The sequence below is a fragment of the Nannobrachium achirus genome, assembly GCF_963921795.1.
Source record: "Nannobrachium achirus genome assembly, chromosome: 16".
Lineage (NCBI taxonomy): Eukaryota > Metazoa > Chordata > Actinopteri > Myctophiformes > Myctophidae > Nannobrachium > Nannobrachium achirus.
This window is the reverse complement of record NC_137823.1, coordinates 62,737,509-62,806,931: the sequence shown is the minus strand read 5'-3', so window position 1 is coordinate 62,806,931 and position 69,423 is coordinate 62,737,509. Positions and strand designations below refer to the sequence as shown.

At 42.7% G+C, this 69,423-nt stretch overlaps 1 protein-coding gene and 1 pseudogene across 2 annotated transcripts; one reads left to right on the top strand and one right to left on the bottom strand.

The window, feature by feature from the left end:
* The first annotated feature begins 3,780 nt into the window (after window positions 1-3,780).
* LOC308300169 (small ribosomal subunit protein uS5-like) lies at window positions 3,781-4,479 on the top strand (annotated as a pseudogene). The gene is made up of 2 exons: window positions 3,781-3,956; window positions 4,033-4,479. The product of its transcript is annotated as a small ribosomal subunit protein uS5-like (transcript).
* Window positions 4,480-9,397: 4,918 nt separating this feature from the next.
* LOC308301198 (phospholipase B1, membrane-associated-like) lies at window positions 9,398-61,249 on the bottom strand (the record flags this gene model as incomplete). The annotated part of the gene is made up of 33 exons (XM_080745095.1): window positions 9,398-9,459; window positions 11,428-11,557; window positions 15,267-15,341; window positions 16,934-17,029; window positions 18,208-18,312; window positions 21,706-21,771; window positions 21,872-21,952; window positions 22,050-22,101; window positions 23,277-23,367; window positions 24,592-24,635; window positions 24,765-24,832; window positions 25,569-25,627; window positions 25,729-25,789; window positions 27,199-27,276; window positions 27,485-27,556; window positions 28,565-28,660; window positions 29,083-29,187; window positions 29,293-29,374; window positions 29,883-29,983; window positions 30,549-30,614; window positions 31,129-31,209; window positions 31,682-31,733; window positions 37,192-37,300; window positions 37,606-37,649; window positions 38,100-38,176; window positions 38,654-38,712; window positions 40,064-40,124; window positions 40,287-40,361; window positions 40,931-41,005; window positions 42,233-42,316; window positions 43,535-43,642; window positions 49,882-50,956; window positions 61,191-61,249. 33 exons carry the CDS (start codon window positions 61,247-61,249, stop codon window positions 9,398-9,400), a joined length of 3,549 nt encoding a protein of 1,182 aa, XP_080601221.1.
* Window positions 61,250-69,423: the final 8,174 nt, after the last annotated feature.

Sequence of the window (69,423 nt, the reverse complement as noted above, 5' to 3'; positions counted from 1 at the left end):
CGGTTCTCCATACATCTGGCCAGCTCATTGGTGTTCTGTGTCCCTACGTCTTCCTTGAGTATGTCCACGTATGTTCTTGTGGGACGTCCTCGCGACCGGTGCCCATGTGTTGGCTCCCACAGTACCAATTTGCTGGCTGGAAGCTCCTGGTGTCTTTGGCAGTGTCCTGCTAGTCTCATTCTTCTGGTGGCAATTTTCTCGCTTACCCTTGGTATTCCCTCATACAGGCTCCTGTTGGTAACATGTGCGCTCCTGTTGATGTTGAGTACTGCACGCAACATTCTAGTGTAGCACCCATTTAGAGACTTCTGCAGGGTTGGCTTCAGGGTCCAGCATTCACTGCCATAGAGGAGAACAGACTCCACTGTTGCAAAGAAGAAGCTAAGTTTGATTTGGCGGGGGAGGCCAGAGTTCCATACACTGTTCATGCCGTTCAGGGCCCTCCAAGCGAGTGCCTTCCTTACTTTGAGGTCTTTCTCAGTTGAGTCGACCCATGCACCCAGGTACTTGAAGTCCTTGACTTCCTTCAACACAGCTCCTTCTGTTGTTGTCAGAGGTGAGTGATCAGGTAGGTTATAGGTGATAACCTCAGTTTTCTTAGCATTTAGCCTGAGACCAACTTTGGCACACTCTATCTCCACCCTGTTCAGGAGTTCTTGTGCTTGTTCCATGCTGTCGGAGAGCAGGCTGATGTTGTCCGTTCAGGTTGCTTGTTGTGCTGTAGAGCATTGTTGCAAAAGTCTAGGATGAGGTTGTCTAGGTCGCAGTTCTTCAAGACCTCTGGGGGTATGCCATCCGGCCCAGCGCTTTTTCCCTCTCTCAGGGTGGATTTAGCCCTGGCGAGCTCGCTGACTGTGAAGGGTCCATCGTCGATGTTCAGGCCCTGGAGGACTGCTGGTATATTTTCCTCTTCTCCCTCTTCCACTGATGTTCCCAGGAGCCTTTGGAAGTGGTCGAACCATGTTGCCACTCTCTCTTCTGGGCTGTGTCCCTCAACCTGGCCCTCCTTGGCCCTCTTCCGCCCTGTCATCTCATTTATTACCTTAAAACATGTACTCTGAATCAAAATACACATAAGTATAGCAAGACATACCAAAGAGTCTACTTGGCAGCACTCAGCATCAAGGGGTGAAGTGGGGTCCCTGCAACATGCTAGTGTCATGTACAGGAGGTCTAATTGTTGCCTGGTTAAAGTGCGGGTGCCATGATTTATTCCCCCTCTAAAACAACTATTATGATTATACTAGGAGGAAGATTTTTTCCAAAAAAGTGTACAGAAAGAGTTAAAATTATGTTTTTATGTGGCCACACCCCCAGTTCATTAAGTATGCCTGGTTGTCGTGGTGGGTGGTGACCCAGCTGAAGTTAGCCACACCCCACAGTGTCCATTTGAAAATAGCCGATCTACAAGCTCACAATGTGTTGCATCGCGAGCTTGTAGATCTGTGCAAATCCATGCATCGTGCGTAAAGACGGTGCCTAAAATCCAGCGTAGGCTAAAGCGTCAGGCGTCTTCAATGCACACTCAACCAGGGGTTTGATCTTTCAGCCAAACACCAATGCACAACTGGTAGCGCTGTTTTATAGACAGGCTGGTGAATAACCCCAGAGAGGGATCTGTTTTATAGACAGGCTGGTGAATAACCCGAGAGAGGGATCTGTTTTATAGACAGGCTGGTGAATAACCCGAGAGAGGGATCTGTTTTATAGACAGGCTGGTGAATAACCCGAGAGAGGGATCTCCAGATGATTACGCACAGTGAGCGGGGGAAACGCATAGGTTTTAAACTTGAAAAAATAATAACACACACACACACACACACACACACACACACACACACACACACACACACACACACACACACACACACACACACACACACACACACAGCCGCTGTCCCACCCGGTCTCCTCGATCGTTGTAGTTCATTCCGTTGTAGTGCTTAATTGTGTCTCTCTCTCTCGGAGTTTAAGGACACCGGACTATCGAGATTCGAAACATAAGGGCAACTTTTCATAGGGCCAAGGAGCCGTGCCGGCATCGGATCTCCGTGCCGTCGGATCGGATCTCCGTGCCGTCGGATTGTCGGCACGTCGGAAAATCGAGATTACACCTTTGCGCATCACTTTGCTTTGCGCCACATTTCATGCTTGCAAATCTGCTACTTTTGATGCTTCTGTTATGATCAAGTAAGGCCTTCATTTACGAATATAAACCAAATATGGAGATACGTGATTTCTGCCCGATGGCAAAGGTTTCTACTTTGACTCAAGCACTGTGACGGAGTTCCTTCTGAGTTCCTTGTCCATGTAAAAGAGTTATTTTTGATGAGGGCAGGTGTACAGAACAAGACGAAACTGAAGTTCAAAAATGAAGATTTAGTTTCTTCTTGCAAGATGGTTTGAACAAAATATTCAAAAATGTAGAGTAGTAAAAATAGTAAATAGACAAAAAATGGGAATACCTAAAGCAGGCATAAGTGCAAGTTCTACATACTTCAACACTATGTTAAGGCAGAGCTCTCAGAGAATTGTGCCCCAACTTCCCCCTCTCAAGACAGAGACAAGAATAACTGAATTAATGATGTTTCAAAAGACCTTAAGTAGAGGGGGAACTCCTCCCCTAATTGGTTTAAACCAATTCATTAATTCAAGGAACCCTACTCAACTTCAATTCAAGTGTCATAAAAAAAAAACCTTTCACAATCAAAGAAAATCATAAAAATCCATAAAGGTAAGTATTATTAATGATTTTAGTTAACCCAACTCAGTATTTATAGACAAAAGCCTTAGTCCCCATACAAACTCCCCTGCCACACTTGGTACACTCCCAATCACCCCACTCCTCACTATAAATTGAGCTCCGGACCCAGGTGTGAATCTTTTGGAGGACCAAACAGGAATTAAGTATGTGATAGTTAGCAATGCTGCGCTTTAAATAAACAATGTTTTAAACCAAACAATTGCACAGTGTGTCATTTGTAATCTGACTTAATAATATGCATGACTTAGGTACAATGACAACTGAAACAAACATTTGAACACACAAATAGTGCACATACGGAGCATTCAAAATGTTTGTGACCACATGTCTAGCAAGAAATGGTGAGAAATAATGAAACAAGTTAAAAGTGGGAAAGCCAGTCTTGGTCTTTACCACAGTCCACCACTGAATGACAGCATGGCCTCATGTGACGTCATGTATGATGTCATGTATGATGTCATGACGTCATGTATGACGTCATGTATGATGGCCAAGATGGCCGCTCGGTTCCAGTAAAATCATGGTGTCATCACAATCTCGCCATCACAACCAAGTTTAAAAAGAGGTGTTAAATCATGTTTAATGACTTCTGAAAAACTGTTGAACAGACTGTAGCACAAGGGATTTCTAGAGCCTGCCGGGGTTCATATTTAAAGAATCAAAGGGACATCCTGCTCAAGTAAAGGGGAACCGTCATGGCGGAACAAACGCAAGAGGCACAGACAAAGACTGCTCCTGCTCCCAGCGCCTCCAGGACCCTGGAAGACGGCGGGCCCGTAGGTGTGGGTGCCGAGTTCTTCCTCGTCAGGGACGGTGACGGATATAAGTCAATCCCCAACCCCTACGAGAGCCCCTCGCCATCCCCGACCCGTACACCTCACCAAATGGCGGACAACGCCGGTGGTAGAGGAGATAGCCCCTCGCCATCCCCGACCCGTACACCTCACCAAATGGCGGACAGCGCCGGTGGTAGAGGAGATAGCCCCTCGCCATCCCCGACCCGTACACATCACCAAATGGCGGACAGCGCCGGTGGTAGAGGAGGTTTTCGCTGAGATTTCGGCAGCGGGGGGCTGGATCGCGGCCGTGGACGCGGCAGGGGCCGCGGAGCCCGGGCGGCTAGTCCGAGGACTAGCCAGTCACCAAACTGGGCCACCTGGTCAAGGACATGAAGTTCAAGTCCCTGGAAGAGATCTACCTGTACTCTCTACCTATCAAGGTAAACTATAGATCTACCAGTACTCTCTACCTATCAAGGTAAACTATAGATCTACCTGTACTCTCTGCCTATCAAGGAGTCTGAGATCATGGACTTCTTCCTGGGCTCTGCTCTGAAGGATGAGGTGCTGAAGATCATGCCTGTCCAGAAGCAGACCAGAGCCGGACAGCGCACAAGGTTCAAGGCCTTTGTCGCCATCGGAGACTACAACGATCACGTGGGCGTCAAGTGCTCCAAGGAGGTGGCCACCGCCATCCACGGCGCCATCATCCTGGCCAAGCTGTCCATCGTGCCCGTCAGGCGAGGCCACTGGGGCAACAAGATGGGCAAGCCCCACACGGTGCCCTGCAAGGTGACGGACGGGCCGATGCGGCTCGGTGGAGGTGCGTCTGATCCCCGCCCCCCCCGCGGCACCGGCATGGTGTCGGCGCCCGTGCCCAAGAAGCTGCTCATGATGGCCGGTATCGACGACTGCTACACGTCTGCCAGGGGGTGAAGTTTGTTGGCAGGTGTTCTTTTGTCCAAAGTCTATAAGATCAGAGTCAGACTGATTTATTAGTTATTTATAAAGTTATTACGTAAATTCAAATTGTATTTATTATTTTAGTTTTTGCGTCTTACGGTGATCAGTTTGTTTAGAGTTTACTTGAAACTGTAGCCTACTGATCACTGTTAGACTGTATAAATATCTTATCAAGATACCTACTGTACATATGTAGCCTACGTATTCAGTTGCCCACTGTAGAAGGCTATACACTGTACATAATCTCATTGTACATAGTCTCATATTCACTATTGATAGACTGTTTATAGGACTATTCTTTGTTATATTTTGGCAATGGATATTCATGCATATAGTATTACTGGTCATAAACTGTACATTTACTGTTAATAATTCCACAATTCTCAGAGAGTCAGTGAGTGCAACAGGTGTGATTGATTAATAGAATGACACGAGGTTGGTTGGATGGACAGACAGACAGACAGACAGACAGACAGACAGACAGACAGACAGAGTTCACATAGTATTGTGTTTGTCTCATAATAGTCAGATTTTGTTGTTAATTAGTTGTGGTTGCAACACAATGTTGTTCTAGGTTAGAGAACTTTTATGCCAGCTAAAGTGAACCTGTTTTTCGTTCACCTTTTAACTGAAGTGATCTGGGTTGTAAGGCCAGATATCAGACAGGATTGGTCAGGCTTCACATGACATCACAATATCTAATATAAATAGTAAGACAGAATTCATTTCCCAGAGGATTCCTTGTGACTCGCGTCAGTGCAACAAGCTCACCACAACGCCTTGCGTTGCGAGGCATTGTGAGCTTGTAGATCGGCTATTTTCGGCAAAGAGCTTTGGTGTAGAGGGGAAAAAGAGCACAGATTGAAAGGTCACGTTTTTTTAAGTATTGACGGTTCAAGCGTTTTAAATATCTGAAACACAAATTGACATGAATCCAAAATACACTGATCTTTTTTTTACCCCTGTTTGCCAGACCCATGAAATGGGTAGGCCTACATAAGCAAATGTCGGTCTGTCCGGGTTTTCTATATAAAGGGTATATATGATGATGACATGATGATGACATGCCTACAAAAGGCATTTTTTAAATGTATTTACAGATTTTGATTTTAATATTTATTTTATTATTTATTTTATTTATTTACATTTCTTTATTTAAAATCTTTAAATAGATTTTTTATTTTTCAATCTCATAAGAAAATACAAATATAAGAACTTTTATTTAAATACCTTTTTTTAAGAACAGTCATTGCCAGACCCAGAGGGTCGGCCTACATAAGGCTTTGTCTGTCCTGTTTTTCTCCATAGATGGTCATGATGATGACATGATGATGACATGAGGGAGGGATAGACCGACAGACAAAGCCTTCATGTCATCACAATGACATGAGGGAGGGACAGACCGACAGACAAAGCAAAAGGCTTTGTCTGTCGGTCTGTCCCTCCCTCTTTTCTCCATATTTGGTCACAATGATGTCACAAATGATGATGACATGAGGGAGGGACAGACAGCCTATAAAGGGACAGACAGCCTATAAATGTACCATTAAATTTATAGGCCCAGAGGGTTGGCAGAACCGGGGTCTGGCACAACCAGGTTGACCTGGTCTAGTTTTTAAATGTCAGCGGCCATTTAACTTTTTTTTAAACCATTTTCTGGCAATCCCTATTTTGGACATTGTCATCAGAAATCTTTAGGAAAAAAATGCCAGTGAGTGCCAACTACTCTCCTATATGGCTCGCATACAGCCTACTGCAGCCACGTTACCATGGTGAATGGTAAGCAAATGTAGTGAGTTGCACAGTGTAGTGAGCCGCAGCCCCAGCCTGAAGCCTCAAAAGTCTAGCGTCTGCTCTCGTTCCATAGGAGTGATGGTTAAGATATTGGACTTTCATGCGGGAGACCCGCGGGTTCGAAGCCGGGTGGGGAGGTTCGGATCACCTCCGTTACACAAGGAAGAGCCACCTTGCGACATTACAGCTCATTTGTGCTTTCTGCACCAGCATATGTGTAGGACGTCTTCCATGCCCGTTTGTTGGTTCCCATAGCACAGGCATTTTGCCCAGGAGGTGTCGGTGGCAGTGGCCGGCTAGTCTCCTGACTGCTATCTTCTCTCAACTTGCCCATCCACATGCATACAGACAGCACCGATCACTTGTCAACTTGCCCATCCACATGCATACAGACAGCACCGATCACTTGTCAACTTGTTTGAAAATGGTACAGTGGTACATTTATACAATAATGGTAAAAGGCTAACACAAAAGGCCCTGATGCGTTGTTTCTAGTGTAGTCCTGTGTATTCAGTTCATGCAATACTGTACAAGAGATCATCAATAGGAAAACATTGGGGGTTCGACATTTCTTTTGGCAAGCTTAATAACTTTATACTTGACGTTTAACCAATTGAACCCCCAGCATCCCTTATTCTGGGGGGAACATTCTCCAAAGGTAGCTGATCTACAAGCTCACAAAGCATCTCATGTCGATATAGTTCTGCTATTTTTGGTGAAGAGATTAGACTGTAGAAAAAGAACACACAGCAACACAAGGAGGCTACAGTTGCATCACGGTCTGTTTTACTAAGTATATACATATAAGTATAAACATATAAGTGGGTAAACTGATGAATGATGATGAATTCCAAATGTTATCAAAGTATTCTGCGGCACCCCATGGACCTGCATCACTGCATGCACCCACTTTGAGAATCCCTATAATGATTTGAGAATAAAACTGATTCTACAAAATGCACAAGATGGCACTGTTTGACAGACTCAGAAAGTAAGCAATGACCTGGTAGAGGTACATGGACACAGCAGTAGACTGTCAGTACTTCTCAATACATTAGCAATGTCATTTGATTCAATATTAGATAGAAACTATTACTTATTATAATTCTAGAGGCTAATTCAATCTGGTTGTGGTTTTAATTGTTCCGCTGGTCTTACTGGATAGCCTACTCTTAATGTATTTAGTGGCCTCTATGCTATGGCCTCTGGCACGGTGGCCTTAGTGGCCTCTATGCTATGGCCTCTGGCATGGTGGCCTTAGTGGCCTCTATGCTATGGCCTCTGGCATGGTGGCCTTAGTGGCCTCTATGCTATGGCCTCTGGCATGGTGGCCTGAGTGGCCTCTATGCTATGGCCTCTGGCACGGTGGCCTGAGTTAGATCTATGCTATGGCCTCTGGCATGGTGGCCTTAGTGGCCTCTATGCTATGGCCTCTGGCATGGTGGCCTGAGTTAGATCTATGCTATGGCCTCTGGCATGGTGGCCTGAGTTAGATCTATGCTATGGCCTCTGGCATGGTGGCCTTAGTGGCCTCTATGCTATGGCCTCTGGTACGGTGACCTTAGTGGCCTCTATGTTATGGCCTCTGGCATGGTGGCCTTAGTGGCCTCTATGCTATGGCCTCTGGTACGGTGGCCTTAGTGGCCTCTATGTTATGGCCTCTGGCATGGTGGCCTTAGTGGCCTCTATGCTATGGCCTCTGGTACGGTGGCCTTAGTGGCCTCTATGCTATGGCCTCTGGCATGGTGGCCTTAGTGGCCTCTATGCTATGGCCTCTGGCATGGTGGCCTGAGTTAGATCTATGCTATGGCCTCTGGCATGGTGGCCTGAGTTAGATCTATGCTATGGCCTCTGGCATGGTGGCCTTAGTGGCCTCTATGCTATGGCCTCTGGTACGGTGACCTTAGTGGCCTCTATGCTATGGCCTCTGGCATGGTGGCCTTAGTGGCCTCTATGCTATGGCCTCTGGTACGGTGGCCTTAGTGGCCTCTATGTTATGGCCTCTGGCATGGTGGCCTTAGTGGCCTCTATGCTATGGCCTCTGGTACGGTGGCCTTAGTGGCCTCTATGTTATGGCCTCTGGCATGGTGGCCTTAGTGGCCTCTATGCTATGGCCTCTGGCACGGTGGCCTTAGTGGCCTCTATGCTATGGCCTCTGGCACGGTGGCCTTAGTGGCCTCTATGCTATGGCCTCTGGCATGGTGGCCTTAGTGGCCTCTATGCTATGGCCTCTGGCACGGTGGCCTTAGTGGCCTCTATGCTATGGCCTCTGGCATGGTGGCCTTAGTTAGATCTTTGACAGATTGTCCGTCCTGCCCGGGTGGGTGGACAGACCGTCATAGGAAGGGATGCACTCAGAGTCATTTTGACATGGGTTAAACTCTAGACTAAAAGACAATCCTCGCAAAAGGGTGCTTGTGTGTAATTGGCACTCATAACAGGATGCAGGATAGTATTGAGACATTGGAAATCAAAGGAGAGAATTAAGATCAAAGAATGGCGAGATGAGATGACCAGGGTAGCCTCCTTTGAACAACTTATCCACAAAATGAATAACAGCTTACATAATTATAGGGTCCATTATATATTGGATCTATTGGCAACTGACTGACATAATCATCAAACATGCCTAACTGAATACCATTCTTGTTCTCCAAATGCTTTTGAGAAGATCTGTGTTCTGTGGGGGGAGGGAAGTACGTACGACTGTTTTTTGTTTGTTTGATTGTGTGTGTATTTGTGCATTCTTGTTTCTTTGTTTTTCTTTTTCTGTATAAAATTGCTTGTGATATTGTTATGTACAAAGGTTTCTATAGGTCTGTTCAGCATTTCTTCCAACGTGTATGTTAAAACTGAAAGCAATAAAAAGTATTAATCACAAAAAAAAAAAGATTAGTTTGCAAATTTTATAGAAAGTCTTACATTGCATCATTTAGAATTTTCTGAAATGCACATTATTTAAGTAGTTGATCTGTAATTATTACCCATATGTCAGAAGTAAACATACCTCAAATGTAGGCATACATCAGTTATTTTATTGCACCAATAAATAAGAATGAGAAATGAGACACTATACAAAACAGATTCACAATATATATTACAAGTAAGACGCCCTAAGGTTGGAAGCAACCGCCAGCTCGCGCTGAAACAACAGAGCTTCTGGCACCGCACAGAGACAGACACACAGAGACAGACACACAGAGACAGACACACAGAGACGCACACACAGAGACGCACACACAGAGACGCACACACAGAGACAGACACACAGAGACGCACACACAGAGACGCACACACAGAGACGCACACACAGAGACAGACACACAGAGACAGACACACAGAGACAGACACACAGAGACAGACACACAGAGACAGACACACAGAGACAGACACACAGAGACGCACACACAGAGACAGACACACAGAGACAGACACACAGAGACAGACACACAGAGACAGACACACAGAGACAGACACACAGAGACGCACACACAAACAGTAGCATTTCATGTGAGAGCCTCAGCCAATGAGCACCACTCACAGAGCCATGTGAGTGGCGACAGGAGAGACACAGCTGACTGCTATTCCCCCCCGGAGCTTAGGAGATAGGGGGAGGAGCTTAGGAGATAGGGGGAGGAGCTTGTGCAAGGACGCGCTGTGATTGGGAGAAGTCCCTTAGAACCACAGTCGTTTGCAGAAGCAGTCCCCTGGTCAATATTTACTATTCTGTCCATAACGGCACATAACTCGGTAACGGAGCTGAGCTGAGTTTGCAACGCTCAACAAGGCGACTCGCTCGCTGACGCTCGCTCGGCGGTGTCTCACGTGGATCAAGGTCGTCTGAGACGGCGCGCCTCCTGTCATGGTTTTGTCAATAGCTATACTTTGCCAGAACAGCGAGAGAAGCACTTCTGCGTTGGGCGTGACCTCAGCTCAGCTCCAGGGGGAAAAACGTTCTCGCATCAGCGACGCGCCGCGACCCATGTGAGTGAGTGCCCCTCCCCCTAAACATTTTTAGGTCTATTAGACGTCTAAAGGCTTGTCTAAAATACGTCTAATATACGTCTAGATTTGAAAGTATTTTAGACGTCTAAGCTTAGACTAGACGTTGATTAGACGTCTAATAGGTGTCTATATATAGACAGTCTATATTTTAGACGTCTAATAGATGTATATAAATAGACCGCGTCTATATATAGACAGTCTGTATTTTAGACGTCTAATAGATGTATATAAATAGACTGTGTCTATATATAGACAGTCTGTATTTTAGACGTCTAATAGACGTATATAAATAGACCACGTCTATATATAGACAGTCTATATTTTAGACGTCTAATAGATGTATATAAATAGACTGTGTCTATATATAGACAGTCTGTATTTTAGACGTCTAATAGATGTATATAAATAGACTGTGTCTATATATAGACAGTCTGTATTTTAGACGTCTAATAGATGTATATAAATAGACCACGTCTATATATAGACAGTCTGTATTTTAGACGTCTAATAGATGTATATAAATAGACTGTGTCTATATATAGACAGTCTATATTTTAGACGTCTAATAGATGTATATAAATAGACCGCCGCGTAGCCGTTGAAATAACGTTGAATCAACGTCTAGTCTAAGGTTAGACGTCTAAAAAACTTTCAAATCTATACCTCTATTAGAACAATTTTAGACCAACGTCTAATAGACGACTATTGCTCAGTGGGTGTGTAACTTGGTTAGCGTGACTCATAGCGTAACTCACGGACTGACGGACGGACATGAGGTGGACGTTTTCATACTAAATGCGGTCGTGACCATATAACCTTTCACAAATTATCTGTGCAGTATATTTACAAAAAATGCTAAAATAGTTTACATCATAAAATCGACTGTACACAATGCTTGCTTGGTAAACAATGCCTAGTATTTTGTCATTATGTCAAGAGCGTGTCTTGCACGCACATCCGTGTGGTGTGTGCATCTTTGCATTTAAAAGGTACTTGCTTTCATTTCTAGTGCTTTTTCTTCATTTTTCTTCTGTCGGCAGGAGAAGAATAGCCAGGCAGTGGCCATGCCAACAAGTATGCTAGCGATAGACAGAACCACCGGCACCCACACTAAAGGCTCACTGCACTGGGTGACAGGGCTGGTTGGCACTGGGTCTGGATGGCTAGTGGTGGTGGTATCTGGTGCAGCAGTGGTAGGGGTCACAGGCGGACTTGGCATGCTGTTCACCTTGGTGAAGATGAAGGGATGAGCCTAATAAAGAGACAGAGCCATTTAGACCGGGTACAAATTATTGTTTATTATTATTTAATGCTTTAACTATTGAAAAATTGCAGATTTACAAGCTCACAGCGTGGCACGGCATTTGAATTTTTACCCGATTTTGACCCAATTATATGTAAATGTCTTTTGAATCCTTCTAAGGTTTTTTGAAAAACGTATGTTTCTATGTCAGTGGTTCTCAAACTTTTTCATGTGAAGGACCCCTAAAATTATATGTATTTGGCCACGGACCCCCATCTCAAACTATTTCGTTCCAGGCACCACCCAGAAGCAAAATTTGAGTTACAAACGTCCTCCTTTAAAAATACATATATTCCAAGATTTGCCCACATTTTCAACGACTTTAAAAAAAATAGCAGATCTACAAGCTCGCAGCTGTGAGTTTTATTTATTATTTTTCAATAGTTAAAGCATTCAATAATTCTAGGCCTAAATGGGTTGTTAAATATGTAACAGACAACATTCAGCCACTAGATGTCACAATTGCAACACCTGACATTTGAATCCTGAGCTCATTATTGTCACAGGGGCTGTGTGTTTTTTTCTGCGCACAGTGTATGTTTTGAACTAATGCACAGCATATGTAGGCTACACTGGCGCCTGTTCAATGGAGCCAAGGGGAGCAACGGCTCCCCCAGATCTGCAGCCCCCCCCCCCCCCCCCCCCCCCCCGCAGGAATATTGCGTGCCGATCAAACAACGTGAAGTGCTTTTGCGTACTTATTTAATTATTTATTTAGCGTCAGACCCTAGCTCTGGCGTCACTTACTGCACGTTAACACGTACGTCCTTTAAGTAGACCTAAAAATAAAAGTAGTGTGTTGACTAATCATTGCAAGTGTCTCTTATTTCTCTTATTTTGAAATCCGATTTTAGAGGAAGTCCGTCTTAACCCAGCTGCCATGACACTCGAAACTCTAGTGTAACTAAGTAAACACGGACCCACGTGGATTAAACAATATATTATAGCCACAGTTCATATTTACAATAGGATATTTAAACCATGCAGTGACTTAAACAAGAACACACTTTGGAAATACGGCAAGTTAACCTCTCGGAATCTCCGTAGCAGCATACAGTATTATGTGAGTAGAGCATCTCATCTGTCTCTCTGTCTGTCTCTCTCATGCTGGTGTGTTGTGTCACAATGTTTGAGAAACACTGCGATATCTCCTCTTATTCCACTTCTCACTCCACCTCCGCCTCCTTCTACCTTCCTCTCCGACTTCTTTCACTCTACCTCTGCTCTCCCTTCTCTCCTCCTCCTCCTCCTCCTCCTCCTCCTTGGTCTACTCCTCTTTTCCCTCTTAGAATTTATCGCTCTCCTCTCCCTGCTCTCTCTCTGTGGCATCACAAGGCTTTCACGTTGTGGGAGCAGAGCTTGCAGCTCCAATAAAACGCTTGCTGTGCAGTTATCAGGTGCAAAAGACAAGATCGGCCATCGCCGGCGTCTTTTCTCTTTACTAGGCTATTATTTATATTGTCTTGCATGAGCAACTACGAGGTGTGCACTGTGCAGCATATCTTGATACAATCTGCCATAGTTCTCCGTCTATTCATCATTGCTTTTAAAAATGGCACTGTTGAATAGGATAACTATTTAATGTGCAGCTCTGAAAGGCTTGCATAGACCTAGTGTTCTATTTATTTGGTCATGTCAGAGCCTATTAAAAAAAAGGTGCGCACCAAGCAACATATCCAGGTCCTCCCCTGAAGCCCCAAAGACACCCGAAAATGACTTAATAAAGGACGACTTTATAACCGCAGATAACCGATTTAAAAAAAAAAAAAAAAAAAAAAAATCTAAAATTTGTGCTCCCCCTAGTGGGGACAGAGTTAGGCGCCGGTGGTAGGCTATGCTATGTTGGAAACGGCAGCAGCAGCAGCAGCAGCGTGTCAAGGTACTTTGGTGGACACAGATTGGGCCAGATCTCTGTGACATCTAAAGTAGATTAATGTGCTAACACTGTGTGGAAACAATGGCAAAACCAGAAAGGTGCAATTCAGGGAAATTGTGGTGTGTGTGGTTGCACTGACTCCGACCATTTATATTATATCTCTGCTGTCGGGCCCAAACCTCCTAACTCCAAAATGTTCATTTTTGGGAAAATGAGCTCAAGTGGAGTTAGGAGGTTTTGACCGAAGGGCTTTTTACTACTTTTCATTGGTTCAATATTATTTTAACCAACACACAGACGTAAAGGGTGTTCAATAGCACATATTTATGAAAAAAAAGAGAGGGCCAATCGGGTGGAGTTAGCTGGTTTGGCAGAAAGTGTGGAGTTAGGAGGTTTTGTCTCAAGCACTTTTTACTACTTTCTATTGGTTCAATATTATTTTAACCAGCACTCAGCTGTAAAGGGTGTTCAATAGCCCTGATTTATGACAAAAAAATCTAAAAACACAAAAATGGATTTAAGACGTTTTGGCCAGACAGTGACGAATTGTGATGTCAAGCATGACCAATCCTGTGTGATTGGTTATTATATTGTCCAAGAATTATGGCCTTAGATAACTTAGGTTAATATAAAAAAACAGGTTCACTTTAGCTGGCATAAAGGTTCTCAGACCTAGAACAATAGTGTAGCCTATTGCCTATAGCAACCACACTAATAATAACAGCATTGCAGAACATTGACAGTGAGGGCAGTCCTTCGTATTAGGATAGTATCAGGATTTGTTTTCAAAGCAGTATAAGCATAGGTTTGGCTTTCTCCGCTGTAGAAACAATTGAATTTATATTTCCCAGATCGGTAGACTGAATATCTCTGATCAGGATTCAGATCCACAGTATTGACGTGACATGATGTGACGCGAAGTTCGGGCGAGATTAAAACTCCAAACATGTTTTATCAGCAATCTTTGCACCACACAATGTCGTCTCCAAAAACAAGGGGGAAAAAAGCATGCGTCACCTGCTTTCCTCCTAGTCCAGGCGGTCATATTAGACTGGACATTGTCTGTGATTTGGGATATTGTACTATTGTGATTGATTTGGCATTAGTGTTCTTCTAGCTTATTGGTACTCAAAAAACCAGTGGATCGGTATCGGCCAAGAATTTTGCAATCGGTCCATCTCTACTCTAGAGGATCCATAAACCGACACTCAGGATCTCGGTGCTGGCCTATAACGTCTTCATGCCATGGACCCCTTAGCTGAGAGGGAGATAAAGCAAGGACCGACAGACAGCCGGTGGAGGTTTTCATAGTAACTTGCGACCTAGTCTTCACTTTACATTAGGGCTCTTGATAACATCTACTAATGATTTATATATATATTAGGAATGTTTTACAAGGTATATAGATAGCTTGTAAATGATGAGTTACTTATCTAAAAATAGCATATAGATGATGCATAATTTTAGTTACAAATTATTTATTAATCATTTACAAATGTATATACATGGTTTATTCATGATCAGTTTACTACTTACTAATACCTTACTAATAACATGTAAATGATGTTTAAAACAGTTATAAATGTTTAGGTAAACATTTGTTCATAGTTTGTTCATGTTTATTACTCATCTGCAAACTGCTTATAAATGTTTATAAATGATTTATAACAGGTCATTATTGTAAAGTGCTACCGAATTATCCTATCACACAAAGATTTGTGTGATAGTAACTCTGATGACCCGGACCCTGTTGAAGACCCCTGTTCTATGGAATGAACATACCTCAGACGGACAACGAATCTTGGAGCGATCATAAGTGAAGTTGTTGAATGCCTGCTTCCTGCCTACTGGCTCCAACTGTTGAGATGAGAAATAATACCATTATACGGAAATAATACCATTATATGGAAATAATACCATTATACGGAAATAATACCATTATATGGAAATAATACCATTATACGGAAAACAGAGGCTAGAAAAACCTCCATCTCCAAACATGCTCCAAACATGCTATAGAGAGCATCTAAACATGCTATAGAGAGCATCTAAACATGCTATAGAGAGCATCTAAACATGCTATAGAGAGCATCGCAGTGGAAGTGGTTTAACTTCAAAATCGCCCATTCATTTTCCCCATAGACTTTTACAAAAGTATTTATAACAATTATGTTAAGCCTTGAACAAAGTCATCCAGGATGGCAGTGAATCATGACCATGATATGAGATACTTAAAGTGTGGTTCCAGTGGAAATAACCCACTAAGCACACCGTCTAAAAGTGGTCTAATAGTGGTATAGATTTGAACGTTTTTTTGTTGTCTAAACTTAAACTAGACGACTAATAGACGTCTAATAGTCGTCTAAATGCAGACCGTCTATATTTAGACGACTATTAGACGTCTATTAGTCGTCTAGTCTAAGTTTAGACGACAAAAAAACGTTCAAATCTATACCACTATTAGACCACTTTTAGACGGCGTGCTTAGTGGGAAGCCTCGGCTTTCTAGGACCTCCTTTTAGTTGACCTTGTACCAGTGATTTGTACTGTCATGAAACTGTACTTTTTTCTATTGCAAACTTCTAATAAATTCTTCAATCAATCAATGAGACCTTTGTTTCTATGAAAAGAACGTTTTGAAAATCGCTAAACAAAGGGTATTTATTAAATGTAGTATATCAAATAATGTAATATTAAAATATGTTTTCACGTAGGATCAAAGGTTGTATGGTCATGATTCACTGCCATCCTGGATGGCTTGGTTCTAGGCTTAAATTAACATAATTGTTATAAATATTTTTGTAAAAGTCTATGGGGAAAATGAATGGGCGATTTTTAAGTGACCCCAGTAAACCACTTCCGCTGCGATGCTCTATTCCATACATGGGCGGCCCGGGGGCCACATGCGGCCCCCACCTTCACTTAATGCGGCCCACTGGTTAATACTGGAATACTGATATATTATTGCATGATTTCAGCTGTTACAATTCCAAACACTACCTGCTTTAATTCTGTCAGTCTATATTAGTAGCTTAATGACTAGTATAGTAGGCTAGTATTCAAATGTATTTTTTCATGTCCAATGTATTTGTATTTAGGTTCATAAAGTTAACATTAGTAATATATAACTAATTGTGTTTGAAATTAAATCAAAATGTTACATTTCTGGATTCCAATTAAAAAATAACAAAAACATAATTCAGTATTCTAATTCAAAAGAAGCAAAAATAGCCGATCAACAAGCTCAAAACGCATCGCGCTGAGATGCGTTTTGAGCTTGTAGATCGGCTATTTTTGCTTCTTTTGTATGAAATACTATAATGACAAAGTAGGAAGTAGCAATATTCAATGTGGCCCTCTGGAGTGAAGGTGGAAATATAGTGGCCCTCGCCATCATCAAAGTTGCCCACCCCTGCTCTATTCAATGCCAAAGATGTCCCTGCCATTACCATGTTATTCCACAGGGCCAGGGCCATCTCTGCGTGTGCTCTCTCACTGGGATGGAAACAGTCCACGGAGAAGAAACCCACGTCGGCCGTTCCCTCCTGGTAACACATGAGATGACTTCAAAAATAAAACAAAACTGCATTCGGTCTCTAAATCCCTCCCTTAAAGATTTAGCTCACAATGATACTTCAATCAAATGTACTTACCTTACTGTACATTCTGTATTTCCAAATACTAAATATCCCCCCCCATGTTCTGCACATATTCCCCATTGCTGCTAAAGTGTTTTTTATAGATATAGTAAGGGGATTTTATAAGCTATTTGACCAATCTGCAAAGTAAATCGTTACCAAGAAATTTCTTCACCAATGTGTTTCTAAAGGTGTGTAATAATATGTACTAAAAGGTTGAAATTCAACTCCCGGGGGAAACCTCATAAAAAAAACTGATTTGTGTTTGTGTCCCATTAATTTACTATACAGGAAAAAATACAAAAAATAAATATGCTTTAAGTAGCATGTGAGGGGTCAAACTAGGGGTTTTTCATAATGCTGAATCCATTGCAAGCATTTGTTTTACATGAAAAACATTCCTTGGGCTAAAAACGGCCCCACAAAACAATGGTTTAGTGATGAATCATCACTTTTCACCATTTTGTAGGGGCTATTTTGTAGCCTACGCAATCTTTTTCATGCAAAAAAAATGCTTGCAATGGATTCAGCATCATGAAAAACCCCTAGTTTGACCCCTCACATGCTACTTAAAGCATATTTATTTTTTGTATTTTTTCCTGTAGGCCTATAGTAAATTAATGGGACACAAACACAAATCAGTTTTTTTATGAGGTTTCCCCCGGGAGTTGAATTTCAACCTTTTAGTATATATTATTACACACCTTTAAGAAACACAAGGGTGAAGAAATTTCTTGGTAACGATTTACTTCGCAGATTGGTCAAATATCTTATAAAATCCCCTTACTATTAAAGATTTTGCTCACAATGACACTGGTTCAAATGTACAATACCTTGTTTACATTCTGTCAATCCAAATAGGCCTACTAAATACCCCCCTATATTCTGCACATATTCCCCATTGTTGCTAAAGTGTTTTTTTTTAATCTATAGTCTACTTATTGTCAACTTTCGATTTTACCTTTATTCTTATTTATGTATTCTTATTTATTATATCCATTATTATCACCTTTATTATCTTGTATTTGTATTGTTATCGTGAGCATAGTCTTATATTTAACTCATAGTAAGGGAGTGGGACTCACCTCAGTGTAAGGGACGAAGGCATTGCGTAAGTAGGGTTGAAGGACAACAGTGAAGTCTTCTCGCCCGTCAAAGTGATCTCCAGAGACAAGATATTCAGTTTCAGCCTATACATACAAACAGGAACAAGTCAGATTACGTAAGAATATGGACCATCCTTAACACCACAGTAGATGTGACAAGCCTGTGAGCATTGTGAGCTTGTAGATGTGCCATTTTCAAAAGTGAGTACATTTTGATACCAATACTTTATTCAAGTACATTTTGAATATGGGACTTTTACTTGCAACTGAATATACAGGATCTACATCCACCACTGTGTGCTCGTAGCCTACCTGGTATTCTAGATTGATTTGTTTGATCTCTTCAAACTCTGGGGAGCTGTCCTCTGGATTAATGACACAGCCACAGGTGGTCCTGGAAGGCAGAGACATTGATTGATTGATTGATTGATTGATTGATTGAAGAATTTATTAGAAGTTTGCAATAGAAAAAAGTACAGTTTCATGACAGTACAAATCACTGGTACAAGGTCAACTAAAAGGAGATCCTAGAAAGCCGAGGCTTATTTCCACAGGAACCACACTTTAAGTATCTCATATAACATTGAAAGACAGACGGATAGAACATAGTACTTTATCTAGGATAATATCAGTTTCAAAAGCATAATATCAAATACAAAGGCAGAAATAAAAAAGAAAAAAGAAAAGGGGGGGAGCATGGGGGCTTAGTCTATTTACAAGTCACGGGTAGCAGCTGTCTGAAGGTGACTTTTCATACCAATTTTGAAGGAGGCTAGGGATTTGCTCTCCTTTAAGGCTTGTGGTAGCAGGAGAACGAGTTAGAGCCTTGTTTAGTGTTAAATCTACGTTGATGATGATTAGTGGAGCTGCCTCTGGTGTTGTGATCGTGAACATCCTTGACCTTTAAGAAGTCGTTTGTCAGGTACATGGGTATCTTGGAGGTGTAGTGAATCTTGTACACCATTGCAAGATGCTGTACTCTGTCAGCTACTTTGAGCCATCCCACGCTTTCGTGGTGATGAACGGTAAGGTGGGTCTGAGGTGGTAGACCAAGCACAACCCTAATTAGTTTGTTCTGGGCTGTTTGGAGCTTTAACTTTAAGGCAGCTGGGGCGTCGAGATACCAGACAAGGACTCCGTAATCAATGAGGGGCCCAATAAGAGCACCTCCTAGTGTCTTTCGGATATTGACATATCCTCTCTACTAACACACCACTTACCTGGCGTAGATATTTTGAGCATGTCATTGGAGGTGAACATTTTACAGTTTAAAAAATAGCAAACATCGCTCACAACATATCACAGCGTGTTGTGAACTTGTCTATTTTCAACTATTCATCATGCAGCAACGTAACAGGGCTCAAGTGGTTTAATGGTCGCAAACCAAAGTCTGACACCACTGAAACGAAGGTTCATGAACAGTATCAATAGGCTAAGTCATGCTTTGGCACCTCTGTAATTGACACATTTATGACAGACAGGCAGACAGACAGACAGACAGACAGACAGACAGACAGACAGACAATGTGAGGACATTGAACAAACCTTGGAATCAAGCCACAGCCCAGGGTGTTTCTCTTAATGGTTCTGATTGGATCCATCTGCAAAAGCTCAACCAAGTTGACCAAAACCCTCGGGACCTAAAAGTACACGCACAGAGAAAGATATGTAAATGTATATGGGAGCTCAGGTGTCATGTCTTGTGTATGCCTTCCTTCATGACAAACACATATATGATGACATCATCGATACATTGCGAGATTTCAGCTGTGACTGTCTGTGTCTTCTACCTTAATTAGCAAGTGAATCAATCATGAATAAAAAGTGAATAGCGGTCGGATCGAGCCCTAATATGGAATCAAACGTCATAGATATGTCAGACTGGCCATGAGAGCCACATGGGGGACATGCAGGGACGTGCTGGCCATTGGGAAAAGCGGGACAACTCCCGAACGGCCGGTTCATTCCCGGCCGGTCCAGGCCGGCCATTAGGAAAACATTAAACTGTTTGCACAAAAGTAAAAATTAAACTGTTTGCACAAAAGTAGTGAAAACAGCCGATCTACGAGCACACAACGCCTCGCACCGCGAGGCGTTGTGTGCTTGTAGATCTGCTGTTTTCACTAGTTTAAATCATTTTTTTAAATGATAAATACAAAACAAACGGTTTTGGACATACAAGGTTTCCACCCGACAACAACGAAATATAACCAATGTAATTGGCCCAATGGCTTGTTACTTGTCATGATCTGAAATGGCAAATCTTTGAGTAGCAGCAGCTATATCTCTCTCTATAGCGCGCAATGAGGGCCTCTCCAATTCTTTTTCCCGGGCTGAATCAGGGGCCCAGCACGTCCCTGGGGATATGCCATTAATTAATATACCCCTCTTGTTTTATACCATTCCACCTTTGGCCTCGTCGTCTGATACACCGATAATGATGATGTATTGATTTTTGTTACACTGGTAAACTAAAATTAAGGGCAATATAACATGAATGAATAAGGGCATTTCACTTCAAATAGCGGGAGTACTTGAATCCCCTTTGTTGGCATTTGTTTACTGTATGTGGGGAATGACTATTTCCAGTTTCTCTGTCACTGTTATGGCCCTAAAGGGTCATATATGTATTTTCTGTGTTTACCTGTATTTCCCCACATTGGTGCATGGGTGACTGAGTGGTGCTGATAGTGTGAGTGGCCGATTGACAACCAGATGGGGTGAATGGTGACTGAGTGTAACTGAATGTGAGTGGTTGACTACCAGGTGGATGCTGCATGGTGATTGGCTCCTGAACCAGGTGGTGATCTATAAAGATGGCTGCCACCAGCAGTCTGATGTCTTTCTCCTAACCAGCCTCCAAATGCCAGCCTGTTGTCTTTTAGCATTGTGTTTTGTTAGAGTTCTGTATGTAGTAAGGGTGGGTGACCCCTTGTTATTAGGAAAGGTTTTGTATCTAGGATTTTATGATCCCACCCTGAGGTAACATGTGACTTTTATCTATAATAAATCCTTAAGTTTGAGGATTTCAAACCTGTGTGGCCTGGCTGTTTGGGGACTGGGAAGGAGGGAGTCCATTTTTGTTACGTTACACCTAGGGACCCCTAGCCTGGGGCGTAACTTAACGTAACAGTCACTGAGCACGGAAGCAACGAACATGATTGATAACAATACCGTGTCCAGGTTTTACCAATGCAAGAATCAATCAATCAATTACATTCAACCCCAGTGATGAAACCTAGGGCGAACGTTCAGTTAAAATTGCAGATCTATAAGCTCACACTGGTGTTACAACGCAACCTATTGTGAGCTTGTAGATCAGCCATTTTTGCAAAAGAGAATTGGTGTAGAAGAAATTGGGGGTAAAAAGGAGCAGGTCTTGGGGGACTCAAGTAAAATAGGGGTTTAAATGATTAAACAGCACTCACCTCTTTGTACAGCATGTCCAGACTGACCTGCAGATTAAACAGCACTCACCTCTTTGTACAGCATGTCCAGACTGACCTGCAGATTCTGGCTAAAGTTCTTTGGCGACAGGTTGTTCTGTGTAAGTAGAAGTACAACATGTATTTCAGAACTACAGAATATCAGACAGGAATGTACAGTTTTAATGTATGGCCATGAAGTTCCACAAAACACTTACCTGGTCCATGCAATAACTGCACAGATCGTTTGCTCCCACAAACACTGTCACAAGCTTCCAGTCCTTTTCAAAATCCACTTTCTGTGTGACGTGTGAGCATGGGGGAAAGAGGGCAGATATTGAGTGGCAAAATTCATAGGATATTCATGAATGAGACTCGCATCGTTCACAATCTCACCTTGTGTGCTTTCATGGCCTTGATGAGAGCTGTGACCTGTGCTGGGATGTCACTGGTGAAAGAAGACCAGCAGGCATTACGTTATTAGGCCTGAGGCCGATTCTAAAACACCGTGTAAGGCCTGACCTAAGTTTTCTTAACCTGACTTGCGCCAGATGGTGGCAGTAGTGCGTAGGCTACCGCCCTACTTTACCATCTGAGATCTCTCAGGGGGAGTTGATAACGCTCGTAAAGTCCAGGGCCGGACGAATCAGCAGCAGCTACGGGCGGGCTCTGAGCGGCTCTGAGCCAATAGAGTCTGATTGCAGACCACGTGGATGCAGACAGGCCAATATGAGTGGTTGGAGTTGGCACTCCCAGACTGTGATAGAGAGACGGCCCCATCCAATCACCTGCTAAAGAATTTGAAAAAATGGCCCGCCCCTTACATCGGGTCTGCCCGAGAGATCCCAGATCATGGTAAGCAGAGCGGTATGCAGCCAGGCATACGCACTGCTGCCATTATCTGGCGCAGTCAGGTTAAAGTTTTCTGGAAAAAACTTCAAATATTATTCAAAAATTACAAAAACAAATATGTTGCTACATACTGTATTAATCATACTAATGAAATTGATTGATAATCGATTTTCGAACACACTTCAAGATATTCGATTCATAAAAATAAAGTAGTCGATAGAATAATCGCTAAGAAAGTAGTGGATAGCTGCAGCTATGGAGCAGACTTGTATGGCTGAAGTAAACCAGTGGTTCTCAACCTGTGAGTCAGGACCCATAGGGCGGTCCCCCCATTATTTTGGGGGGTCCCCAGATGATTAGCTTGATGTGCAACATTGTTTTCTCACTCAACAGTAAACAAACCAACATAAAGTTTAAGTGTATAGAGGGTATACCGGTATGCACATTTCTAAGGTGACAATTTGGACATTTTAATAACTAAAATGACAAATTGTCAAATGTTAGAGACAGAAATTGTGAAAATAGCAGATCTACATGCTCACAACGCCTCGCGTCGCGAGGCGTTGTGAGCATGTAGATCTGCTATTTCCACAATAGAACCGTGTTATACCAAAATGTAATGCCTCAACTCTTAGTGCTCGTCAGGGTGGGGGGGGGGTCTCCAGTTAAAATATGATTATTTTGGGGGGTCGCGGCCTGAAAAAGTTGAGAACCACTGAAGTAGACAACCAACGAAGAGATGTGCAGACAGAGAGAAGGACGTGCACATACGATGTCTTGGCTCCAGGCACAGCCATGTTGAAGTCCTTCAGAAGGCCCCTGGAGAAGCCTAGGAGAGACGGGTTGAACTTCCTCAGGATGTCTGGGAGACAGACAGAACATCAGCTTTAGGACCCAGTGAGAATAAACATCTTTGTGACAGTCAAATCTCTGCCTATGCTAAGTGATTGTTTAATACTGTCCCCTATACCAGTGGTTCTCAACCTTTTTTAGGCCGCGACCCCCGAAATAATCATATTTTAACTGGCGACCCCCCACCCTGACGAGCACTAAGAGTTGAGCCATTACATTTTGCATAACATAACGTTCTATTGTGAAAATAGCAGATCTACATGCTCACAACGCCTCGCAACACTCTGCTATTTTCACAATTTCTGTCTCTAATATTTGACAATTTGGCGGTATTAAAAAGTCCTTAAATTGTCACTTTAGAAATGTGCAGATACCCTCTATAAATGTAAACTTTATGTTGGTGTGTTTACTGTTGAGTGAGAAAACAATGTTACACAGAGCTATAGTCAACATTTTCATTGTAGGTGTACATCCTAGTCTACAGACTAGGATGTAAACAAAGTACGGGCCCTGTAAATGTAAACAAAGGGCCAAAATGATTATTTTATCATTATTTTACGCTTTTTGTGGTCATTTTTTAATTGAAACACATATATGAAGCTTATTTTTTTATAAAATATTTTCGAAACATTATTTTTATTTTAGCATCCGTTTTTCAAGAAAAAGTTGACTATAGCTCCTTTAAGTTAATCATCTGGGGAAATAATTTGGGGACCCGACCCACAGGTTGAGAACCACTGCCCTATGCTGTCATGTTGTCAAGGCTTTAAACTATACTTTGTTGACTTGGATCCTCCAGGGGTGTAATTGGTCCTCTCCAACACCAAAATCTATTCACAGGAAATTGGCGATCTAAAAGCTCACAATGAGACGCATTGTGATGCGTTGTGTGTGAGCTTGTAGATTGGATATTGTTTACGTTTACACAATTTGCTCATTAAACAAATGAAAGAAATTACATAAAAACAAGATAATCGATCATCATTAAAAAACAGAAGAAAAGGACTGTGCCTAGCAAACACATTTTCTTTTGTTTCATTTTTTATTTGATTTTCTTATTTTTTAAAACGGTAGGCAAAATAAACTATAGCTTCTTCAGCCTATACCTTTTTGGTCAAAAATTCGGTTATTTTTTCTTGACCAAACTAACTAAACTAATTAAACTAAACACTAAAATAGCGGCATATGTTCAATAAAAAGTTATATATTAGCAAAGGTCGTGGTACAAACTCACTTGGCAGGGTTGTAACATTTTCCAAAGTCTGATCACCGCCAATGCTGCGGAAATAAAGGCAACCAAATGTTAGTCATTTTGTAAAGCACCCAACCATGAAAAGGTGCATTATGTTGGCTTTGTGTATGCATTTCAGGAGCTATGATGTAGACTCTGTTGGCCAATTATTGTACCTGAACGATACTCCCTTATACTTCGTATTGGCTTGTAGCAGGTTCGTCGCTTTGGCACCAGTACCAACCTGCAAGAACAAAAAAGTCTTGTTCCATGTACAGATACAGAAGAGGACTGCTGTATGTTGCAGGGCACTGCCTGAGGCACCCAGAACTGCTAGTGAGCTAACTGACACCGTGTCAGCCAACTCATCGCATATTCGCATTGTGCGTATTTTTTGCTTGAAGATTGGCTATATTTTTTATCTATGAAAGAGATATTTGTGTTGATTTTTTCATCACTGTCTGGCCAAAAGCTCTTAACTCCATTTTTTTAGTTTTTGATTTTTTTTTTGGCATAAATCGGGGCTATTGAACATCCTTTACATCTGAGTGTTGGTTAAACTTAAACCAATATTGAACCAATGGAAAGTAGTAAAAAGTGCTTGGGACAAAACCTCCTAACTCCACACGATTGGCCCTCTCTTTTTTTCATAAATACAGTATGTGCTATTGAACACCCTTTACGTCTGTGTGTTGGTTAAAATAATATTGAACCAATGAAAAGTAGTAAAAAAGCCCCTTTCGGTCAAAAACCTCCTAACTCCACTCGAGCTCATTTTCCTGAAAATTAACATTTTAGAGTTACGGTTTCGGCCCGACAGCAGAGATATATTACTTTGCTTATAGGTTATATGTTTTCCAAAATAGATTTCTATATTTAGCCATTTTCTTTTCTTTCTTTCTGCTTTTACAAAATATCTGTCAATCAGTCATCGGTGTCATGGATCAGGCTCTAATCAGCAGATTAGATGATAGACTTACAGTGGAGGAGTCTCCCAGTGCTGCCACCACCTTGATGTCTGCTGGTCGGAGCTTGTGAACTAAAGGCAGGAAGAACACAATGAGTATACATGGACTCATCACCACCTCCACTGATCATGTCTTGTTTTGACTAAATATTCTCATTATGTTTGTTTGTCACCTGAGGTAGGCACAGTGGCAGATGGAGCGACGTCCACACAGGAGAAGTCACTTCCCCAGTTCTGGCACAACAAAAGAAAGTCTCATCAGACACTGTGACTGGCGACGTGTGGAGTGATATTGTCCTGACATAGTAACCAATAGTTTTGTTTATATGCAATGTCCAGTTTCAATAAAGCCCTCAATGACATGGTTCAGTGTGTCTTCTCTTCTTCTACATAAAAAATAAATAAAAATAAAAACATTTTTTGTGGCTTTTTTCATGTTTCCTGACCTCAATTACACCCCCAAAAAATTTTACTTTCAACATTCAGTGTTTTTTCTGTAATTTGTAGCTTTTTGAATAATTCGGCTCAGAAAAGTAAGTTAATTTTCCTCTGGACGTACGCATCATCATGTAGGGGAGGATGTTACTTTCCACTGTGTTTGTATCGACAAGTTTCCGCGGGAGTTTACTGGAGACCATCGGGACCAAACTTCCGGGTTTAACAGCAGACATACAAACTCACGTCGCGTCGCAGATGCAACCCGTTGTGAGCTTGTAAATCGGCGCCGGAAGCTCGGTACAGACGTCTGCGCAATGCACTATGGGGTGTTGGAAACTCGTGGATAGAGGGTATGCACGTCCACTGGGACCCGCCCCCCTAATCTAGACTGAGTGGTAAAACATTGAGCAGCATGGAGCATTGCATGGAGTTTGGAGGTGCTAGTTGCAAATCACTCAACGGCCCTGCATATCACCTGTTTCTAATTTGCAAATAATGCAGGAGGCAGCAGGATGTTGTGTTGTTGAAGCTTGAATTATCCTCTTTCTATCTGCAAAGTTTTGGTTTCATAAAAATCCACCATAGGGATGTTATGAGCTACTTTCTGTCAAGACATTCTGTGCAGGTTTTTATTATATTTCCAAGTGTCAGAGTTTGGAAGCACTCGTTTTCAACAACACAACATCCTGCTGCCTCCTGCATTATTTGCAGGGTCCATGCTGGTGAGTTAACTTTGTTTAATACAATCAGATAGGACTTTTCTGTTTGGGTGTATGGGCTGTCAATGGCAGAAATGAGTTTTTTTCCACTCAGTAGGCGTGTTCCCACATAACTTCCAGCAACAGTGATGTCACGCGCATACCCTCTATCGTTCCAATGCACCATTTACCAGTTCAGTTGTTGCGTTCACCCTCACCTACAACCACCTCCTCCAATGGATGAAGATGCGTACGTCCAGAGGCAAATGAACACACTTTTCTGAGCCTAATTATTCCAAAGACTACAGATTACAGAAAAACCACTGAATGTTGAATGTTAATTTTTTGGGGGTGTAATTTATTTTATATCATGATGAACCCTTTAAGCCTGATATATGAAAACACACACAAAATAGCCAGTCACGAGCTTGTAGATGTGCTCTTGTTGGATCATGACACCATCGTATAACGGAGCACAAATGAAGCATGATGCAGTGGTACGCTTACTGGGATTGGTCCAGGTGGTGGGGAAGGGTCAGCGTAGGTGTAATTGCTGTTGTGGAAGGTCCGCACGTACGGAGCCGACTAGAATCAGAGAGAAGAGTTTTATACACATCACATCAGGAGATTTGAGGACCATGTGGGTGACTAACTTAAAACAAAACAAGCAAGCAAACGAAAAGTACATTTGCTAATGTGTATTCTACCCGAAGCACAAACAACACCATCATTCAAATAGCAGTAAAGTTGAGAATTGTTAATAACATTAATCACAACAAAAATGTGTGCATACCTTGGATGGACATTTCAATGAGATTGTGTCATTAAAGTCTTGTTTGAAAACCTTATGGCCAAGAGGCTCCAACTATGGGGAAAAAGAGCATAACTTTCAATATCACATCACATTGTAGCATTTCATAATAGTACATCTTTGTGTCAATTCATTTACAACCCTTTGCATCGTGCTTTGTTTAATCATAATAATGTACTACTACTGCCCGTAAGGTAACATAAATGATAACATTATGGTCATTGACGGGCAAGCAGAACCTCCGTCTGTTTTTCATAACATAAAAAGACACGTGCATCACATGTTGTGAGCTTGTATACATCTGCTATTTTCTGTGGCCAAAATTGGTACGCCAGATTGAAAGCGTTTATGGTTGATAACAACCAATGAAAAGTTACGTAACAAGATCTTGTGACTAAATAATAACCATATTGGATCCATTGGAACAGACACTTCATTTTAAATGTTAAAATATCAGATGAACTTGTACATCTACTTGGGCTGCTCAGCGGGGAACGTTTCTGTCCATGGTAGCGCCAGTGATGGGCAAGCTACTTGGAAAATATAGTGAGCTACATTACTAGTTACTCTTGATTAAATATAGCTCAACTACACTACAAGCTATCCCCAGAGAAATGTAGCTAGTTTCCGTTACGCTACTTAGAAATGTAGTTAAGCTATGTAGCTAAGCTACTTGTAGCTAGCTACTGCCCATCACTGGGTAGCGCAATGTGCTTGACAAAAATAAGAGAGAAAGAAACACCACTAGATAGCAATATCTACAGCATAGTTCTGTGTTCTATCCGTCTGTCATTCAATGTTATATGAGATACTTTACTATATCTACAGCATAGTTCTGTGTTCTATCCGTCTGTCATTCAATGTTATATGAGATACCTCAATGGTTTCCTGTGGAAATAAGCTTAGTCTTTTCTAGGATCTCCTTTTAGTAGACCTTGTACCAGTGAACTGTACCGTCATGAAACTGTACTTTTTCCTACGCAAACTTCTAATAAAGTCTTCAAAGCCATTTGTGAGCAAAGCGGTTGCTTGGTGTGTAGTAACACTGTAGCAGATTCCCACCATGTTGTTCCAGAGGGAGCGAGCCATCAGCGTCTGGGCCTTCTGGCTGAGATGGAAGCAGTCGGGTGAGAAGTAGGAGCGGTCGGGACGGCCGTCCTGTGTTTAACACAATGTGACGAGTGAGTCTTCCTTTCTACTGACTACATTTACAGTATTGACCTCAGTGGGGGACAAAAACAAGGTGCACAGTCAAATCTGTGCTCAAGTGAGTGCTCCTGTGTGTTAACAAGTTCAAATATTTTCAAAGAATTAATAGAGTTATGAACATGTAGATTGTCTATTTTTTGAAAATGTTTGAAATGCGCTTTAAGTGGTTAATGTGCTGGCTTGTTAGATTTAGTGCAAGTTGAGCTGTACAGTACTTGTACTGTGATGCGTTGAAAATGTAAAATAATGTTTTGATAAAGCTTCTTTAACTGAACTGAAATGAAATGAACAATTGAATTGAATTGAATTGAATTGAACAGAACTGAACTGAACTGAACTGAACTGAACTGAACTGAATCAACGCCTCTCACCGGCAGCTTGGGAACGATGACTTCTCTGAAGAAAGGCTGGACGACCACAGTGAAGTCTGTCCTGGTGTCATAGCGACCAGTCTCCACCAGATCATTCACCACACGCTGAAAGAACGAGACCAGAGCTGAAAGTGACGCTTGGAGATGGACAAAAAGAGGACGATGAGTGAGAGATTATAACATTATGGCCTTCCTTCCGGTGTCTCCTACCTGATACTCTTTGGTCAGCTCGGTCACCTTCTCAAGAGCAGTAGAGCCAGGCTTTGGTGAGATAACGCAGGGACAGAGAATCCTGGCAGGGGGGAGATATCAGGAGAGATACAGTATAAGGTATTTTATGATTGTCTCTTATTGATATGTCTGCACTGGCAGACAAAATAATAAAGAACAGGACAGAAGAGAGGAAGACCAACACTTATTGTCGTTTCTAAATGGGGTCTGGTGCTCTAAGTAATAATAGGGTTTAAGTGGTCTGGTGCTCTAAGTAACAGGGTATAAGTGGTCTGGTGCTCTAAGTAATAGGGTTTAAGTGGTCAGCCAACTCTTTTTCACCAAACCATGAAACAAGGGTCTTCAACAGGGGGTCCGGGACCTCTAGGGGGTCCTCAGATTTACTGCAGGGGGTCCAAAATGATGAAACTATATGGAATATATGACCAGGTTGTGGGGGTCCCTGTTTCATCTCTCTCTCAACTAAGGGGTCCTTGGCCTGAAAACGTTGAAGACCCCTGCCATAAAATACTCTTAAAGAGAGAGCTAATGCATTTGAAAGCATCTTTTGCTTTAGTGCTGAGACTTACTTGACCAGCCAGGTGGGACAACCCACAGATGGGCCAATGTGCATTTCTCTGAGCGGGATGATATGAAGAACCTCCACAAGGTTGACCAAGGTCCTGGGAACCTGCATGGAACATTTACATGTTTAGAACATCTGGACTAAAGGAATTACAGCATTCCTGATATGGCCTACTGTAGCATTTGTTTCTGTTTGTTTGTTTGATTGATTGATTGAAGAATTTATTAGAAGTTTGCAATAGAAAAAAGTACAGTTTCATGACAGTACAAATCACTGGTACAAGGTCAACTAAAAGGAGATTTCCACAGGAACCACACTTTAAGTATCTCATATAACATTGAAAGACAGACGGATAGAACATAGTACTTTATCTAGGATAATATCAGTTTCCAATTTTGAAGGAGGCTAGGGATTTGCTCTCCTTTAAGGCTTGTGGAAGGGCGTTCCACATGTTGATGGTATAGCAGGAGAACGAGTTAGAGCCTTGTTTGTTTGTTCTTACTTCCTTATGAAGAATATCCAAGGCATCACGGATGTGCTGCATACTAGTTTACTTACTTCCTTATGAAGAATATCCAGGGCATCACGGATGTGCTGCATACTAGTTTACTTACTTCCTTATGAAGAATATCCAAGGCATCACGGATGTGCTGCATACTAGTTTACTTACTTCCTTATGAAGAATATCCAAGGCATCACGGATGTGCTGCATACTAGTTTGTGGAGAATAAGATTGCTGTGGGCAAGAAGAAGGTTGATGAACGTTGTGTCAGGATTCGATTTGTAAAACACATTTTCTTTATCAAATAAATAAAATATCAAACATTTACTAAAACAGAATATATATACTTATATATGGAAATGCATTACATTCAGTCTGACAATAAGCAGGGATAAAACATATTCTCATCAGCCATAACAATATGTCTGATGGGCCCCCAGCAAATCAAACTCTGCTATAGAGGGTATGCGCGTCAGCGCGTGCATAAAGTGAATGTCAAATCGAGTGGCAAGTGAGTGGCAAAATTAGTTTAACGTCGTTTTAACGTTGTTTAATGCAATCAGATAGGACTTTTCTGTTTGGATGATTGGGCTGTCAAGGCCAGAAAGTATTGTTTTTGCCACTCAGTAGGCGTTCCCGTATAACTTCCAGGTATGATGATGTCACACTAATACCCTCTATTGTTATTTTGAAAATAACAATTAATGACAACTATATGAATTTAATATTAAACATAATTGCTACTTACTGAATTGTAGCAGTGATCACAGATGTCGTTGCCACCAATAAAAAGTGTGATCAACTTCCAGTCGGATTCAAAATTGATGCGCTGAACGAAAAGTTATTGCATGTGAATATATTGTTATCATAGTGTAATCATTATAGCCCTACAGTGGTGTATTTCACAAGATTGTTAGACATCACGCTGCCAAAATGAATTATGGTTTTATAAGAAGAATACTGCCTTGTCTGGCAAATGATGAGCTATGATGATCCTGGATGAATGATACCTTCAACCAGTGAGATAAAGGGATTTACAAAATACACGTCAGAGTTACACAATGGAGGCAATGGATAGCAATATACAGAAAACTTTGAACAGGCGTAACTTGGGCCATGTCCTAATTGCTGCCATGAAATGATGAACATCATTCACTGATAAATATTGGAGGATTTTTCTACAATTACTGTACATTTTCATTATGGCACAGAAGTGACACAAACTATATCAATCACAGGGGAAGCTATTGGGTTGTTTTTAAATGCAAAGGAGTAGAGAGATATACTGTACATGTCCTTACAGAGTCATTCTTCATCCTTTTTACGAGAGCTCGAGCCTGCGTTGGCATGTCCCTTAAAAGCAGAGGCAAAGGAAAATGACAGATCATACAAACCAGACATTTAAACTCTATTCTGCTCAAGGTTTCAGAGTGACAGATTCATGGTCAAACAACAAGTTATATATATCATTTGAAAGTTGGCGATCAATGTATGTCAACCCATTCACAATTTGGGGATATCAGATCATTTGTATATCAACTTTGTATCTTATCATCACAAACTGAACCCTGTTTCAAACTTGCCAAGAGGCAGTGGTAGAAGAAGGAAGAACTCAGAAGGAAGTATATCGTCGTTGTCGGGTGGAAACCTTGTAGGCCTATGTCCAAAAGTGTTCGTTTTGTATTTATCATTTAAAAAAAGAACTAAAAAACTAGTGAAAACAGCCGATCTACAAGCACACAACGCCTCGCACCGTAGATCTGCTGTTTTCACTAGTTGTGTGCGACGGCCTTGTATGATGAAGCAGGGCTTTACTTTACAAAAAACATACAAATTTGAAACTTGGAGATACGAGGTTTCTGTCCGACAGTGACGATATAGTTAGTTATATAGTTTAAACAATCTTTCTAGTTCAATGTGTGGCAGTGTTCACACACCACAAGTTTAAAAACAACGGTGAACGATATAGAGTTAGTGTGGTTTCCCCTTAATCCAGTATCTGGCTTAAAGTCCTGTTCGCAATTTGGTGTTAGGGGAGTTTCTCACCTGAACTGAGTCAGTGGGTCCCTAGACATTAAAAATCACAGAGGTGCTCGTCCGCCATAGTGCCAGGAATGGCGCAATGGCCAAATCAAATATGGCTGCCATCGGCTATGATGAAAATCCAACTTTTCTGTTTCTGGGTGTATATGCACATGTAATACCTCTATTTGGACTAATTGTGGTGTGGGGAATTCATTTCTGATATTGTTTTGACCATTTTGGGCGATTTGGACCTCAAAAGGTCATGGTCAAGGTCATTTTGCTATTCCGAAGACCGTGGGCCATAACTTGGCCATTGTTAGGAGTAAAAACAGGTGCAGTAGGTCTAAATCAACTAATGCTGACATGTATAATTCATTTATGACATTGTTTTGACCATTAAGGATCATCTTGTCTTTGAAATATCAATGTCAATGCCATTTTTCAAAAACGATTTTGTTCATTACTTGCACTTTTATAGTATTTTGTGAAAGTTTGTTACTATTTTATAGTAAGTTTGTTTTGTTTATAACAAAAGACATACTAGTGAGAAATACAACAAGTAAGCATCCACATTTAACTTTAAATTGGGGTTTAAAATGGGTGTTTAAATGAGCAAATAAGACTATTTATGAATAAAAGTGACAAATAAAATTACACAACAAAATCACACACACAATTAAATAACAATTTCCCTCAAAGTGCACCATATTGGGATTGTGTGCATGCAAGTTAGTATGAGGTGTTTTTACAGGATTGATTTGGCATTGTTCCATGGCAAAATATGATGCACAGAACTCCATCAGTGTCGAGTGTCTTGCTTCAGAAATGGCAGGAGTGTACTAAAGTCAAAGTGCTCCTTCCATCCATCAGAGCTTGACATTGACTTTTTGAGGCAGTTGTCCTTTGGACAAGTATATTTCCCATTCACTTGTCCGGAGACAAAAGTCACTTGTCCGGATAAAAATTTCATACATTGAAATAATAACAAAAGGACGGCTAATGACCCCCCTTGCTCCCTCCACTCCATAGTATGGGCACTTGTCCCGGACAACAGGACAAGCCTTTATGTCATGCCCTGTTCCATGTTCCATTGGTTCTAGTCTTTCCTCAGGTTCCTTGGCTGTTCAAGCAGGTGGCAAGAAATGCGCTAGAAAGGTGCCTTGTTGGTCTCAGCAGTTGTACTTCTCTGCTACCAATACTGTGTCTTGTTCTGTCAAGGTCTTTGCCTCTCCAAAGTTTGTTAGACATTGTACTCGGTCAGAAGCCATAACTACATGTTTAATCCTCACCTGGCCCATGCAGTCATCTCCTGTCTCCAAGGCATATGTGCCTTGATCACTGTCTTGGCTAGTGGTGCTCCAAGATGAGACTGCTTGATGCAGTGCAAGTGAGTCTCACCAGTGCCATACTGCTGCCAGATCTCCTTCATCCCCAGTGCTTGGAAATATGGGGTGTAGTATAGCAGTAATGTGAAGGAGACAACAACTCTCTGGGGTCCGCTCATAGTTCCGACATCCCATTATTCTGACCATTAGGTTAGTGAAGGTTAGGGATAGGCTTAGTTATAATGGAGGCTGTACATGCACCAGGTGTCAGCCTCCTTAATCCTATTCAAGATGTCTGGGATCTCTTCTCCACTAGCGACATCATCAACAGAGACAACAGAGCTGATAATGGTAAATGGACTGCATTTACAGTATATAGCGCTCTTCTCCAAAGCGCTGTACAATGTATTTCACATTCACCCATTAACACACACATTCACACATACATTCACACCAAGAAACCATGCAAGGTGCTCATCGGGAGCAGTTAGGGGTTCAGTGTCTTGCTTAAGCACACTTCGACAAATAAGCAGGAGGAGACATAAATCGACCCTGGAACCTTCAGATTCCAAGGCAGCCGTTCTACCTACATCGCCACAAGCTTGAATGGCCACCATATTCCGAACACACAGCTGGAGAGCTGTTTGTTCACCTCAGACACCCAGAATGTGTAAAGTTGATGAGGGATGGGTGCGTCTATCGACTCTGTTATCTCTGATGATGATGAGTGGCTCCCTGCAAAAGGGGCTGGAGATGAAGAGATCCCAAAGATTGAACTAGATTGAGGAGGCTGTCACCAAGCTGCTGGTACATGTGGAGTCAACTGGCCCTATTATAACTAAACCTACCCATAACCCTAACCTAATGGAGGGAATAATGGGTCGCCAGGATTATGAGTGGACCCCAGAGAGTTGTCGTAGTGATACTTCCAAGCACTGGGGATTAAGTAGATCTGGTAGCAGTATGGCACTAGGTGTGCAGCGGCACATGCTTCTACAGCATCAAGCAGTCTCTCATCTTGGAGCACCACTAGCCAAGACAGTGATCAGGGGACATATGCCTTGGAAACTGGAGATGACTGCATGGGCCAGGTGGGGACTAAGCATGCAGCTATGGCTTCTGACCGAATACAATATCTAACAAACTTTGGAGAGGCAAAGACCTTGACAGAACAAGACAGCATTGGTAGCAGAGAAGTACAACTGCTGCCTGAGACCAACAAGGCACCTTTCTAGTGCATGTCTTGCCACCTGCTTGCAACAGCCAAGGAACCTGAGGAAAGACTAGAACCAATGGAACATGGACGGATGCAAGGAACACTTCGACTCTCGAGGATATGGCTGCCTTGCTGAATACATCCTGTAAAAACACATCATACTAACTTGGATGCACACAATCCCAATATGGTGCACTTTGGAAATTGTTATTTAATTTTGTGTGTGCTTTTGTTGTGTGATTTTATTTGTCACTTTTATTCGTAAATAGTCTTATTTGCTCATTTAAACACCCATTTAAAACCCCCCTTTAAAGTTAAATGTGGATGTTTACTTGTTGTATTTCCCACTAGTATGTCTTTTGTTATAAACAAAACAAACTTACTATAAAATAGTAACAAACTTACAAAAAATACTATAAAAGTGCAAGTAATGAACAAAATCGTTTTTAGAAAATGGCATTGACATTGATATTTCAAAGACAAGATGATCCTTAATGATCAAAACAATGTCAGAAATGAATTATACATGTCAGCATTAGTTGATTTAGACCTACTGCACCTGTTTTTACTCCTAACAATGGCCAAGTTATGGCCCACGGTCTTCGGAATAGCAAAATGACCTTGACCATGACCTTTTGAGGTCCAAATCACCCAAAATGGTCAAAACAATATCAGAAATGAATTCCCCACACCACAGTTAGTCCAAATAGAGGTATTACATGTGCATATACACCCAGAAACAGAAAAGTTGGATTTTCATCATAGCCGATGGCAGCCATATTTGATTTGGCCATTGCGCCATTCCTGGCACTATGGCGGACGAGCACCTCTGTGATTTTTCATGTCTAGGGACCCACTGACTCAGTTCAGGTGAGAAACTCCCCTAACACCAAATTGCGAACAGGACTTTAAGTCAGATACTGTATTACCTGTAGGGCAACCAGACTACAGTGTCCGACTTTATTCCTTCCATCTTTCTTTCTTTTTTTCCTTCTTTCCTTCTTTCCTTCTTTCTTTCTTTCTTTCCTTCTTTCCTTCTTTCTTTCCCTTTCCAGATCAATTTTATTTTGCCACGCTACTCCTGACACACTTTTGGTGTCACACACTTGGGCCATATGTCAAATCCACCGGCTTCATCGGGAATCGATTCCGTGCATTTTGCTAAGACATTATATATACTGTAGTATAATGTAATACATAATGTAATCTAATACATATACTGTAGTATATACTGTACATGTATTTGTGAATTAATTTTCTCAATTGACTTTAATTTAAAATTCAACTTTTCACAAATATGGAGATGACTGACATCATATATGTCTGACATCATAGACCACATGAGACTGACACAGTATGTCCATATATGGGCATTCCAAGATATGGGCTCAATATTGATGACATGATGGATCTCTATATATGGGCATAAAAGGGACAAGAATGGAATGGTTAGCACCACTCGAATATGGACGAGGACTGACAGATACAGAGATATTTAGAAGTGTGACACTTTCTATTGTTATTGTTATAGTGCTTGGTGTGAAAAACACACTGGCTGCGAATGACGAGTGTCAAAACAGTTGAAATGTTGTCAAGGCACAACGGACGAGGAGAGACGGAGAGGAGCGAAACAACAGCCTCTGGGCATGCTTCATTTGAAAACAGAATACTAATAATCTGAGTTATAGGAAATACTCTGAGGTAAAAGAAGCAATATTGTTGGGTCGAATCCGATACTTCCGTGACCGTGGAGAGGGGTCCGTTTCTCAGTGGTTTTGTCATCTAAATAACAAATTGAGCTCCCATGCCCCTCGCAAAAATGCAGGGAAAATGTTTGACAGCCGCTGAAAGTTTGTGTCTCATTCACTTACTATAAAGGAAAAAATCCCCCCAAAAAATCTGCTTTAACCCATTTAGGCCTGACCTAAGTTTTCTGAAAAATGTCAAATATTATTCAAACGTTTCAAAAACAAATATGTTGCTAGTACATACTGTACGTGTACTGTACCCCCCCCCCCCCCCCCCTCACATGCTACTTAAAGCAGATTTTGGGGGTAGTTTTTTTCCTTTATAGTATAATAGTGTATAGTAAGTGAATGAGACACAAACTTCATTTTGCCCGCATTTTTGCGAGGGACATGGGAGCTCAATTTTTTATTTAACCTTCATAGTTGACAAAACCACTGAGAAACGGACCCAATAGCACAATGTAGAAATACTTTGAGAGCTTTCTGGGAGGACTCACCTGCTCCTGTCTCCGGCCACAGCCTGGTTGAGGAAGGCCTGAGGCGTGTCCTGCTTACCCATCCCTACCGAGTAGCCGGTCAGTAGAGGGTTAAAATGCTTCAGGATGTCTAACAGAGAACAAAGAAACAAACAGTATATGAGTTATTCTAGCAGATCTACAAGCTCGCAGCGCGGCTGTGAGCTTGTATATCTGCTATTTTTCACTGGTTAAAGCATTCAATAATTCTAGGCCTAATTAAATTAAGCGTTGGTATGCCATACCAACACATTGTCAGCTTGCAGATACTGTAGGCTATTTTCATTAAAACAAACGGACGACTTTTGACAATAACGACATGCTCAAAATGTTTGCATGCACTTTGAAAACCATACTACAGACACGACACAAACACAATGCAGACGTAAGACTCACTGGGCAGAGTGGTGACAGTGGTAAGGTTTTCATCTCCACCAATGCTGTGAGGGGAAAACATTTCAGGCATTAGGGCATGCTCGTTGAAGCACTCGTACCGTTGTTCATTTATGCTGTATCTAGATCAGGTGCGATGTTAGAGAACAGACTAAAGGGCCATTCCCACTGAGAACTATAACTATAAAAGTATAGTTTTAAAAAGTTATGTGGATGGCAGTGTTCACATCGACTATCAAAAAAACACACAAATATTTTTGCTGAGCCAAGAGCAAAATGTGGAAGTTACAAGGAGGGCATTTCAGCAGAGTACAGTAGCTTACAACAGTGTATCTCAAAGTGGATTCCAGGGACTCTGTGGGTTCCTTTAGTGGGGTCTAAATTGACCCACACAAGTCTGTAACTCTGACAGTGTACAAATGGAACCAAATGACCGTCCATTTGGTTCCATTTGTACACTGTCAGAGTTAAGGGGAGACCTTGACATTTTAAAATACCTCCAGGACAATCCTCTAAACTGGCGCAGCACATCCAGGATGTTGTTCTGGTTCTTGGCTCCAACACCGTTGCCTGCCTGCCAGTGAGAGAGGGTCATGTAATGTTACAGAAGGAAGATCATCTCTGTGTCTTGGATCTATTATAAATAACAAGTTCAGTTGGTCGCATCGCAAGCTGGTAGATTGACTATTTTAGCAAGATGTCCTTTGGCAAAGTACAATTAATATTGATTGATAGGCTAATGGGAATGCCACTGAGGGTAGGCATACATGTCAAGTTGTAACTGTAGTCTTATGTAGACAGATGCCAGGTCATTTGTAGACCGTTCTTTAGATCTTTTGATATCAAACTGCTTAGACTGATGATGGGTTCTTGGTTTACCTATGCTCCAAGATTACTTTATCTATGCATTTGATGTATCACCTTGTGTTTTCCTTGCTTACTGTAAACTGCTCTGGATTAAGAGCTGTACATTTGAAATTGCAGTCTCTCTCTAGTCTGTTGATTATAGGCTATATCTGGCAAAGCAGGTCACAAATAATGTTGAACTTACTGTAAGAGAGTCTCCTATAGCAGCCACTACTTTGATGTCCGCTGGCCTGAGGGTATGGACTGAAAAAACACAGAGATCCTCAATGAGCCCTTTTTGTACCCTTTGTCTTTTCAACCACTAAAATGCGCTTTTTAACATGTACTTAAAGGACTGGCGACACCGGCCGAAAATTAACATTATGATACAGTAGGTCACGTGGTGTTTCTTCAAACAGTCTGAGAAGGAGGCGGGGCCGTATCAGTTGGTGGTGAATGTATACTTCGTCCGTCGTGCGGTGCCGCGCAATGCATACTTCGTCCGTCGTGCGGTGCCGCGCACAACCTTGTTGTTAGCGTGTAGCGTGGCTAGCCGCTAGCGCTGCACCGCACGGCTATTTGCGAGAGCTATTGTGTGTGTACACACACACACAGGCTACACACACAGAGTGTATGAGCCACGGACCTCAGTCCTCCGAGACAGCAGGACATATGTCTGCTAAAAGGGCTCAAAGCTGCCGAGGAGGAGGAGATGGCTGGACGCTCGTTCTAAGCTTGCTCCGGTGTTTCCCCCAGTGCGCCTAGAGTTTAGAAACTCGCCTCACTACCTCCAGTTCAGCCGTGCGGGCGCGGTTTTCCCCCAGTGCGCCTAGAATTTAGAAACTCGCGTCCCGGCCAGGTCCTCCAGTCAGGTTTAGCGGAAGACACAGCAGGGTATGGCCGACAAAACCGTCCCTTAGACGGGGAGAAGCGTGTTGACTCTCGTAACGAATCTCTGACACCTTTTTTTGAAGAAGACATGTACTTTTTTACCATTTTATAGCGAATGGTGTATAATTTTTACCCCTAGAACTGATAGTTTTAAAGTTGGTTTAGAAAGTCGGAAACACGCCTCGGACAGCTTTTTTTGGGGCAGTTTCAAAAGATAATGATATGGATACTCGACTCCGCGAGTCTCCGCCCCTCCGCCCATATTAGCCCAATCAAAATAATGTATTGCCGTTACTGTACAGAAAGTACTACTTTCAGTACAGTAACTACAATAAATTAATTTGATTGGGTAATTTAACATGGGGGTACATGACATCATTAAAAAAATTGGCTCATTTGATAGCCATAATTAGCTGTTTTGGCCGTGTCACGCCCCCTTTAACATTCACCATTTCACATACACACGCAGCAATCTTTGAATGCATGCTGCCAGCCAGTAGGCCATATGTGCCTCCGCTAATTCTTTTCACATAGTCTAAATATATAATTTATTATAACGGATGTCAATGGGACAGTCCGAGATCCACATTTCTTTTGTACGGTATGTAACAAAGTAAAGTATAACATAATACAACCAAACAAGCGGTCACTCTTTTGTTTATTACGCATTATGATCCACTGGGATCATCGTTAGTTGGCACCTGAAGGCCGGGTAGATTCTTACCTGTGGTGGGTGGCGAGGGGGAGGGGCCGAGGTCCTCACAGGGCATTTCTGTGCCCGTGATCTGAAGGCACATGACACGCACGTCAACAACAGCAACGGTCACCAGAACAACGCAGACGGACAGCGTCGCTAGGACCTCCATGTGGCCCTAGCTGTCCCTCATGCTATACTGTACTGTCAAAGAGATACTAGTAGGCTGCTGCTACCGGTATGTTGTACTCACTGGGTGAAGCAGAGGAGAAGCCTCACTGTGGCGATACGATGGAGAGTTCCTCTCTGTTCTGAGGAAGGGACGGTCCTGGAGAGAGAGAGAGAGAGAGAGAGAGAGAGAGAGAGAGAGAGAGAGAGAGAGAGTACAATGTACAGTATGTGGAGGAGGGACATGATGAGAAAGACGGTATTGAACGTGAAAGAATTTCATGCGTATAATTTATGTGACACATACATTGCTTGTACAGTAGATCTGCTGTCTTCATGTGTGTGCATTCTATCTGGTGTACTTGTTTAAATATCGTCGTTGTCGGGTGAAAACCTTGTCCAATCATTTTAAAAATGATTTAAACTAGTGAAAACAGCCGATCTACAAGCACACAACGCTGTTTTCACTACTTTTGTGCGACTGCCTTGTCTGATGAAGCAGGGCTTTAACTTTACAAATCTGAAACCTGGAGATACGAGGTTTCTGCCCGACAGCGAAGATATGCAATGATGAACATTTAATAAAGATTTTCAAAAGATTTCTAGTCTACAGTACAAGCTTACGGCTAGACGACTCTAAGTATTTTACAGAGCCATATCAGGGCCACAGACTGATTGAAGTGGAACAAATCAAACTTGTATCAGCGAGTAAGAGTTGTGTCTTCTTACCTCACCAGGACAAGGCACTGGGATGCTCATTCCATTGTCCTCTGTGTTGTGTTGTTGGACACTCTGAGGCTGTAGCTGAGGAGACAGACACGCCATTCAATCACTTGCATCAACAAGTAGGAAAGACAATGACTGTGTGTGTGTGTGTGTGTGTGTGTGTGTGTGTGTGTGTGTGTGTGTGTGTGTGTGTGTGTGTGCGCGCGTGAGTGCGTGTTAGTTTGTTTGTTTGTTTAAAATGCTCAATGTTCATTTAATAATGAGCATGTCCAAATGGAACCAAGTGGAACCAAATGATTAATGATTGACTAAATGATTAATAGTCCATTGGATGGTTTCATTTATTGGTTCCATTTGGATGGTTCCATTTGTAATATTAAACCAAAATGCTAGCCTGACACTGAATTTTCATCTAGTTTCACTCACACGTGGCTAGTGATTCAGGGGCTGGAGCCAGGCTACCAAAATACAGCAAACTCTGTTCAAACTTAAATGATCTGTTATATGTTAGTATTTCTATCAAGAGCTGAATGGAGATAAAAAAAATATGCCTCTAATGCTATTTCAGATGTTTGATGGTGGGGTTGGGTCACCCTTAATTTGTGGCAGTGTTGTATTGTCAGGGTTTATGAAATGTAGAATAAAGGGACATTTATTTTTCATGGCGAGTATGACATTGCAAGGGGAAAATAAAGCTTTGTAATACCCTGCCTGCTCCAATAGCTTTTTAATCATTTTACACAAACCTTTCAGTGCCATCACTGATTCCTGAGCTGCCGTTTTGTGAAACAGTATTTGGTTAACAGGAAGGTTGTGCAGGATATTTTATTGTAACTTAGATGATTATATTGTGACAAAAAAAGAGTTAAAAAGAGTAATTTAATTTAATACAGACATATTTATATCGTTTTGGCTAACAGTTAGGAGATAATGCTTTGCGGCTAAAACAGGAAAAGCCTTGGATTCTATTGTTGTTTTTCAGTGTATTATTGAGCTTGAGGGAGAGCAGACGTGGATGTCAAGTGAATGCCAAATAAATCGTTTTGTATGCCACGTTTCTTCCTATATAAAGCAGAGCTTAGGTTTCATATTTTGAAGGTATCGTTCATCTAGATTTCATAGGTGAAGGTTCCCTGAGATTCTCTGTTTTCACTTATACAAGCTGTCACTTTACAAATCAGTAGGATTTGACCCTCAACTTTACAAACACCGGTGTGTGAATAAACCGAGTTTGCCCAGTTGCCATAGCGATGTGACATACAATTGACAGCAGAGGTGAGAAGCAGGATGTGCGGTGATCCTTACCAGGTTAGCCCACATCTGTATGGTCAGCTCATCAGCGTGGCGCGATGCTTGAGACTCAGTGGGCAGTCTGGGCACTCTGCCATGCTGTTGAAAGAGCATGAATAAAAATGTCTGTTCAAATCTTTTCCTTTTCTTTAAGATTTGTTTTTGGGCTTTTATGCCTTTATAGGACAGTAGACTGACACGCGGCAAAGGTCAACTGGAATCGAACCGCCGCCACCGCCAGGAATCCATGCCTATGTGGCAATGCCTAAGTGGTATGCGCCTGGACCAGTCCAGTAGGCCAGCAGGCGCCCCCCTAAATCCTTTCCTTTTCTTAATGATCTGTGTAATGTGTGCACTGAGGTAACCTAGAGGTGTGCATGCATACTGTAGTTCAGCTGCTTGGTGCATTGCCTTTCATTTAGAGCAAGGGGTCTTCAACAGGGGGTCTGGGACCCCTAGGGGGTCCTCATAGTTAATACAGGGGGGGCGCCAAATCTTTATGCGGTATTATTATTATTTCTTTTTTTACATTAACCCTTTCCAAGCCACGGGGAGCCCCTTAATATTAAAACCGTACTATATCGGACTTCCTAGGGGGGGGGTCTCAGCCACTCGTCTTTTCCCGTACTTTCCCGTATTTACCGAAATAAATGATTTTCATCCGAAAATCGGCGATCGTCTAACCTTCCCTAGTCACCACTCGTGCATCGATAGCTCATGGCTGGTCTGACATGAAGCAGAAGTGATGTCATGGCCCTTTCCTTCTCCAAGGCACCTTCCCACATTCGGTTACTGTCTGTACACGAGTGCTTCTACTGCAGCCGTGCTGGTGGCTATGCTAGCGAAACTTTTCAGTTCTACTCTTGAGTCACACGTGGATTATTTGAGGGGACATTTACGTGAACGGATCGCGCACGCGAAACGCACGTGGGACATGATGCGTCAGCCGAATCTCCCACTCTAAGCCAATGCAGATTGAGTTTTTCACTGGGAACTGGGGTGAGTATACAACGGGGGATCGCGGTATGGTAATGGGGGATGAAGACCACGTGATATAGCGCTGGATGTCTGGTAAAATGAATGCGGTTCAGATCATAATATAATAATAGAAATTTCACGGCTAATCTACCAACAACCATTCTTTTTCGGACGGCAAAGTGTTAATCACTGAACCCTAGAATCCTTATTTTGAAAAATATGTATAAAATATTATATTTATGATATGCTATGATATGATATGATATTAATAATTGCATACAAACGTGTAAAGTGAAAACAATACTGGAGGGCAGATGGGGTCAAACATCAGTCACTTACAGCAAAGGAGGCGGGGTCTCTCATAAGAGGCGTGTCCTGCAGAAGGACAGTGAAGTCCTCTCTGTCATCAAACCATCGTCTGCTTTCAAGGTGTTCGCCCAGAGACTCCTGTTCAATGGAAAGAAAACAGGTTTATGAATCACAATTTACCAATTCAATGTCCCAAACCGTTCCTGTTATCATTATTATTTAGAACAGGGGTTTTCATAGTGGGTGACGGGGCACCCTGGGGTGCCGCAACGGTAGTCCAGGGTGCCGCGAGATAATTTGATAATAAATGAAATTTATTTGGACACTTGAAGAAATATTCAGTATCATTTTAAACTTGAAGTACAAAGTTATTTTCAGTCAGTTCTAACCAAAATGGCTATTATCTCAACATTTTCCTCACAACATAATCACTAAAATATCGTCACTGTCGGGCAGAAACCTCTGTCGCACAAAACTAGTGAAAACAGCCGATCCACAAGCACACAACGCCGTTGTGTGCTTGTGGATCTGCTGTTTTCACTAGTTGTGGGCTCGCCTATAAGGCGAGCACACTTTAGATATTGTCATTATTGTGGGCTCGCCTATAAGGCGAGCACACTTTAGATATTGTCATTATTTATCTATCAATCAGTAGACGGGATTTCGGTTCCTTTCTACTCCTACATACTTAGTGAGAAAATGAAAATAAAAACATCAATGTGTTCGGTTTACAGTGGCGAAGTGTGCTATAATTTTTTAAAGCAATCGGCCAAATGGTGGCGCAGTAGGAAGCCTTCGAAAGTGCGAACTTTGAACAGGTATAGCTCATGCTCTGTTATACGTACAGCCATGAAACCTGTATACACGTATGCGTCTCCTCATGCCGAACAACTTTTACGCTCTGACTTTTGACCTTTGACCTTTAGATGCCCCAGAATTTTGAATAATATGAAAAACAGTAAAAATCTATCTCCTCCTGGGATTTTTGCTTTTCGCGCACGAAACTTTTTTCACATGAAATTTGAACCTATATCTACACAGGCTATGTGGTGAGAAGTTTGTACGTTAAATAATGATTTTTTAATAATTCAATGTATATTGCGGTTTTATGCAAATTATTCTTCGGCCTCTAAATCATACATGCAAAGTTACACGTTCATGGCATTTGGCAAAGATGTAGAGGGTTAGTCAAAGTATCACTGAAACCAATTTTATTCCAATCGGCCAAAGGGGGGCGCTATACGAAGCGTTTGAAATTTCAAACTTCAAACGGGCATAAGTCATGACTCGTTTCGTTTGAAGTCATGCAACTTGCTTACACGCGTGCTTTGACTCAAGCGGAAGACATCTGTGTCTTTGTTAAGTAAGCTCCGCCATTCAATTTTCCGCCATTTTGAGCAGTTCGTAAAACGCATAAACCCGCTTTTATTCTGGAATTTTCACGTCACGTGCACAAAACTTTTTTTACATGAACTTTGGACCAATATCTAAAGATCTGTCAGATCGGATTTTTTCTTTATAATTGAAACGTGCTTTTTTTAATAATTCAATGAATATTGCAGTTTTATGCAAATTATTCTTCTGTCTCTAAATCATACATGCAAAGTAACATGTTCATGGCATTTGGCAAAGATGTAGAGTGTTAGTCCAAATATCACTGAAACCAATCTTACCCCAATTGGCCAAAGGGGGGCGCTATATCATTTTGAGCAGTTTGTGAAACGCTTAAACCCGTTAGGATTTTTTTTTTGCAATTTGCATGAAACATTCTACACACAATCTAAGGACCTTTATCTAATATGCCTATGAAGTGCGCACACACACACAAATAATAATAATAATAATAATAATAATAAATATAGCTGCAAGCAGCAATAAAAGTGGCCAAAGCCAAAAACACCTCAAATCATGAACACAGCCAGCAATGTGCGTGAAATCTTGCAAGCACATTCCCAATAGGTCAAGGAACAGATACCACCCTTCTTACATTGGCCTGTTATAGCGCCACCAGCGGGTCAACTTTTGCACAACACATTTTTGGAACAAAATGGACCAATCTTTGACGTCAGTAATAGTCCAGTTCTATTTGTATTTTCGTTCAAATTTTCTGGAGATTAGGAAAACTATATATTTTTGGAAACTTCAGAGTGTAACAAATCCGAATATCCATGATTCCATTTGCGCTGAAGCCAATATGGTGGTCATCTTGGACTTTGAAAAATGGCGACCTTTGAATATTCGTTTTTCAATATCTCGACTTCTAGATTATGTAGGATCATGATTCTAGTGGCTAAATCAACATTTTTAGGGTTAGGAAATCCAATGGTGCTAATTAGAAATATTCACAAATGATCAAAGGCACAGATTTGAGTCATCATCCTTAATTTGGGGGGCAAAAGGTAACATTTTAATATTCATTTTTCCACTATTTTGAACTACAGTACATAGGATCATGATTCCAGTGGTTAATCTAAAATGTTAAGGAAATCAATATATTATCTGAGGAGACAGAGACAGATAATTTCTCTCATTGACACAAAATCGTGTCATTTATTTACACCCAACATAAAACTGAATCGATTAGGTTTCAAACTATCAAGTACAAACTGGTATATTTCTGCTGTCAGGGTGGAAACCTTGTATGAACAAAGCAGTTACTTCTCAAAAAATGGAAACAATAACCTGTTCCAATGGATCCAATGAAAATATTATTTAGTCATATGCTTTTGTTAATGCTTTTTGCTCTTTCAATATTCATAAACCCACAGAAAAACACTTTCAGTGAGGGGGAAGCAAAGACCAGGTGGAGATTGACGTAGTCAAAGGGGCAGCATGGGTCAGAGTTCTGAGTGGGCAATCTGCGTGGCGCCTGGTTCTAGAGGGTAAGGCTAGTCATAGTCTGTGGGTCCTGTCCTGTCTAAACAGGCTAACCCAGGGGTCAAAAACTGCCACAAATACAGGTTATAGTAAGCTAGAATAAATCAGCAGGCAGAGAATAGTGGAATAAGTGAGGCAATAAATGATCTGGCTACTCAGTGGAAACAGGCAAGCTTAACTGTAGAAATAGCAAGAACACAGTAATCTATACATCATCCCCATTATCATCATTGCTGTCACTAGTCAATGTATCTTGACAGTCTTCATTGTGACATCAATAAATGCAAAGACAGTGACATTGACCATCTCAATGATTGCCTCTGGTACTGTGAGGTAACTGATTTCAGCTGGCCATCCTCATCCTTGAAATAGCCATTGTTGAGTGGGTCAAGGAACTCCTACTGAGCTACGTGTGCCTGACTCCACACTCTGGCCTCGATATGGACTCTATGCTGCATAAGAGCACCAAGTGTGGGTGGAAGCTTGTCCCCTTCTGCCATGTGTTTGCAAATAGATGCCATCTCAGTTCAGGGGTGTTTCCCCTTTGGTAAGTATGCAGTGCATACAAACTTAAGCCCCCTTTCCACTGCAAGGTGGAACCAGAACTTTCCAGAACCTGAACCTATTTTTTTGGTTCTGGTGTTGTTTCCATTGCACACAGCCTGGTTCCAGAAAAGGTTCCTGGAACCTTTTTTCGGTTCTGCTCCTGAAGTAGAACTAAACTTGAGTTCTGGGAACCTATGGGCGGGGCCAGCAGCGCTGCTGCTCGGAGCCCGGTTAGTTCTAGTTATATGGAAACAAAAGCAGAAGTTCTGGTTCTAGTTCTGGGTCTGCCCTACAGTGGAAATTTTAGTTACTGTAGTTTGAAGATCCTGTTACATGGTTTAAGAAAGCATCTTCAGAGCCTTGAGGACAACACATCTGTGTCTGGGGAGAAGAACATTAGCTGTGCATCAAAGAGTTTGCTATATGAAGCCAGAACTGTAAGGTGGATCAACAAGGTGTCTGCTTCTTCATAGTTGTTGGCTTTAAAGTGCAGTTCACTGTTAATCTTTGTGTGTCCTAATAGCGGACCCAATGACAAGCATGGGGGAGTCTTTGCTGTATTCAATGGTCTTTGATTTCATGCCTTTACAGGAACAGACAACACTGGGAACACTGAGATTTTCGATAGGCAAATCTACAATCTACAGCTACCTCAAAGCTGGTGATGAAGTCTTCAAGGCACTGAAGATGCTTTCTCAAACCAGTGATGTAACAGAGGATCTATTAACTACAGTAGCTAAGTTTGTATGCACTGCACTTACCGAAGGTAAGCTGAGAAGGCATCTATTCTGCAAACACTTGGCAGAAGGGGTCAAGCTAGCTTCCACTCACACTTGGTGCTCTTAAGCAGCATGTCCTAAAAGTCCATATCGAGGCCAGAGTGAGGAGTCAGGCACACATAGCTCAGCAGGAGTTCCTTAACCCACTCAACAATGGATATTACAAGGACGAGGATGGCCAGCTGAAACAAATGAGTCACATAGATGTTCTTGCAGATCAGTGGAGCTACCCTCTATGGAATTATGTCAGTGTAGTACTGACTTCCAAAACGATGAAGGCTGTCAACATAAATCAGCTAGTGACAGCAATTATAACATTGAAGATGATGTATAGACAACCGTGTTCTTGCTATATTGCTACAGGTAAGCATGACTGTTTCCACTGAGTGTATTTATTGCCTCACTTATGCCACTATTCTCTGCCTGCTGATCTATTCTTGCTTGCTATAACCTGTATTTATGCCCGTTTTTGACCCCTGCCTGTATCTGGATTTGACCCTTGCCTAACGCCCTTGTATTCCAGCCTGTTTGGACAGATCCCCAGTGTTTGGACCAGGACCGGACCCACAGACTACGATTAGCCTTATCCCTCTTGGACCAGGCGCCACGCGGATTGCCCACTCAGAACTATGAACTATGCTGCCCCTTTGACTCTCTCCACCTGGTCCCTTTGTAGTCTGGGAGCCAAAGGGTGATTTTTGGCTGAACGTGGATTCGCCTGTAAAAGTTTAGCTAGGGCGCCCGAGTCGGCGACCTTCGGGGTCACCACAGCACCCACAAAACTCTGAAAAGTGATGACTCATCACTAAAGTCGATGGGAGCCCAACTTGATTTGGCCGCTGTGGCGACCCCGAATGTCGCACACTCGGGCGCCCTAGCTAAATCATTAGAGCATGCCCTGAGCTACATCTGTGCTAAATTTTGCACTTTTAGACTGATTAGCACGAGAAAAGAAAAAAAAACCTAAGGCCCCTAGCCCAAGGAATGTTTTTTGTGCAAAACAAATGCCTGCAATGGATTCAGCATCATGACAAAACCCTAGTTAGACCCCTCAGATCCTACTTAAATACCCAGAAAAAAAATGTTTTTCTGGGTATTTTCCTCCTGTATAGAAAGTCAATGGGAGCCCAACTTGATCTGGCCGCTTTGTACCTGCCTCTTTGCCTGTTATTGGTCCTATATCTGTTTGGTGAAAGTTTTTGCTATTTGCGGAAGAACTTATCACTGAAATTGTCTATACGTGGGGTTTATGAATAATGAAAGAACAAAAAGTATAGACAAGAGCATATGAAAAATATCTTCATTGGGTCCATTGGAACAGGTTATTGTTTCCATTTTCTGAGAAGTAACTGCTTTGTTCATTCAAGGTTTCCACCCGACAGCAACAATATAGCCTACCAGTTTTTACTTGATAGTTTACTTAATCAATTCAATTTACTGTTGGGTGTAAATAAATTACACAATTTTGTGTCATGGAGAGAAATCATCTGTCTCTGCCTCTTCAGATAATATATTCGTACTCGTACTCGTCTTCTTCCGCTTTTCCGGTCAGGGTCCGGGTCGCGGGGGCAGTATCCTCAGCAGGGAAGCCCAGACAGTCCTCTCCCCAGCCACTTCCACCAGCTCCTCCGGGGGGATCCCGAGGCGTTCCCAGGCCAGCTGAGAGATATAATCTCTCCAGCGTGTTCTGGGTCGACCCCGAGGTCTCCTCCCGGTTGGACGTGCCCGAAACACTTCCCCAGGGAAGCGTCCGGGAGGCATCCTAACCAGATGCCCGACCCACCTCAACTGGCTCCTCTCGACGTGTAGGAGCAGCGGCTCTACTCCGAGTCCCTCCCGGATGTCTGAGTTCCTCACCCTATCTCTAAGGCTTAGCCCAGACACCCTGCGGAGGAAACTCATTTCGGCCGCTTGTACTCGCGACCTCATTCTTTCGGTCATTACCCAAAGCTCATGACCATAGGTGAGGATTGGGACGTAGACTGACCGGTAAATCGAGAGCTTTGCCTTGCGGCTCAGCTCTCTTTTCACCACAACGGACCGGTGCAGCGTCCGCATTACTGCGGACGCTGCCCCGATCCGCCTGTCAATCTCCCGCTCCCTCCTTCCATCACTCGTGAACAAGATCCCGAGGTACTTGAACTCCTCCACTTGAAGCAGGGCCACCTCCCCGACCTGGAGTGGGCACTCCACCCTTTTCCGGCTGAGAACCATAGCCTCGGACTTGGAGGTGCTGATCCTCATCCCGGCCGCTTCACACTCGGCGGCGAACCGCCCCAGGGAGAGCTGGAGGTCGTTGCTCGAAGCAGCAAAGAGGATCACATCATCCGCAAAAAGCAGGGATGAGATCCTCCCGCCACCGAACTCGACACCCTCCGCCCCCCGGCTGCGCCTAGAAATTCTGTCCATAAAAATTATGAACAGAACCGGTGACAAAGGGCAGCCTTGGCGGAGTCCAACTCCCACCGGAAACAGGTCCGACTTACTGCCGGCTACACGGACCAGACTCACACTCCTTCGGTACAGGGATTGAATGGCCCTTAGCAACGCGCCATCAACCCCATACTCCTGGAGCACCCCCCACAGGATCCCTCGGGGGACACGGTCGTAAGCCTTTTCCAAATCCACAAAACACATGTGGACTGGTTGGGCAAACTCCCATGCCCCCTCTAGCACCCCAGAGAGGGTAAAGAGATGGTCCATGGTTCCACGGCCAGGACGAAAACCACATTGCTCCTCCTCGATCCGAGGTTCAACTATCGACCGGACCCTCCTCTCCAGTACCTTCGCGAAGACCTTACCGGGGAGGCTGAGGAGTGTGATCCCCCTGTAGTTGGAACACACCCTCTGGTCCCCCTTCTTAAAGATGGGTACCACCACCCCGGTTTGCCACTCCAAAGGCACTGCCCCCGATGTCCACGCAATGTTGCAGAGACGTGTCAACCAAGACAGCCCTACAACATCCAGAGCCTTGAGATACCCAGGGCGGATCTCATCCACCCCCGGGGCTCCGCCTCCGCGGAGCTGCTTCAGCACCTCTGAAACTTCCACCCCGGAGATTGGACAACCCAGCCCCAAGCCCCTCGGCTCTGTTTCCTCCACAGAATGCGTGCTGGTGGGATTGAGGAGCTCCTCAAAGTATTCCTTCCACCGCCCGACTATCTCCTCAGTTGAGGTCAGCAGCTCCCCGCCCCCACTGTACACAGTGTGGGCAAGTTGCCGCCTCCCCCCCCTGAGGCGCCGGATGGTACTCCGGATGGTACGCCGGATGGTAGATAATATATTGATTTCCTAAAAATGATAGATTAACCACTGGAATCATGATCCTATACTGTAGTTCAAAACAGTGGAAAAACGAATATTAAAATGTTACCTTTTGCCACCAAAATTAAGGATGAGGACCCACATCTGTGCCATTGATCATTTGTGAATATTTCTAATTAGCACCATTGGATTTCCTGACCCTAAAAATGTTGATTTAGCCACTAGAATCATGACCCTACATAATCTAGAAGTCGAGATATTGAAAAACGAATATTCAAAGGTTGCCATTTTTCAAAGTCCAAGATGACCACCATATTGGCTTCAGCGCAAATGGAATCATGGATTTTCTGATTTGTTACACTCTGAAGTTTCCAAAAATGTATAGTTTTCCTAATCTCCAGAAAATTTGAACGAACCTTCATTTTTGGACAAATAGAACTGGACTATAACGTCAAAGAGCACTGCCTGCGATCTTGACTTTTTGTACTTTTATAGCCATTGTTTTCTGGCTTGAAGCGAGCCCACAATTGTTTCGAAGGAACAATATTTTTCTAGTTGTTATACATTGTTAAACCTCTCCTGAAACTCACAACCAGTGGTGGAAAAAGTTGGCTGCTCTCATTTTTATTTCAAAGTATCAATACCACAATATAGAGACAGAAACAGATGGTCATTGGTGCACAAATACATTAAAAGCCTCAAATTGCAACTCAAGATGCTTTAATATATTGAATCTAGAGTTGCAACACCAACCATTGAAAGCCCATGCATCTCAAACATGGCAACCTCTTAATATGCACTGTCCCTTTAAGGGTAGTGCATATAAGAGGTGGCCATTTTGTCTGCCACCTGTTTTGGCCCAGTAGCCGAATTTGAGTGTTTGTTGTGGACATGGAAGCATGAGGAGTTTTGAGTTGATCCCCACCGGGTAATCCAGTGGGAACCTTGAATATACTGACTGGGTATGTTTTGGCATTTTGTTGTATTTGAGTCATTTTGCTATATTTTGTGTAATGTAATGAATCTGTATTGAGGGGTAACCAGATGTAGGCTAGTATGCTAACCAACTAACCAACCTAACCTAGCCTACAACCTTCACTGTTTTTCCAACCTTGCCCATAGTACATTAGAGACTGGCTTTTATCAGATTGTGTTTGTTGTGCTGAGGGCATATTGCATGGTTTGGATTCTGTTTGCCGTGGTTACTTAAATTACTCGAATTACTTTATTTGCTGTTGGTTTTGCGTTATATTTTAATTTGATTTGTATGTTTAGTTTAGAGCAGTGGTTCTCATGGGCACAGGGGGTCCCCAGATGTGCAACATTGTTTTCTCTTTCAACAGTAAACAAACCAACATAAAGTTAAAGTGTATGGAGGGTATCTGCACATTTCTAAAGTGACAATTTAAGGACCCCAGTTAAAATATGATTATTTTGGGGGTCACACCCTGAAAAGGTTGAGAACCCCTTGTTTAGAGAGGGCCCACTGGCCCAGTAGGCCCTGAAGCCTTCACTCCCACTTTTAGCATAATGATTTCCCACAGCTATAATAAACCCTCTTACCTTCTGTATTTTAACATTATTTTTCTACATAAACTTGACACTTTTGTTACATCAGCCTCTGGTTCTGTTCATTCTGAACCCATACCTAATAGACCAGGGGCCGGCAACCTTTTTGACATGAAGTGCCATGTTTGTATCTTCTTGATAGTCAGTGTGCCATGTCAACATTTAGTTTAATTATGATAGTCAGTTTAGTTTAATTATGATAGTCAGTGTGCCATGTCAACATTTAGTTTAATTATGATGGTCAGTGTGTCATATTATCAACATTTAGTTTAATTATGATAGTCAGTGTGCCATGTCAACATTATGTTTAATTATGACACCACATCATATATATATATATATATATATATATATATATATATATATATATATATATATATATATATATATATATATACAATTGACAAGCTATAAATAACAACCTTTTATTTTTGTTCTTCTTTAGAAATATATTATTTTACATTAGGACGTAGCCCGGGCTACATCCTAATGTAAAATAATATATGTCTAAACCCACTTATCTCCCAGCGCCTCTAACCCAGTCAAGGTTATCAGTTTGAATTCTATGCAGGTTGTAAATTGCATATAGACAGTGGTGTAAAGCAGTGGTTCTGAACCTTTTCAGGCTGGGACCCCCAACATAATCATGTTTGAACTGGGGACCCCCACCCACCCTGCACAAACACTTTTAATTTTTGGCATTGCATTTAGTTTGACTCGGATCTCTTCCATTGTGAAAATAGCCACCAGCAGATGTGAGCATGTAGATCGTCTATTTTCACAATTTCTGACTTTTTGAATGTTTGACCAGAGGTACTAAAAATGTCTTTAAAGTCCTTAAATTGAAATGTGCAGATACCCTCTATACACTTATACTGTGTTCCAATAATTTTACTTCTACTCCACTACATCTCGGATCCAAATTACTTCACTACATTTATTTGAAAACTTTAGTTACTAGTTACTTTGCAGGTATAAATTATAATATTAAAAAACATACAAAACCACTTTAGCCCTATTTTATACCATGTCTATTTGAAAATAGCCGAACTACAAGCTCACAACGTGTCGCAATGCGGCGCGTTGTGAGCTTGTAGATCGGCTATTTTAAAACATTTTGTACTTTTACTTTTGATACTTGGAAGTACCTTTTGATGCCAACACTTTCATACTTTTACTCAAGTACATTTTGAATTCTGGACTTTTACTTGTAACAGAGTATTTCTATATTGCAGTATTGATGCTTTTACTCAAGTAAAATATGTGAGTACTTTTCCCACCACTGCATATAGATATGAGTGTATGTACTCTCTCACACTTCTGCTACCGTGCCTATATGCACAGTTCTGGAGAGAAGTTGGTTGTCTTACTTCCTTCACGTGTGTTACTAATAGCCCGGTTCTCTTTCACAAGAAGGACTTTAGTTACTTTGCAGGTATAAATTATAATATTAAAAAACTTTAATATTCAATTTGAGTATTTTAGCCACGGCTTGTTGTCTCTTTGTCTCGTTCCGAGCCGACATGTCATGCCGTGCGTGACAGAACGTTGTGCGGCTGATGTTAGGCCAGGGGCCAATTCTGATATCTTCACAAATTGGTACCACCCAAGGTGACCATACGTTTTTTACATTTTTGTCTTCCTACATGTCTCTAGTTTACATTTTGGTATGATAACCCTTTCTGAGACCCAGCTAAATTGAGGTTATCAGCCGCTAGAGTCGGTGTCCCATTAACTTTACTATACAGGGGAAAAAAGCACAAAATTAATCTGCTTTAAAGGGCCTACACCATGCTTTTAAAACAATATTTTTTGTATAAATATATGCTCAAAATTGAGTCTTAGACAGGTTTTAACCCTCAACAAACACTCTGACCATTCTTTTTGTTTGTTCTAGCTCTACTATAATGAGGCTCTCCAGCTGCAATACCAAAACGGCCTCTGTTTGCTCAGGTGCGCATCTAGTGGGGTTTTTCTAGTTTCTAGTGGGGTTTTTCCACCCCTCCCCCCTCCCCTCCTCTTCACTCCTCCCCGGATCAGAGTAAAAAAAAAAATTGTTTTCAAAAAAAAATTTGGAAAATGAAAAAAAAAAAAATTCAATTTTTTTTTTTTTCAAATTCTTTTTTTTTCAATTTTCTTTTTCAAAAAACTTTTTTTTTTTTCAATTTCTTTTTTTGAAAAACAATTTTTTTGGAAAAAAAAAATGTTTTTGACTGAAAAAAAAAAACGGGAATCCGTGTGACGTCACACGGATCAACTCTCAGAACAGCACTGTTCTGAGAACCCGTGGAAAGCTTTTCATCTCTTTCTTCCCAAAACCAGAGAAAGACACAATGGTCAGAAATAGGACTTTGTGAGGATAGAAGGTGCCAGTGGGACCCCAAAAAAAGGTTTTAAAATAGAAAAAGTGAAAATTCATGGTGTAGGTCCTTTAAGACATTGACTCTAGCGGCTGATAACATCAATTAAGCTGAGTCTCAGAAAGGGTTATCATACCAAAATGTTTTACTTGAGTAAAGTATCAATACTGCAATGTAGAGCCACTCTGTTACAAGTAAATGCCCGGAATTCAACATGTACTTGAGTAAAAGTAAAAATAGCCGATCTACAAGTTCACAACGCGTTGCTTCCACAATGCGTTGTGAGCTTGTAGATCGGCTATGTTCTGTGCATGTGAATGTTGTGTGTTGTGACGATTAGCGGAGAATCGCCACTAGTTCAAGTTCAACGTCATTACGCTGCGAGCCGCACACGCCGCTCCGACCACTTTTATGAATGAACTGTGACGTCACTCAGGCTGCTGAGAGTCTGCAGGCGAGGAGACAGCTCGGAGCCACGGAGAGGGACGCCACGTCCATTGTTGCTGGGCCGCCCACGTTTGTTGTGTTTGTAGCTCGTACAGTGTTTATCGTATATCGGCGGTCACCTCGTTTTCACCGGAGGAAGGAGTTCTTGGAGGATCGCGCAGGGAGGATGCATCTGCTGTGACCTACAGTAAACCCTCAGCGGAGCGTGGATGCTCACCAAGTTCAACAACAAACTTCCGTTCCTGGCCGTGAGTACAGGTCTGACCGTGCGGTGCGAATACAAACAAGGAGACGGCTTTCACTGTACAACTGCGTGCGTGCATTAACATTGGAGTGTGGATTGGGGACGTGAACTGTCGGGTTGTATGCGAACTGTGATGCGCGACGCTATTGTTGAAACGTGACTGTGAACTTAACTGTGAATACGTGAACTGAACTGTGAATACGTGAACTGAACTTTCAATATAACTTACCTTTTGAACTGCAAGTTACTGTGTGGTGTCCGTTATTGCGTGAACGAACCCCTGTATTCCCAGAGGTTGTGTATATGCGAGCGTGCCTACTACCCTCTATATAGCAGCCTTGTGTAATGGTTTTGGCCATTTTGTCAGGTTAACTCCCTGGCTGGCACCCCAAACATTTTACTATTCGGCCTAAACCGTTACAGTGTGCGTGTGCACTGTCACCACCACACACACACACACAAACACACACACACACACAAACAGACACACAGAAAATAGCCGACAGTGCCAGCGTCCATCCCTCCGGTTGTCCCCGCGGATTAGACAGCATGGCGTGTGGTAAACAGCCCACAGAGCCCGCGGCTGAGAAAGTTAAAACCAATAAGGCTCTTAGACGGCTTGTTAGTAAAAGACTTGAACAATTTTACCGGTAAATATACGGAATATATGCAGAATCTTTATAATTATTTCCACCTGCACTGCCTAGTTTTAATTATGGTTTCCGAAATGCTAACGGCAAGTGCGGACAGGGACAGCTCAGTCTGTGTGGCTACTTCCAGAATATAATGATATGCACGCATTACTCCGCCCCCTCACCTCACAACAACATATATATACAACATACATAAGTCCAAAGCTGACGGCCACAAAACAGTTGAAGCTAGAAACCTCAAAACCTACTCTAGCGAAGCCTTTAACCACAAACTGGAGAAATCTGACTGGTCCCCAGGACTAGCTAGCACTCAGGTCGATGAAGCCTGGCTAGGCTTTAAATCCATTTTCAACACTACCCTAGACGAAGTGGCTCCTTTGCGTAGGGTCAGGGTTAAAGCCCGCTCACAGCCATGGTGGAATTCGGAAATCTGTGAATCAATGAAACTCAGAGACAAAAAATACTCTGAGAAACGCAAATATAATCACAAACTCAAAAAAGGCCCCAATAAACACCTTAAAGCCAAATTAGAAATAGTCAGTTTAGAGGCTAATAAACTGAGAAATCGGACAACCTCCTTAATCCTTTCTGCCAAAAAAAACTACTTGGATGAGAAAGTTGAGGAAAACATCCACAAACCACGAGACCTATGGAAGCTATTTAAAACCCAGCTAGGCTGTGGTGCTAAACTCAGATCCATAGCCAGCAACATATCCATCCAAACTCCCATAACCCTCCTCACGGATAGTCTTGATGTAGCCAAAAATCTCAACATCTACTTCACCTCCATGGCCAAAAATCTGGTCAATAAACTGCCCGCTCCATCTGGGCTGTTTGGTGTTAGGCACATCTTGAAATTCTACAGGAACCTTGGGGTATGCAAAGACAACTTTAAACTTGCCACGGTGTCAACTGATGAAGTGTTTAAAAAACTGCGCACCCTACCTCAATTCAAGGCCGCTGGCCATGATAAAATTGCCCCCAAATTTCTCATAGACTCAGCTGCCACCATTGCCCCAATCATTACCCATATTATTAATCTATCTATCAAGCAGGGTTATGTCCCCCAGGACTTCAAATTAGCCAAGGTAACCCCCCTGCACAAAAAAGGCAGTAAACTTGACCCTGGCAACTACAGGCCAATCTCAATCCTTAGTTCCATCTCTAAGGTAATGGAAAAAATTGTCTATGAACAGGTGGCTAGATATCTTGAAGAGAATAAACTGATCTACGAGTTCCAGTCTGGCTTCAGAGAGTCCCATTCCACAGATACATGCCTCATCTATTTGAATGATTACATCAAACGTGAAATTCACGATGGCAAATATTGTGGCATGGTCATGCTGGACCTCCAGAAGGCATTTGACACCGTCGATCATTCTATTAGCCCTTCGCTATGCCCCTCCTAAAGCCGTCCTTGTCCAATGCCAAGTTAGCAACAGGTTACTAACGCAGCTGACTTGGCAAGCTGCCATGGCAGCGCGCATCGCTGTACCGCGAGTCTGGCTGCTAGATAGAGATGGGATTTATGGTTCTCTGAAGTGAACCGGATCTCTGAGATCCGTTCCTTTCAAAGAGCCGTTCAAAAGACTGCCTCATTTTAGTTACTGGTTACTTTGTAGATTTTGATTATGATTGTAAATCACTTCCACCCAAATAGGCCTATACATTTTTGCCATTGGATACATTTCTGGCATTTGAAAATAGGTGATCTACAAGCTCACAATGTGTCACGTTGCAATGCATTGTGAGCTTGTAGATCAGCTATTTGCAAATGATTTTTCTACATTTTACTCATTGGAAAACCTGTGAAACAGGACATTCTGCATAATGAGTACGTTCTAATATTGGTACTTTAAGTACATTTTGAAACCAATACTATTTTACTTTTACTCTAGTACATTAATAACATTCCAAACTTGATTGCAGTATTGATATGTTTACCTAAGTAAAGACATGTAGTACCTTTCCCACCACTGTTCATTAGAAAGGAACGGCTCCCTACTGTGAACCGAATCATATCGTTCATTTCAAAGAGTCGTTCAACAGACTCGATTCGTTCGCGAACGTCCCACCCACTCGCTTCCGTGTCACAAACACTGAAACAAAAACAGAACGGATTGCACTGACCTACACAAACCCACGGGAATAATTTAGGAGCACTTCATGAGAAAATATAACTGGTAAAACTTGTGTACTGTATGTTAATCTGACTTTAGTATAGGCTATTGTTTTCTTCCTGGACGTGCGTTTGTTTGTGGCAGGTTAGTCTGCAGCTGGGTGCTATTGCTGCACGCCGCCATGGCAGCTTGCCAAGGCACCCGCCTTAGTAACCTGTCGCTAAACGTGGCATTGGGCAAGCACGGCTTTAGGAGGGGCATAGCGATCGGTCAATTCTGATCGAAAAACTCAAAGCTATTGGTCTTGATAGCACAGCAGTGAGATGGATGCACTCTTACTTGGTGGGGAGGGAACAGATGGTGGAAGTCAACGGAACCCTGTCCCCCCCCCTCCCAGTAAACTGTGGAGTACCTCAAGGGAGTATACTAGGACCACTGTTGTTCTTAATATACGTAAACGACATGTCATCTGCTTGTGACTGCAATCTGTTTCTGTTCGCGGATGACTCGGCTCTCCTAGTCTCAGGCAGAGACATTTTGCAGGTTGAAAAGGCCCTTAACTGTGAACTTAACAAGATCTGCACCTGGCTCAATGACAACAGACTCTCAATTCACCTAGGCAAAACTGAATGTATCCTCTTTGGATCTAGTCAGAAACTTAGCCTAGTTGAGAACTTCACAATTAAAGTAGGTGACACTGTGATAGAAAGAAAAAACCACATCTGCTACCTGGGTTGCATCCTGGAGGCTAACCTATCCAGTGAAAAAATGACCACCAAGGTAATCAATAAAGTCAATCAACGAATTCGCTTCTTGCAAAGAGTTGCCCCACTGATCAATATTAAATCCCGAAAGACACTAGGAGGTGCTCTTATTGGGCCCCTCATTGATTACGGAGTCCTTGTCTGGTATCGCGACGCCCCAGCTGCCTTAAAGCTAAAGCTCCAAACAGCCCAAAACAAACTAATTAGGGTTGTGCTTGGTCTCCCTCCTCTGACCCACCTTACCGAGCATCACCACGAAAGCGTGGGGTGGCTCAAAGTAGCTGACAGAGTACAGCATCTTGCAATGGGCCTGGTGTACAAGATACACTACACCTCCAAGATTCCCATGTACCTGACAAACTACTTCTTAAAGGTCAAGGATGTTCACGATCATAACACCAGAGGCAGCTCCACTAATCATCATCAGCGTAGATTTAACACTAAACAAGGCGCTAACTCGTTCTCCTGCTATACCATCAACATGTGGAACGCCCTTCCACAAGCCCTAAAGGAGAGCAAATCCCTAGCCTCCTTCAAAATTGGTATGAAAAGTCACCTTCAGACAGCAGCTACCCGTGACTTGTAAATAGACTAAGCCCCCATGCTCCCCCCCCCTTTTTCTTTGTATTCTGCCTTTTGTATTTGATGTTATGCTTTTGAAACTGATATTATCCTAGATAAAGTACTATGTTCTATCCGTCTGTCTTTCAATGTTATATGAGATACTTAAAGTGTGGTTACTGTGGAAATAAGCCTCGGCTTTCTAGGATCTCCTTTTAGTTGACCTTGTACCAGTGATTTGTACTGTCATGAAACTGTACTTTTTTCTATTGCAAACTTCTAATAAATTCTTCAATCAATCAATCAATATAACCATGCCTACATTTTAGATTTCTTTTCATAATCTGAATTCTGATAAAATGAACATAGAGGCAAGGTTTCAGGCTCCTTTAAGTGACATCATCATGGTAAGGGCTTGAGGGTACATCCCCCTAGTGGTGAGCAAAATAACTTCTGGGGACTCCTAGAGTGTGCAGCTCCAAAATGAGTGGAACAGCACTTTAGATGAGTGTTTCATTCATGACACTTTACATCACATTTAAAACTCTTTACTGTCATTGCTTTAAAGGCTGTCATTGTTGATTATTATTGTCTCCACCAGCTGAAGGCATGGGGGAGAGTATGTTTTCCCCTGCGTCCGTGCGTGCGTGCGTGCGTGCGTGCGTGCGTGCGTGCGTGCGTGCGTCCGTCCGTCCGTGCGTCCTCGTAGTTTGTTACCACCTAATCTCAGTCGCCGCTGGCCCGGTCGCTGCCAAAATGAGCACACACACTCCCTGGATGCCAATTCAGAAACTCTGCCCTACATTTTTCAAATGGGCCTGTTCTAGCGCCTAGTGGCCGCAAAACACATTTCTGTATGAATGGCCAAGACAGAATTAATTTGCAATGACCTGTTATGACATCAATGATGCAAATGTTCCATGCCAAACAATTTAAATTGTTGATCAAATTTATTTGTGACAATTAATGGTAAAATGTGATAATGGTGACACAGTCCTGTCAGTGACCACCAGGTTATGATGATGATGATGATGATGATTAATAACAATAACAAAATGTCACCCTGTTAGCCGACACGACTCAAATGCTTAGTTCTTCTTTCTTTTTGTCTTTACAGAACATGAAGTTGACAAGAAGAAGTCATCTGTGCGGTGGAGATAACCAGGAAGTGGTGTTAGGATGACGACCGGAGCGGCGTTGTGCCGTCACGGGGTCCACATACACACGGGTTGAATACAGCACTGCTCAACTGTCACTCAACTGTCACCCTTTTGGGTGCGGGGGATCGCAGGCTTCGTTTGTGCCGTACTCCTTTGCGAGCAGAGTGAGGCATAATGTCCCCACGACCCATGGGTCAAAGGGGAGCCGCATCCATGAAGCCAGTCATGCGAGGACCCCCATTTTGGGTTTTCCCTCTCCTTGTTCAAGTTCTTTGTTCCCCTTGTGCACCAGTGACGCGCGGGAAGAGCCTCTCGTCCTCCCTATCACGTGGAGCGGTCTACGTGAAGTTGCGGTGGGGGTCGTGGGGCTGAGGAGTGCGGCTGATGGGAGGAATCGGCATCAGCATCGGCGACCTCAATGCCCAGAGTACATCATGGGGTTATGAGAACAACAACCAAGATGGAAGTGAAGTTGAAATAGGGCATAGGATCAAGCCCCCGGAACCTTGGGGGAGCTCTGAAGCGCCATGGAAATGTTGGCCGTTTTGAGGTACTGCAGTTGGGGCCAGAAACATGAACGCGCATCTAGGCTTCTTTGTATTGACTGCACGTTCATACCGGAAGTGCTCATTCATGAATTGGAGCCCCAGCGCGTCCATGAACACAAACTATGGCGCAAAACGCGTCACATAGGCTCCACTACGTCACGTTTTACTACATGGATGAATGGGTGAAAATGCCTCATGCGCTGGGTGAGCAAGACAATGCAAGTGGACGGGCGGGGATATCTGGTGTCCTCTCTATTCTTCTTATAACTCTATGCATAGGATTGCCGCTTGTTGGCCTTTTTGATCTTGCAGAATTGCATGAGGCCGTCTGGAAGAATACATTGTACATACATACATACAGTGTACTTAGAAGACCTTAAGAATCATCCGGCCCTATGAATTCAACCCGTCATGCAATTTTAACAAATGGAAGACGGGTCTTTTTTAAAAGTACATTATATTTAACGGTTAGCCCTCAGCTATCAGCCATTGCGCAACTGTGCAAGAGGCAGTTTAGTCATTTTAGGCTTCCGTTGCTTTTGCGTTTGCGCAACTGTGCAAATGTATTCTAAATTTGTGTAGCTGAGGGAATTTAAGTGTTAGCCCTCACCTACCAGCCATTGCGCAACTGTGCAAGAGGCATTTCAGTCATTTTAGGCCTCCATTACATTGGCATCATATAATATCAATATATCAATATCAAACAATGCTTTACTGGCATATATTAGTCTTTGGTATGGGTGTTAGATTGTGCAGTGAAGAAGCTTGGGTGGCTCTTTTGGGTCAAACAACAGCGTCTAGAGGCCCATGAGCTCTGTTTCTCTACATTTGATGTTTAGCTGTAACCTCAATCCTTGTGTTCGCAGTTGAAGTTTCCTCCATAGATGGCAGGTGTAGGTACCAGAGGGGGTGGTGAGTTCACATTGGCATGTGTCTTCAACAGATCGGCTTCCAGGACCTCCTTCTAACACCTCTTTCTAACACTACCTCCTTCTAACCCCTCTTTCTAACACCACCTTCTAACACCACCTCCTAACACCACCTCTTTCCATGAGGTCTTAGTGGTAGTGGTGGTGGAAGCTGATCTGTAGAAGATGCATGACAATGTGAACTTGCCACTCCCACTGGTACCTGCACCTGTCATCTATGAAGGGGACTTCAACTGCTAACACAAGGATTGGGATTACAGCTAAACATCAAATGTAGAGATACAGAGCCCATGGGCCTCTAGCGGCTGTTGTTTGACCCAAAAGAGACCCCAAGCTTCTTCACTGCACAATGCAACACCCATACCAACCCAGACCTGGCCTATGCCATGTGTCAGCAAAGGACATAATTTGTGTAGCTGAGGTAATTTAACTGTTAGCCCTCACCTACCAGCCATTGTGCAACTGTGTAAGTGGCATTTTAGTCGTTTTAGGCCTCCATTACTTGGTGAACAATGTTTTGCAGTTTTGCAACTGCACAATTGCGTTAAAAATGTGTGTAGCTGAGGTAAGCTGTGCGTTGTGCAGCTTTTATTTGGAATGAAAAGCAGCACAAATGTGTTGCTTTCTAGTTGTTTGTTGGTGTTGATTGGGGTGGGGGGTATCCATGAGATTTCTCTTTCAGAAATGAATTTGCATGACGGGTTCATTCATAAGTGAGTCTTATCTGGAGTATGCAGTAAGATCCTGTCATCTTTCAAACCTGTAATCAAATCCAATTTGACTTGTCATTTGGCACAAGAGACCTTGGACTGGCTTTATGTTAATCTCAAATCGCAAATAATATCAAACAATGCTTTACTGGCATATATTCTACTCTGGTCATAGATCCCAACTGCTTTGCATCGTAAGCCATAAGATGACTAGAACCCAAAGTCGAAGAAGAACCATCTTTGGAAGCTGTCAGCGAAGACGCTTGACCCCTGAATGAACCTACTGCTACATGACAACATCTGCACACTACAATACAGGCACCCGGAGGCGCTCTACATGGTGGGTGGTGACTACAACCACGTTGATTTAAAGGTCACTTTGCCGAGGTTCCATCAGCAGGTTAAAGTTCCAACACAGGGAAATAATATTCTTGATTGTGTGTACAGAAACAGGAAGGCGGCATATAAAGCTGTCTCCCGCCCCAAGCTTGGCCTCTCTGACCATATTTCAATCATGTTGGTCGATGTCTATCACCCCGTGCTACTGTCCAGGCAGCCTACACAGAAGACCATCACCGTATGGCCCAGTAGGGCTGACTCTATGCTCCAAGTTTTGAGCGTACTGAATGGAACATCTTCAGAGAAGCAGCGACATCACAGTCTGGTGGTGTGGACCTGGAGGAGTACACGTCTGCTGTCTTAGGCTCTATTAGCAAGTGTGTTGATGATGTCACTGTCACCAAGGATATTACAATCCATCCCAACCAGAAACCCTGGCTGAATGCTGAAGTCTGCTCACCTCCCAAATGTCTCACATCACCCGCAACCCCCTTTCTGTACACAGAACTACCAGAAAGATGCAAGAGGAGATTTCACATCAGCATCGGTGACTTCAATGCCCAGAGTACATCATGGGGTTATGAGAACAACAACCAAGATGGAGGTGAAGTTGAAGTAAGGCATAGGATTGCCCGCTTGTTTGCCTTTTTGATCTTGCAGAATTGCACAGCACCGTCTGGAAGAATACATTGTACATACAGTGTACAAAGAAGACCTCAAGAATCATCCCGCCCTATGAATTCAGCCCGCCATGCAATTTGAACAAATGGAAGAAGGGTCTTTTTTAAAAGTACATTATATTAAGCGGTTAGCCCTCAGCTACCAGCCCTTGCGCAACTGTGCAAGAGGCAGTTTAGTCACTTTAGGCTTCGATGATTTGTGTGAAAATCTTTTGCGTTTGCGCAACTGTGCGAATGCATTCTAAATTTGTGTAGCTGAGGTCATTTAACTGTTAGCCCTCACCTACCAGCCATTGCGCAACTGTGCGGGGGTATCCATGAGATTTCTCTTTCAGGAATCAATTTGCATGACGGGTTCATTCATAAGTGAGTCTTATCTGGAGTATGCAGTAAGATCATGTCATCTTTCAAACCTGTAATCAAATCCAATTTGACTCCTGCAATGTCATTTGGCACAACATACCTTGGACTGGCTTTATGTTAAACCTCAATTTGCAAATAATATCAAACAATGCTTTACTGGCATGTATTCCTCTTTGGCCATAGATCCCAACTGCTTTGCATCGTAAGCCATAAGATGACTAGAACTCAAAGTCGAAGAAGAACCATCTGTGGAAGCTGTCAGCGAAAACGTTTGACCCCTGAATGACCTACTGGAATGAAAATGGCCATAGATATCTGACAGACGGTATGGATCAGCTGTTCTCTGGACCCAAACTATGGAAATGCACATGGAAACCATCACGGTTGCCTTCCCAAATGTTTCACATCACCCGCAACCCCCTTTCTGTACACAGAACTACCAGAAAGATGCAAGAGGAAATTTTACATCAGCATCGTTGACTTCAATGCCCAGAGTACATCATGGGGTTATGAGAACGACAACCAAGATGGAGGTGAAGTTAGATCCCTACTGCTTTGCATCGTAAGCCATGAGATGTCTAGAACTCAAAGTCGAAGAAGAACCAAGAAGAACCATCTTCATTCCAAAACCTGTAATCTTAAATCCCACGTGTCAAAAAGGTTGACACTGTATTCAACAACTCTCTGTGAACCCTCACTTGCTGCCTGAAGCCTACTCCTGTGTCCTACCTGCCAGTCCTTGCAGGAATTGCCCCGGCCCGCCTCAGACGAGAGGACGCTACCCTCAAGCTGGCAAGGAAAGCCCAGATACACAACTGGCATATCCTGCACAACACTACAGTGGATACAAAGCCTCCAAACAGACTCAAGTCCCGCCACCTTTACAACAATGCAGCACAAGAGCTGCTTCGCTCCATCCTGGAGGACTTGTCCACAAGTGCATGGCTGGCGGGATCCTGGAAGCAGGAGTGGGAGTCTGCTGGGCCCTCCCGTATTCACCACTACATCTGGGATCCGGGAGCAGGCGTTGAAGGAGAGGACATACCACACCAGCAATGGACCCTACTGAACCGCCTGCGCACTGGAGTCGGCTGCTTCAAATCAGCTATGAAGAAGTGGGGCTTGGCAGGCAGTGCAGCATGTGAATGTGGTGAGCCTGAGCAGTCTGTAAAGCACATAATTAAAACCACACAATACTGAGTTGGACATTTGAGGACGATACAAGAAAGAATAAGAGAAGCTTAAATCGCAAATAATATTATGGCATATATTACTTTTTGGTATGGGTGTTACATTGTGCAGTGAAAATGTTGGGGGCTCTTTTGGTTCAAACAACAGCCTCTAGAGGCCCATGGGCTCTGTTTCTCTACATTTCATGTTTAGCTGTAACCCCAATCCTTGTGTTCACGGTTGAAGTCCCCTGCATAGATGGCAGGTGCAGGTACCAGAGGGAGTGGGGAGTTCACATTGGCATGTGTCTTCTCCAGATCAGCTTCCACCACCTCCTTCTAACACCTCTTTCTAACCCCAACTCTTCTAACACCTCTTTCTAACACCACCTTCTAACACCACCTCCTTCTAACCACTCTTTCTAACACCACCTTCTAACACCACCTCCTAACACCACCTCTTTCCATGAGGTCTTAGTGGTTGTGGTGGAAGCTGATCTGTAGAAAACGCATGACAATGTGAACTCGCCACTCTCACAGGTACCTGCACCTGCCATCTATGCAGGGGACTTCAACTGCTAACACAAGGATTGGGGTCACAGCTAAACATCAAATGTAGAGATACAGAGCCCATGGGTCTCTAGCGGCTGTTGTTTGACCCAAAAGACCCCCAAGCTTCTTCACTGCACTATGTAACACCCATACCAACCCAGACCTGGCATATGCCGTGTGTCAGCAAAGGGAATATGTTGGCATGTCAGATAATTAATCTGACTGTGCATCAAGAAGACTGATGCCTTCTCACTTATTGAATATCCTGAGCTGGCCAAATTGACCAGACAAGTGTAAATTGAAGATGACCTGGCTTTATGTTAACCTCAAATCACAAATAATATCAAACAATAATTTACTGGCCATAGATCTCTACTGCTCTGATTCGTAAGCCATACCATGACTAGAACTCAAAGTCGAAGAAAATACCACCTGTGGAAGGTGTCATCGAATACGTTTGACCCCCTGACTGACCTACTGGCTTTATGTTAATCTCAAATCGCAAATAATATCAAACAATGTTTTACTAGCATATATTCCTCTTTGGCCATGGATCCCTACTGCTTTGACCCCTGAATGACATACTGGAATGAACATGGCCATAGATATCTGACAGAGACGGTATGGATCTGCTGTTCTCAGCAAACCAAACCTCAAGGTTGAGGAAGTCTGGACCCACACTTTGTAAATGCACATGGAAACCATCACGGTTGCCCTCCCAAATGTCTCACACCACCCGAAATCCCCTTTCTGTACACAGAACTACCAGAAAGATTTCACATCAGCAACGGCGACTTCAATGCCCAGAGTACATCATGGGGTTATGAGAACAACAACCAAGATGGAGATGAAGTTGAAGTAGGGCATAGGATTACTGATTGTTTTACTTTTTGATCTTGCAGAATTGCATGCACTGACTGGAAGAATACATTGTACATACAGTGGACTCAGAAGACCTCAAGAGTCATCCAGCCCTATAAATTCAGCCCCTCATACAATTTGAACAAATTATTCATTTATTTTCTTTCTTTTTTTGCATTGTGCGTGAAGAAGGGCCGGTTGGGAATAGCCGGCATCTCTCCCCCACACATCAGAAGAATGCATATTGCTCAAGATGAACAAAGAACACAGGAGAGGGACATTATACACCCCTTGCATTACCAGGTAGCACCCCCACGCAGGCTCAGTTGTATGCAGACAGTCCTGCCCTCCAGATAATCAAAGAAGAAGCAAGGGCCAACATCTGGGAAGATGAATGGCAAAGCGATGACACACAAGCCCCTGAATGGTTGGACAGGGGAATCACACCAACGGAAAGCCTCGTTATAGTGGCTAATAGACTGCGTGTGAAAAAGGGAGGTGCAACGCATGAAAGTCTGGAACTACAAAACAGAAGACACATGCAGCTGTGGATCAGTGCACACAAGGTCCCACCTACTGGAATGTGAATTCCAGAATAGGCTTTATGTTAAGCTTAAATCGCAAATAATATCAAGCAATACTTTAGTATTCTTTGGTATGGGTGTTACATTGTGCAGTGAAGAAGTCTGTGTAGCTTTTCTGGGTCAAACAACTTCCTCTAGAGGCCCGTGGGCTCTGTATCTCTACATTTGATGTTTAACTGTAACCCCAATCTGTGTGTTAGCAGTTGAAGTTCCCTGCATAGATGGCAGGTGCAGATACCAGTGGGAGTGGCGAGTTCACATTGTCATGTGTCTTCAACAGATCGGCTTCCAACACCTCCTTCTAACACCTCTTTCTAACAACACCTAACAACTCTTTCTACTAACAACTCTTTCTAACACCACCTCCTAACAACACCTCTTTCCATGAGGTCTTAGTGGTGGTGTTGGAAGCTGAACTGTAGAAGATGTATGACAATGTGAACTTGCCACTCCCACTAGTACCTGCACTTGCCATCTCTGCAGGGGACTTGAACTGCTAACACAAGGATTGGGGTTACAGCAAAACATCAAATGTAGAGGTACAGAGCCCATGGGCCTCTATTGGCTGTTTTTTGACCCAAAAGAGACCCCAAGCTTCTTCACTGCACAATGCAACACCCATACCAACCCATAAATGGCCTATGCCATGTGTCAGCAAAGGAAATGATTTGTGTAGCTGAGGTAAAGACAGTCCTGCCCTCCAGACAACCAAAGAAGAGGCAAGGGCCAACATCTGGGAAGATGAATGGAAAGTCAATGACACACAAGCTCCTGAATGGTTGGACAGGGGAATCACCCAAACAGAAAGCCTCGTTATAGTGGCCACAACCTTGGCTGGACAGTCTGGAAGTCACGTAATAGACTGCGTGTGAACAAGGGAGGTGCAACGCATGAAAGTCTGGAACTACCCAACATAACAGTCTACACAAGTCTACACAAGGTCCCACCTACTGGAATGTGCAGTCCAGAATACCTGGCAGAACCTACCCCATCAGCTGTGGCTTGTGCCCAATATTGACAGCACGGAATCTGTGATTGCTAAGGACTTGAAGAAGAAGCCAGTCATGGAACTTGACTGTTCACAAAAGAAGAGATGACAACTATATGCTCTCACAACTGCGTCAGAGATATATGTCCCCCTCAGCAAACTCTGTAGTGAGGAGGTTCCGGCAACCAGGATGTATTACCTGGAGGATAATCACATAATCAAAGGCAGAGAATAATCAAAGGCAAGTTACTAGGATTGAAAATAGCAAACCTACCTCAAGACATATAAGTACTTGCATGCCACCGTTCACAAACATGGAGGTAGACTATTTTGGACTGTTACATGTGAAGCAGCGTCACGGTACTGTGAAAGGGTGCAGAGTTCTGTTCACATGCGTCTCGACCAGAGCAATACATCTGGAAGTAGCACACACATTGGACACTGATTCTTGCCCGAACGCTATCCGTCACTTTCTGTGCAGACGAGGTAAGTATCCATCATTTATTCCGATAATCAAACTAATACAACACGGCCGAGTGTGAGCTGCAAGAAACCTTTCATCAGTGGAACCAGCGGAAGATCCGGGACGCACTCATGATGCAAAAAGCAATACAGTGGCTGTTCAATCCTCCTGCCATGTATCAATGTGTTCAATCCACCTGCCAGGTATCACTTTGGAGGGATCTGGGAGAGACAGATTTGTTCTGTGAGGAAAATAATAGTCTGTTCTGAAGGAGCAAACCGTCGACAATGAACATTTATGAACATTGTTTTGTGTAGTGGAACCAATATTAAATGACAGACCACTTACCAAGTCATCAGATGATCCAACAGATCTTGAGTCATTGACTT